At 38.1% G+C, this 72,089-nt stretch overlaps 1 protein-coding gene and 3 pseudogenes across 1 annotated transcript; all 4 read left to right on the forward strand.

Moving 5' to 3' along the window:
• Positions 1 to 19,374: 19,374 nt before the first annotated feature.
• Positions 19,375 to 20,927, forward strand: LOC136208036 (U-box domain-containing protein 11-like; annotated as a pseudogene).
• Positions 20,928 to 22,324: 1,397 nt separating this feature from the next.
• LOC136208037 (U-box domain-containing protein 10-like) lies at positions 22,325 to 23,877 on the forward strand (annotated as a pseudogene).
• Positions 23,878 to 40,438: 16,561 nt separating this feature from the next.
• LOC136208038 (U-box domain-containing protein 11-like) lies at positions 40,439 to 41,569 on the forward strand (annotated as a pseudogene).
• A 26,659-nt stretch (positions 41,570 to 68,228) lies between these two features.
• LOC136209379 (uncharacterized protein At1g66480-like) lies at positions 68,229 to 71,399 on the forward strand. The gene is made up of 2 exons (XM_066000825.1): positions 68,229 to 68,868; positions 71,020 to 71,399. The coding sequence occupies exons 1-2, from the start codon at positions 68,275 to 68,277 to the stop codon at positions 71,080 to 71,082; spliced, it is 657 nt and encodes a 218-aa protein (XP_065856897.1). The 5' UTR covers positions 68,229 to 68,274; the 3' UTR covers positions 71,083 to 71,399.
• Positions 71,400 to 72,089: the final 690 nt, after the last annotated feature.

Consider the following 72,089-nt stretch of genomic DNA (forward strand, 5'->3'; position numbering starts at 1 on the left):
ATCGCCAAGAGGAAAAAAAGACGATGCAATAGCCTTGTTCAATCTTTGCATTTATCAAGGGACCAAGGGTAGGGCTATGAGGGCTGGATTTATCAAAAAGAAGCACAGATAACAGGATACTAATAGCAGAATCAGGAGCTATATATTCCTGTTCTAGTCAACCTTTTAACTTCTGAAGATGTGTCAATACAAGAAAATTCAGTTACTGCTATTCTAAATCTTTCCATATATGAATCTAACAAGGCAATGATAATGCTTGCTGGTGCCATTCCTTTTATTGTTCAAATTCTCCGAGCTGGGAGCGCAGAAGCAAGAGAGAATGCAGCAGCAAGACTTTTTAGCTTATCACTTGGGGAAGAGAACAAAATAATAATGGGTGCATCCGGGGCAATACCAGCTTTAGTAGAGCTGCTTGAAAATGGAGGGCAAAGAGGAAAAAAAGACGCTGCAACAGCCTTGTTCAATCTTTGCATTTATCAAGGGACCAACGGTAGGGCTGTGAGGGCTGGCATTATCAAAAAGAAGCACAGATAACAGGATACTAATAGTAGAAGCATGAGCTATATATTCCTGTTCTAGTCAACCTTTTAACTTCTGAAGATGTGTCAATACAAGAAAATTCAGTTACTGCTATTCTAAATCTTTCCATATATGAATCTAACAAGGCAATGATAATGCTTGCTGGTGCCATTCCTTCTATTGTTCAAATTCTCCGAGCTGGGACCGCAGAAGCAAGAGAGAATGCAGCAGCAACACTTTTTAGCTTGTCACTTGGGGATGAGAACAAAACAATAATTGGTGCATCCAGGGCAATACCAGCTTTAGTAGAGCTGCTTGAAAATGGAGGGCCAAGAGGAAAAAAAGACGCTGCAACAACCTTGTTCAATCTTTGCATTTATCAAGGGAACAAGGGTAGGGCTGTGAGGGCTGGAATTATAAAAAAGAAGCATAAATAACAGCATACTAATAGCAGAAGCAACAGTTATTCCTGTTCTTGTCAACCTTTTAACTTTTGAAGATGTGTCAATATAAGAAAATTCAGTTAATGCTATTCTAAATCTTTCCATATATGAATCGAACAAGGCAATGATAATGCTTGCTGGTGTCATTCCTTCTATTGTTCAAATTCTTCGAGCTGGGAGCGTAGAAGCAAGAGAGAATGCAGCAATAACACTTTTTAGCTTGTCATTTGGGGATGAGAACAAAATAACAATTGGTGCATATGGGGCAATACCAGCTTTAAGTAGAGCTGCTTGAAAATGGATCGCCAAGAGGAAAAAAAGACGCTGCAATAGCCTTGTTCAATCTTTGCATTTATCAAGGGACCAAGGGTAGGGCTATGAGGGCTGGAATTATAAAAAAGAAGCACAGATAACAGGATACTAATAGCAGAAGCAGGAGCTATATATTCCTGTTCTAGTCAACCTTTTAACTTCTGAAGATGTTTCAATATAAGAAAATTCAGTTACTGCTATTCTAAATCTTTCCATATATGAATCTAACAAGGCAATGATAATGCTTGCTGGTGCCATTCCTTCTATTGTTCAAATTCTCCGAGCTGGGAGCACAGAAGCAAGAGAGAATGCAGCAGCAAGACAATTTAGCTTGTCACTTGGGGAAGAGAACAAAGTAATAATTGGTGCATCCAGGGCAATACCAGCTTTAGTAGAGCTGCTTGAAAATGGAGGGCCAAGAGGAAAAAAAGACGTTGCAACAGGCTTGTTCAATCTTTGCATTTATCAAGGGAACAAAGGTAGGGCTGTGAGGGCTGGAATTATAAAAAAGAAGCATAGATAACAGGATACTAATAGCAGAAGCATGAGCTATATATTCATGTTCTAGTCAACGTTTTAACTTCTGAAGATGTGTCAATACAAGAAAATTCAGTTACTGCCAATCTAAATCTTTCCATATATGAATCTAACAAGGCAATGATAATGCTTGCTGGTGCCATTCCTTCTATTGTTCAAATTCTCCGAGCTGGGAGCACAGAAGCAAGAGAGAATGCAGCAGCAACACTTTTCAGCTTGTCACTTGGGGATGAGAACAAAATAATAATTAGTGCATCCGGGGCAATACCAGCTTTAGTAGAGCTGCTTGAAAATGGAGAGCAAAGAGGAAAAAAAGACGCTGCAACAGCCTTGTTCAATCTTTGCATTTATCAAGGGACCAACGGTAGGGCTGTGAGGGCTGGAATTATCAAAAAGAAGCACAGATAACAGGATACTAATAGTAGAAGCATGAGCTATATATTCCTGTTCTAGTCAACCTTTTAACTTCTGAAGATGTGTCAATACAAGAAAATTCAGTTACTGCTATTCTAAATCATGCTATATATGAATCTAACAAGGCCATGATAATGCTTGCTGGTGCCATTCCTTCTATTGTTCAAATTCTCCGAGCTGGGAGCGTAGAAGCAAGAGAGAATGCAGCAACAACACTTTTTAGCTTGTCACTTGGGGATGAGAACAAAATAACAATTGGTGCATCTGGGGCAATACCAGCTTTAGTAGACCTGCTTTAAAATGGATCGCCAAGAGGAAAAAAAGACGATGCAATAGCCTTGTTCAATCTTTGCATTTATCAAGGGACCAAGGGTAGGGCTATGAGGGCTGGAATTATCAAAAAGAAGCATAGATAACAGGATACTAATAGCAGAATCAGGAGCTATATATTCCTGTTCTAGTCAACCTTTTAACTTCTAAAGATGTGTCAATACAAGAAAATTCAGTTACTGCTATTCTAAATCTTTCCGTATATGAATCTAACAAGGCAATGATAATGCTTGCTGGTGCCATTCCTTCTATTGTTCAAATTCTCCGAGCTGGGAGCGCAGAAGCAAGAGAGAATGCAGCAGCAACACTTTTTAGCTTGTCACTTGGGGATGAGAACAAAACAATAATTGGTGCATCCAGGGCAATACCAGCTTTAGTAGAGCTGCTTGAAAATGGAGGGCCAAGAGGAAAAAAAGACGCTGCAACAACCTTGTTTAATCTGTGCATTTATCAAGGGAACAAGGGTAGGGCTGTGAGGGCTGGAATTATAAAAAAGAAGCATAAATAACAGCATACTAATAGCAGAAGCAGCAGTTATTCCTGTTCTTGTCAACCATTTAACTTTTGAAGATGTGTCAATACAAGAAAATTCAGTTAATGCTATTCTAAATCTTTCCATATATGAATCGAACAAGGCAATGATAATGCTTGCTGGTGTCATTCCTTGTATTGTTCAAATTCTCCGAGCTGGGAGCGTAGAAGCAAGAGAGAATGCAGCAATAACACTTTTTAGCTTGTCATTTGGGGATGAGAACAAAATAACAATTGGTGCATCTGGGGCAATACCAGCTTTAAGTAGAGCTGCTTGAAAATGGATCGCCAAGAGGAAAAAAAGACGCTGCAATAGCCTTGTTCAATCTTTGCATTTATCAAAGGACCAAGGGTAGGGCTATGAGGGCTGGAATTATAAAAAAGAAGCACAGGTAACAGGATACTAATAGCAGAAGCAGGAGCTATATATTCCTGTTCTAGTCAACCTTTTAACTTCTGAAGATGTTTCAATATAAGAAAATTCAGTTACTGCTATTCTAAATCTTTCCATATATGAATCTAACAAGGCAATGATAATGCTTGCTGGTGCCATTCCTTCTATTGTTCAAATTCTCCGAGCTGGGAGCACAGAAGCAAGAGAGAATGCAGCAGCAAGACTTTTTAGCTTGTCACTTGGGGAAGAGAACAAAGTAATAATTGGTGCATCCAGGGCAATACCAGCTTTAGTAGAGCTGCTTGAAAATGGAGGGCCAAGAGGAAAAAAAGACGTTGCAACAGGCTTGTTCAATCTTTGCATTTATCAAGGGAACAAAGGTAGGGCTGTGAGGGCTGGAATTATAAAAAAGAAGCATAGATAACAGGATACTAATAGCAGAAGCATGAGCTATATATTCATGTTCTAGTCAACCTTTTAACTTCTGAAGATGTGTCAATACAAGAAAATTCAGTTACTGCCAATCTAAATCTTTCCATATATGAATCTAACAAGGCAATGATAATGCTTGCTGGTGCCATTCCTTCTATTGTTCAATTTCTCCGAGCTGGGAGCACAGAAGCAAGAGAGAATGCAGCAGCAACACTTTTCAGCTTGTTACTTGGGGATGAGAACAAAATAATAATTGGTGCATCCGGGGCAATACCAGCTTTAGTAGAGCTGCTTGAAAATGGAGGGCAAAGAGGAAAAAAAGACGCTGCAATAGCCTTGTTCAATCTTTGCATTTATCAAAGGACCAACGGTAGGGCTGTGAGGGCTGGAATTATCAAAAAGAAGCACAGATAACAGGATACTAATAGTAGAAGCATGAGCTATATATTCCTGTTCTAGTCAACCTTTTAACTTCTGAAGATGTGTCAATACAAGAAAATTCAGTTACTGCTATTCTAAATCTTTCCATATATGAATCTAACAAGGCAATGATAATGCTTGCTGGTGCCATTCCTTCTATTATTCAAATTCTCGGAGCTGGGAGCGCAGAAGCAAGAAAGAATGCAGCAGCAACACTTTTTAGCTTGTCACTTGGGGATGAGCTCAAAATAATAATTGGTGCATCCGGGGCAATACCAGCTTTAGTAGAGCTGCTTGAAAATGGAAGGCCAAGAGGAAAAAAAAGATGCTACAACAGCCTTGTTCAATCTTTGCATTTATCAAAGGAACAAGGGTAGGGCTGTGAGGGCTGGAATTATAAAAAAGAAGCACAGATAACAGGATACTAATAGCAGAAGCAAGAGCTATATATTCCTGTTCTAGTCAACCTTTTAACTTCTAAAGATGTGTCAATACAAGAAAATTCTGTTACTGCCATTCTAAATCTTTCCATTCATGAATCTAACAAGGCAATGATAATGCTTGCTGGTGCCATTCCTTCTATTGTTCAAATTCTCCGAGCTGGGAGCGCAAAAGCAAGAAAGAATGCAGCAGCAACACTTTTTAGCTTGTCACTTGGGGATGAGCTCAAAATAATAATTGGTGCATCCGGGGCAATACCAGCTTTAGTAGAGCTGCTTGAAAATGGAAGGCCAAGAGGAAAAAAAAGATGCTACAACAGCCTTGTTCAATCTTTGCATTTATCAAAGGAACAAGGGTAGGGCTGTGAGGGCTGGAATTATAAAAAAGAAGCACAGATAACAGGATACTAATAGCAGAAGCAAGAGCTATATATTCCTGTTCTAGTCAACCTTTTAACTTCTAAAGATGTGTCAATACAAGAAAATTCTGTTACTGCCATTCTAAATCTTTCCATTCATGAATCTAACAAGGCAATGATAATGCTTGCTGGTGCCATTCCTTCTATTGTTCAAATTCTTCGAGCTGGGAGCGCACAAGCAGGAGAGAATGCAGCAACAACACTTTTCAGCTTGTCACTTGGGGATGAGAACAAAATAATAAATGGTGCATCCGGGGCAATACCAGCTTTAGTAGAGCTTCTTGAAAATGGAGACCCAAGAGGAAAAAAAGACGCTGCAACAGCCTTGTTCAGTCTTTGCATTTATCAAGGGACCAAGGGTAGGGCTATGAGGGCTGGAATTATCAAAAAGAAGCACAGATAACAGGATACTAATAGCAGAAGCAAGAGCTATATATTTCTGTTCTAGTCAACCTTTTAACTTCTGAAGATGTGTCAATACAAGAAAATTCAGTTACTGCTATTCTAAATCTTTCCATATATGAATCTAACAAGTCAATGATAATGCTTGCTGGTGCCATTCCTTCTATTGATCAAATTCTCCGAGATGGGAGCGCAGAACCAAGAGAGAATGCAGCAACAACACTTTTTAGCTTATCACTTGGGGATGAGAACAAAATAATAATTGGTGCATCTGGGGCAATACCAGCTTTAGTAGAGCAGCTTGAAAATGGAGGGCCAGGAGGAAAAAAAGACACTGCAACAGCCTTGTTCAATCTTTTCATTTATCAAAGGATTAAGGGTAGGGCATTGAGGGCTGGAATTATCGAAAAGAAGCACAGATAACAGGATACTAATAGCAGAAGCAGGAGTTATTCCTGTTCTTGTCAACCTTTTAACTTCTGAAGATGTGTCAATACAAGAAAATTCAGTTACTGCTATTCTAAATCTTTCCATATATAAATCTAACAAGGCAATGATAATGCTTGCTGGTGCCATTCCTTCTATTGTTCAAATTCTCCGAGCTGGGAGCGCAGAAGCAAGAGAGAATGCAGGAGCAAGACTTTTTAGCTTGTCACTTGGGGAAGAGAACAAAATAATAATTGGTGCATCCGGGACAATACCAGCTTTAGTAGAGCTGCTTGAAAATGGAGGGCCAAGAGGAAAAAAAGACGTTGCAACAGCCTTGTTCAATCTTTGCATTTATCAAGGGAACAAGGGTAGGGTTGTGAGGGCTGGAATTATAAAAAAGAAGCACATATAATAGGATACTAATAGCAGAAGCAAGAGCTATATATTCCTGTTCTAGTCAACCTTTTAACTTCTAAAGATGTGTCAATACAAGAAAATGCTGTTACTGCCATTCTAAATCTTTCGATTTATGAATCTAACTAGGCAATGATAATGCTTGCTGGTGCCATTCCTTCTATTGTTCAAATTCTCCGAGCTGGGAGCGCAGAAGCAAGGGAGAATGCAGCAACAACACTTTTTAGCTTGTCACTTGGGGATGAGAACAAAATAATAATTGGTGCACCCGGGGCAATACCAGCTTTAGTAGAGCTGCTTGAAAATGGAGGGCCAAGAGGAAAAAAAGATGCTGCAACAGCCTTGTTCAATCTTTGCATTTATCAAGGGAACAAGGGTAAGGCTGTGAGGGCTGGAATTATAAAAAAGAAGCACAGATAACAGGATACTAATAGCAGAAGCAAGAGCTATATATTCCTGTTCTAGTCAACCTTTTAACTTCTAAAGATGTGTCAATACAAGAAAATTCTGTTACTGCCATTCTAAATCTTTCCATTTATGAATCTAACAAGGCAATGATAATGCTTGCTAGTGCCATTCCTTCTATTGTTCAAATTCTCCGAGCTGGGAGCGCAGAAGCAAGAGAGAATGCAGCAGCAACACTTTTCAGCTTGTCACTTGGGGATGAGAACAAAATAATAATTGGTGCATCCGGGGCAATACCAGCTTTAGTAGAGCTGCTTGAAAATGGAGGGCCAAGAGGAAAAAAAGACGCTGCAATAGCCTTGTTCAATCTTTGCATTTATCAAGGGACCAAGGTAGGGCTATGAGGGCTAGAATTATCAAAAAGAAGCACAGATAACAATATACTAATAGCAGAAGCAGGAGCTATATATTCCTGTTCTAGTCAACCTTTTAACTTCTAAAGATGTGTCAATACAAGAAAATCCGGTTACTGCCATTCTAAATCTTTCCATTTATGAATCTAACAAGGCAATGATAATGCTTGCTGGTGCCATTCATTCTATTGTTCAAATTCTCCGAGATGGGAGCGCAAAAGCAAGAGAGAATGCAGCAGCAACACTTTTTAGCTTGTCACTTGGGGATGAGAACAAAATAATAATTGGTGCATCCGGGGCAATACCAGCTTTAGTAGAGCTGCTTGAAAATGGAGGGCAAAGAGGAAAAAAAGATGCTGCAACAGAATTGTTCAATCTTTGCATTTATCAAGGGAACAAGGGTAGGGTTGTGAGGGCTGGAATTATAAAAAATAAGCACAGATAATAGGATACTAATAGCAGAAGCATGAGCTATATATTCCTGTTCTAGTCAACCTTTTAACTTCTGAAGATGTGTCAATATAAGAAAATTCAGTTACTGCTATTCTAAATCTTTCCATATATGAATCTAACAAGGCAATGATAATACTTGCTGGTGCCATTCCTTCTAATGTTCAAATTCTCCGAGTTGGGAGCGCAGAAGCAAGAGAGAATGCAGCAGCAACACTTTTTAGCTTGTCACTTGGGGATGAGAACAAAATAATAATTGGTGCATCCGGGGCAATACCAGCTTTAGTAGAGCTGCTTGAAAATGGAGGGCCAAGAGGAAAAAAAGACGCTGCAACAGCCTTGTTCAATCTTTGCATTTATCAAGGGAACAAGGGTAGGGCTGTGAGGGCTGGAATTATAAAAAAGAAGCACATATAATCGGATACTAATAGCAGAAGCAAGAGCTATATATTCCTTTTCTAGTCAACCTTTTAACTTCTAAAGATGTGTCAATACAAGAAAATTCTGTTACTGCCATTCTAAATCTTTCCATTTATGAATCTAACAAGGCAATGATAATGCTTGCTGGTGCCATTCCTTCTATTGTTCAAATTCTCCGAGCTGGGAGCGCAAAAGCAAGAGAGAATGCAGCAGCAACACTTTTTAGCTTGTCACTTGGGGATGAGAACAAAATAATAATTGGTGCATCCGGGGCAATACCAGCTTTAGTAGAGCTGCTTGAAAATGGAGGGCAAAGAGGAAAAAAAGACGCTGCAACAGAATTGTTCAATCTTTGCATTTATCAAGGGAACAAGGGTAGGGTTGTGAGGGCTGGAATTATAAAAAAGAAGCACAGATATAAGGATACTAATAGCAGAAGCATGAGCTATATATTCCTGTTCTAGTCAACCTTTTAACATCTGAAGATGTGTCAATACAAGAAAATTCAGTTACTGCTATTCTAAATCTTTCCATATATGAATCTAACAAGGCAATGATAATGCTTGGTGGTGCCATTCCTTCTATTGTTCAAATTCTCTGAGTTGGGAGCGCAGAAGCAAGAGAGAATGCAGCAGCAACACTTTTTAGCTTGTCACTTGGGGATGAGAACAAAATAATAATTGGTGCATCCGGGGCAATACCAGCTTTAGTAGAGCTGCTTGAAAATGGAGGGCCAAGAGGAAAAAAAGACGCTGCAACAGCCTTGTTCAATCTTTGCATTTATCAAGGGAACAAGGGTAGGGCTGTGAGGGCTGGAATTATAAAAGAGAAGCACATATAATAGGATACTAATAGCAGAAGCAAGAGCTATATATTCCTGTTCTAGTCAACCTTTTAACTTCTAAAGATGTGTCAATACAAGAAAATTCTGTTACTGCCATTCTAAATCTTTCCATTTATGAATCTAACAAGGCAATGATAATGCTTGCTGGTGCCATTCCTTCTATTGTTCATATTCTCCGAGCTGGGAGCGCAAAAGCAAGAGAGAATGCAGCAGCAACACTTTTTAGCCTGTCACTTGGGGATGAGAACAAAATAATAATTGGTGCATCTAGGGCAATACCAGCTTTAGTAGAGCTGCTTGAAAATGGAGGGCAAAGAGGAAAAAAAGATGCTGCAACAGAATTGTTCAATCTTTGCATTTATCAAGGGAACAAGGGTAGGGTTGTGAGGGCTGGAATTATAAAAAAGAAGCACAGATAACAGGATACTAATAGCAGAAGCATGAGCTATATATTCCTGTTCTATTCAACCTTTTAACTTCTGAAGATGTGTCAATACAAGAAAATTCAGTTACTGCTATTCTAAATCTTTCCATATATGAATCTAACAAGGCAATGATAATGCTTGCTGGTGCCATTCCTTCTATTGTTCAAATTCTCCGAGTTGGGAGCGCAGAAGCAAGAGAGAATGCAGCAGCAACACTTTTTAGCTTGTCACTTGGGGATGAGAACAAAATAATAATTGGTGCATCCGGGGCAATACCAGCTTTAGTAGAGCTGCTTGAAAATGGAGGGCCAAGAGGAAAAAAAGACGCTGCAACAGCCTTGTTCAATCTTTGCATTTATCAAGGGAACAAGGGTAGGGCTGTGAGGGCTGGAATTATAAAAAAGAAGCACATATAATAGGATACTAATAGCAGAAGCAAGAGCTATATATTCCTTTTCTAGTCAACCTTTTAACTTCTAAAGATGTGTCAATACAAGAAAATTCTGTTACTGCCATTCTAAAGCTTTCCATTTATGAATCTAACAAGGCAATGATAATGCTTGCTGGCGCCATTCCTTCTATTGTTCAAATTCTCCGAGCTGGGAGCGCAAAAGCAAGAGAGAATGCAGCAGCAACACTTTTTAGCTTGTCACTTGGGGATGAGAACAAAATAATAATTGGTGCATCCGGGGCAATACCAGCTTTAGTAGAGCTGCTTGAAAATGGAGGGCAAAGAGGAAAAAAAGACGCTGCAACAGAATTGTTCAATCTTTGCATTTATCAAGGGAACAAGGGTAGGGTCGTGAGGGCTGGAATTATAAAAAAGAAGCACAGATAACAGGATACTAATAGCAGAAGCATGAGCTATATATTCCTGTTCTAGTCAACCTTTTAACTTCTGTAGATGTGTCAATACAAGAAAATTCAGTTACTGCTATTCTAAATCTTTCCATATATGAATCTAACAAGGCAATGATAATGCTTGCTGGTGCCATTCCTTCTATTGTTCAAATTCTCTGAGTTGGGAGCGCAGAAGCAAGAGAGAATGCAGCAGCAACACTTTTTAGCTTGTCACTTGGGGATGAGCACAAAATAATAATTGGTGCATCCGGGGCAATACCAGCTTTAGTAGAGCTGCTTGAAAATGGAGGGCCAAGAGGAAAAAAAGACGCTGCAACAGCCTTGTTCAATCTTTGCATTTATCAAGGGAACAAGGGTAGGGCTGTGAGGGCTGGAATTATAAAAAAGAAGCACATATAATAGGATACTAATAGCAGAAGCAAGAGCTATATATTCCTGTTCTAGTCAACCTTTTAACTTCTAAAGATGTGTCAATACAAGAAAATTCTGTTACTGCCATTCTAAATCTTTCCATTTATGAATCTAACAAGGCAATGATAATGCTTGCTGGTGCCATTCCTTCTATTGTTCATATTCTCCGAGCTGGGAGCGCAAAAGCAAGAGAGAATGCAGCAGCAACACTTTTTAGCATGTCACTTGGGGATTAGAACAAAATAATAATTGGTGCATCTGGGGCAATACCAGCTTTAGTAGAGCTGCTTGAAAATGGAGGGTAAAGAGGAAAAAAAGACGCTGCAATAGAATTGTCCAATCTTTGCATTTATCAAGGGAACAAGGGTAGGGTTGTGAGGGCTGGAATTATAAAAAAGAAGCACAGATAACAGGATACTAATAGCAGAAGCATGAGCTATATATTCCTGTTCTAGTCAACCTTTTAACTTCTGAAGATGTGTCAATACAAGAAAATTCAGTTACTGCTATTCTAAATCTTTCCATATATGAATCTAACAAGGCAATGATAATGCTTGCTGGTGCCATTCCTTCTATTGTTCAAATTCTCTGAGTTGGGAGCGCAGAAGCAAGAGAGAATGCAGAAGCAACACTTTTTAGCTTGTCACTTGGGGATGAGAACAAAATAATAATTGGTGCATCCGGGGCAATACCAGCTTTAGTAGAACTGCTTGAAAATGGAGGGCCAAGAGGAAAAAAAGACGCTGCAACAGCCTTGTTCAATCTTTGCATTTATCAAGGGAACAAGGGTAGGGCTGTAAGGGCTGGAATTATAAAAAAGAAGCACATATAATAGGATACTAATAGCAGAAGCAAGAGCTATATATTCCTTTTCTAGTCAACCTTTTAACTTCTAAAGATGTGTCAATACAAGAAAATTCTGTTACTGCCATTCTAAAGCTTTCCATTTATGAATCTAACAAGGCAATGATAATGCTTGCTGGTGCCATTCCTTCTATTGTTCAAATTCTCCGAGCTGGGAGCGCAAAAGCAAGACAGAATGCAGCAGTAACACTTTTTAGCTTGTCACTTGGGGATGAGAACAAAATAATAATTGGTGCATCCGGGGCAATACCAGCTTTAGTAGAGCTGCTTGAAAATGGAGGGCAAAGAGGAAAAAAAGACGCTGCAACAGAATTGTTCAATCTTTGCATTTATCAAGGGAACAAGGGTAGGGTCGTGAGGGCTGGAATTATAAAAAAGAAGCACAGATAACAGGATACTAATAGCAGAAGCATGAGCTATATATTCCTGTTCTAGTCAACCTTTTAACTTCTGAAGATGTGTCAATACAAGAAAATTCAGTTACTGCTATTCTAAAACTTTCCATATATGAATCTAACAAGGCAATGATAATGCTTGCTGGTGCCATTCCTTCTATTGTTCAAATTCTCTGAGTTGGGAGCGCAGAAGCAAGAGAGAATGCAGCAGCAACACTTTTTAGCTTGTCACTTGGGGATGAGAACAAAATAATAATTGGTGCATCCGTGGCAATACCAGCTTTAGTAGAGCTGCTTGAAAATGGAGGGCCAAGAGGAAAAAAAGACGCTGCAACAGCCTTGTTCAATCTTTGCATTTATCAAGGGAACAAGGGTAGGGCTGTGAGGGCTGGAATTATAAAAAAGAAGCACATATAATAGGATACTAATAGCAGAAGCAAGAGCTATATATTCCTGTTCTAGTCAACCTTTTAACTTCTAAAGATGTGTCAATACAAGAAAATTCTGTTACTGCCATTCTAAATCTTTCCATTTATGAATCTAACAAGGCAATGATAATGCTTGCTGGTGCCATTCCTTCTATTGTTCATATTCTCCGAGCTGGGAGCGCAAAAGCAAGAGAGAATGCAGCAGCAACACTTTTTAGCATGTCACTTGGGGATGAGAACAAAATAATAATTGGTGCATCTGGGGCAATACCAGCTTTAGTAGAGCTGCTTGAAAATGGAGGGTAAAGAGGAAAAAAAGACGCTGCAATAGAATTGTCCAATCTTTGCATTTATCAAGGGAACAAGGGTAGGGTTGTGAGGGCTGGAATTATAAAAAAGAAGCACAGATAACAGGATACTAATAGCAGAAGCATGAGCTATATATTCCTGTTCTAGTCAACCTTTTAACTTCTGAAGATGTGTCAATACAAGAAAATTCAGTTACTGTTATTCTAAATCTTTCCATATATGAATCTAACAAGGCAATGATAATGCTTGCTGGTGCCATTCCTTCTATTGTTCGAATTCTCCGAGTTGGGAGCGCAGAAGCAAGAGAGAATGCAGCAGCAACACTTTTTAGCTTGTCATTTGAGGATGAGAACAAAATAATAATTGGTGCATCCGGGGCAATACCAGCTTTAGTAGAGCTGCTTGAAAATGGAGGGCCAAGAGGAAAAAAAGACGCTGCAACAGCCTTGTTCAATCTTTGCATTTATCAAGGGAACAAGGGTAGGGCTGTGAGGGCTGGAATTATAAAAAAGAAGCACATATAATAGGATACTAATAGCAGAAGCAAGAGCTATATATTCCTGTTCTAGTCAACCTTTTAACTTCTAAAGATGTGTCAATACAAGTAAATTCTGTTACTGCCATTCTAAATATTTCCATTTATGAATCTAACAAGGCAATGATAATGTTTGCTGGTGCCATTCCTTCTATTGTTCAAATTCTCCGAGCTGGGAGCGCAAAAGCAAGAGAGAATGCAACAGCAACACTTTTTAGCTTGTCACTTGGGGATGAGAACAAAATAATAATTGGAGCATCCGGGGCAATACCAGCTTTAGAAGAGCTGCTTGAAAATGGAGGATAAAGAGGAAAATAAGACGCTGCAACAGAATTGTTCAATCTTTGCATTTATCAAGGGAACAAGGGTAGGGTTGTGAGGGCTGGAATTATAGAAAAGAAGCACAGATAACAGGATACTAATAGCAGAAGCATGAGCTATATATTCCTGTTCTAGTCAACCTTTTAACTTCTGAAGATGTGTCAATACAAGAAAATTCAGTTACTGCTATTCTAAATCTTTCCATATATGAATCTAACAAGCCAATGATAATGCTTGGTGGTGCCATTCCTTCTATTGTTCAAATTCTCCGAGTTGGGAGCGCAGAAGCAAGAGAGAATGCAGCAGCAACACTTTTTAGCTTGTCACTTGGGGATGAGAACAAAATAATAATTGGTGCATCCGGGGCAATACCAGCTTTAGTAGAGCTGCTTGAAAATGGAGGGCCAAGAGGAAAAAAAGACGCTGCAACAGCCTTGTTCAATCTTTGCATTTATCAAGGGAACAAAGGTAGGGCTGTGAGGGCTGGAATTATAAAAAAGAAGCACATATAATAGGATACTAATAGCAGAAGCAAGAGCTATATATTCCTGTTCTAGTCAACCTTTTAACTTCTAAAGATGTGTCAATACAAGTAAATTCTGTTACTGCCATTCTAAATCTTTCCATTTATGAATCTCACAAGGCAATGATAATGTTTGCTGGTGCCATTCCTTCTATTGTTCAAATTCTCCGAGCTGGGAGCGCAAAAGCAAGAGAGAATGCAGCAGCAACACTTTTTAGCTTGTCACTTGGGGATGAGAACAAAATAATAATTGGAGCATCCGGGGCAATACCAGCTTTAGTAGAGCTGCTTGAAAATGGAGGGCAAAGAGGAAAAAAAGACGCTGCAACAGAATTGTTCAATCTTTGCATTTATCAAGGGAACAAGGGTAGGGTTGTGAGGGCTGGAATTATAAAAAAGAAGCACAGATAACAGGATACTAATAGCAGAAGCATGAGCTATATATTCCTGTTCTAGTCAACCTTTTAACTTCTGAAGATGTGTCAATATAAGAAAATTCAGTTACTGCTATTCTAAATCTTTCCATATATGAATCTAACAAGCCAATGATAATGCTTGCTGGTGCCATTCCTTCTATTGTTCAAATTCTCCGAGTTGGGAGCGCAGAAACAAGAGAGAAGGCAGCAGTAACAATTTTTAGCTTGTCACTTGGGGATGAGAACAAAATAATAATTGGTGCATCCGGGGCAATACCAGCTTTAGTAGAGCTGCTTGAAAATGGAGGGCCAAGAGGAAAAAAAGACGCTGCAACAGCCTTGTTCAATCTTTGCATTTATCAAGGGAACAAGGGTAAGGCTGTGAGGGCTGGAATTATAAAATAATAATTGGTGCATCCGGGGCAATACCAGCTTTAGTAGAGCTCCTTGAAAATGGAGGGCAAAGAGGAAAAAAAGACGCTGCAACAGAATTGTTCAATCTTTGCATTTATCAAGGGAACAAGGGTAGGGTTGTGAGGGCTGGAATTATAAAAAAGAAGCACAGATAACAGGATACTAATAGCAGAAGCATGAGCTATATATTCCTGTTCTAGTCAACCTTTTAACTTCTGAAGATGTGTCAATACAAGAAAATTCAGTTACTGCTATTCTAAATCTTTCCATATATGAATCTAACAAGGCAATGATAATGCTTGCTGGTGCCATTCCTTCTATTGTTCAAATTCTCCGAGTTGGGAGCGCAGAAGCAAGAGAGAATGTAGCAGCAACACTTTTTAGCTTGTCACTTGGGGATGAGAACAAAATAATAATTGGTGCATCCGGGGCAATACCAACTTTAGTAGAGCTACTTGAAAATGGAGGGCAAGTGGAAAAAAAGACGCTGCAACAGCCTTGTTCAATCTTTGCATTTATCAAGGGAACAAGGGTAGGGCTGTGAGGGCTGGAATTATAAAAAAGAAGCACATATAATAGGATACTAATAGCAGAAGCAAGAGCTATATATTCCTGTTCTAGTCAACCTTTTAACTTCTAAAGATGTGTCAATACAAGAAAATTCTGTTACTGCCATTCTAAATCTTTCCATTTATGAATCTAACAAGGCAATGATAATGCTTGCTGGTGCCATTCCTTCTATTGTTCAAATTCTCCGAGCTGGGAGCGCAAAAGTAAGAGAGAATGCAGCAGCAACACTTTTTAGCCTGTCACTTGGGGATGAGAACAAAATAATAATTGGTGCATCCGGGGCAATACCAGCTTTAGTAGAGCTGCTTGAAAATGGAGGGCAAAGAGGAAAAAAAGACGCTGCAATAGAATTGTTCAATCTTTGCATTTATCAAGGGAACAAGGGTAGGGTTGTGAGGGCTGGAATTATAAAAAAGAAGCACAGATAACAGGATACTAATAGCAGAAGCATGAGCTATATATTCCTGTTCTAGTCAACCTTTTAACTTCTGAAGATGTGTCAATACAAGAAAATTCAGTTACTGTTATTCTAAATCTTTCCATATATGAATCTAACAAGGCAATGATAATGCTTGCTGGTGCCATTCCTTCTATTGTTCAAATTCTCCGAGTTGGGAGCGCAGAAGCAAGAGAAAATACAGCAGCAACACTTTTTAGCTTGTCACTTGGGGATGAGAACAAAATAATAATTGGTGCATCCGGGGCAATACCAGCTTTAGTAGAGCTGCTTGAAAATGGAGGGCCAAGAGGAAAAAAAGACGCTGCAACAGCCTTGTTCAATCTTTGCATTTATCAAGGGAACAAGGGTAGGGCTGTGAGGGCTGGAATTATAAAAAGAAGCACATATAATAGGATACTAATAGCAGAAGCAAGAGCTATATATTCCTGTTCTAGTCAACCTTTTAACTTCTAAAGATGTGTCAATACAAGAAAATTCTGTTACTGCCATTCTAAATCTTTCCATTTATGAATCTAACAAGGCAATGATAATGCTTGCGGGTGCCATTCCTTCTATTGTTCAAATTCTCCGAGCTGGGAGCGCAAAAGTAAGAGAGAATGCAGCAGCAACACTTTTTAGCCTGTCACTTGGGGATGAGAACAAAATAATAATTGGTGCATCCGGGGCAATACCAGCTTTAGTAGAGCTGCTTGAAAATGGAGGGCAAAGAGGAAAAAAAGACGCTGCAATAGAATTGTTCAATCTTTGCATTTATCAAGGGAGCAAGGGTAGGGTTGTGAGGGCTGGAATTATAAAAAAGAAGCACAGATAACAGGATACTAATAGCAGAAGCATGAGCTATATATTCCTGTTCTAGTCAACCTTTTAACTTCTGAAGATGTGTCAATACAAGAAAATTCAGTTACTGTTATTCTAAATCTTTCCATATATGAATCTAACAAGGCAATGATAATGCTTGCTGGTGCCATTCCTTCTATTGTTCAAATTCTCCGAGTTGGGAGCGCAGAAGCAAGAGAGAATGCAGCAGCAACACTTTTTAGCTTGTCACTTCGGGATGAGAACAAAATAATAATTGGTGCATCGGGGGCAATACCAGCTTTAGTAGAGCTGCTTGAAAATGGAGGGCCAAGAGGAAAAAAAGACGCTGCAACAGCCTTGTTCAATCTTTGCATTTATCAAGGGAACAAGGGTAGGGCTGTGAGGGCTGGAATTATAAAAAAGAAGCACATATAATAGGATACTAATAGCAGAAGCAAGAGCTATATATTCCTGTTCTAGTCAACCTTTTAACTTCTAAAGATGTGTCAATAGAAGAAAATTCTGTTACTGCCATTCTAAATCTTTCCATTTATGAATCTAACAAGGCAATGATAATGCTTGCTGGTGCCATTCCTTCTATTGTTCAAATTCTCCGAGCTGGGAGCGCAAAAGCAAGAGAGAATGCAGTAGCAACACTTTTTAGCTTGTCACTTGGGGATGAGAACAAAATAATAATTGGTGCATCCGGGGCAATACCAGCTTTAGTAGAGCTGCTTGAAAATGGAGGGCAAAGAGGAAAAAAAGACGCTGCAACAGAATTGTTCAATCTTTGCATTTATCAAGGGACAAAGGGTAGGGTTGTGAGGGCTGGAATTATAAAAAAGAAGCACAGATAACAGGATACTAATAGCAGAAGCATGAGCTATATATTCCTGTTCTAGTCAACCTTTTAACTTCTGAAGATGTGTCAATACAAGAAAATTCAGTTACTGCTATTCTAAATCTTTCCATATATGAATCTAACAAGGCAATGATAATGCTTGCTGGTGCCATTCCTTCTATTGTTCAAATTCTCCGAGTTGGGAGCGCAGAAGCAAGAGAGAATGCAGCAGCAACACTTTTTAGCTTGTCACTTGGGGATGAGAACAAAATAATAATTGGTGCATTCGGGGCAATACCAGCTTTAGTAGAGCTGCTTGAAAATGGAGGGCCAAGAGGAAAAAAAGATGCTGCAACAGCCTTGTTCAATCTTTGCATTTATCAAGGGAACAAGGGTAGGGCTGTGAGGGCTGGAATTATCAAAAAGAAGCACAGCTAACAGGATACTAATAGCAGAAGCAAAAGCTATATATTCCTGTTCTAGTCAACCTTTTAACTTCTAAAGATGTGTCAATTAAGAAAATTCTGTTACTACCATTCTAAATCTTTCCATATATGCATCTAACAAGGCAATGATAATGCTTGCTGGTGCCATTCCTTCTATTGTTCAAATTCTCCGAGCTGGGAGCGCAGAAGCAAGAGAGAATGCAGCAGCAACACTTTTCAGCATGTCACTTGGGGATGAGAACAAAATAATAATTGGTGCATCCGGGGCAATACCAGCTTTAGTAGAGCTGCTTGAAAATGGAGGGCCAAGAGGAAAAAAAGACGCTGCAACAGCCTTGTTCAATCTTTGCATTTATCAAGGGACCAAGGTAGGGCTATGAGGGCTAGAATTATCAAAAAGAAGCACAGATAACAATATACTAATAGCAGAAGCAGGAGCTATATATTCCTGTTCTAGTCAACCTTTTAACTTCTAAAGATGTGTCAATACAAGAAAATTCTGTTACTGCCATTCTAAATCTTTCCATTTATGAATCTAACAAGGCAATGATAATGCTTGCTGGTGCCATTCCTTCTATTGTTCAAATTCTCCGAGCTGGGAGCGCAAAAGCAAGAGAGAATGCAGCAGCAACACTTTTTAGCTTGTCACTTGGGGATGAGAACAAAATAATTATTGGTGCATCCGGGGCAATACCAGCTTTAGTAGAGCTGCTTGAAAATGGAGGGCAAAGAGGAAAAAAAGACGCTGCAACAGAATTGTTCAATCTTTGCATTTATCAAGGGAACAAGGGTAGGGTTGTGAGGGCTGGAATTATAAAAAAGAAGCACAGATAACAGGATACTAATAGCAGAAGCATGAGCTATACATTCCTGTTCTAGTCAACCTTTTAACTTCTGAAGATGTGTCAATACAAGAAAATTCAGTTACTGCTATTCTAAATCTTTCCATATATGAATCTAACAAGGCAATGATAATGCTTGCTGGTGCCATTCCTTCTATTGTTCAAATTCTCCGAGTTGGGAGCGCAGAAGCAAGAGAGAATGTAGCAGCAACACTTTTTAGCTTGTCACTTGGGGATGAGAACAAAATAATAATTGGTGCATTCGGGGCAATACCAGCTTTAGTAGAGCTGCTTGAAAATGGAGGGCCAAGAGGAAAAAAAGATGCTGCAACAGCCTTGTTCAATCTTTGCATTTATCAAGGGAACAAGGGTAGGGCTGTGAGGGCTGGAATTATCAAAAAGAAGCACAGCTAACAGGATACTAATAGCAGAAGCAAAAGCTATATATTCCTGTTCTAGTCAACCTTTTAACTTCTAAAGATGTGTCAATTAAGAAAATTCTGTTACTGCCATTCTAAATCTTTCCATATATGAATCTAACAAGGCAATGATAATGCTTGCTGGTGCCATTCCTTCTATTGTTCAAATTCTCCGAGCTGGGAGCGCAGAAGCAAGAGAGAATGCAGCAGCAACACTTTTCAGCATGTCACTTGGGGATGAGAACAAAATAATAATTGGTGCATCCGGGGCAATACCAGCTTTAGTAGAGCTGCTTGAAAATGGAGGGCCAAGAGGAAAAAAAGACGCTGCAACAGCCTTGTTCAATCTTTGCATTTATCAAGGGACCAAGGTAGGGCTATGAGGGCTAGAATTATCAAAAAGAAGCACAGATAACAATATACTAATAGCAGAAGCAGGAGCTATATATTCCTGTTCTAGTCAACCTTTTAACTTCTAAAGATGTGTCAATACAAGAAAATTCTGTTACTGCCATTCTAAATCTTTCCATTTATGAATCTAACAAGGCAATGATAATGCTTGCTGGTGCCATTCCTTCTATTGTTCAAATTCTCCGAGCTGGGAGCGCAAAAGCAAGAGAGAATGCAGCAGCAACACTTTTTAGCTTGTCACTTGGGGATGAGAACAAAATAATAATTGGTGCATCCGAGGCAATACCAGCTTTAGTAGAGCTGCTTGAAAATGGAGGGCCAAGAGGAAAAAAAGACGCTGCAACAGCCTTGTTCAATCTTTGCATTTATCAAGGGAACAAGGGTAGGGCTGTGAGGGCTGGAATTATAAAAAAGAAGCACATATAATAGGATACTAATAGCAGAAGCAAGAGCTATATAATCCTGTTCTAGTCAACCTTTTAACTTCTAAAGATGTGTCAATAGAAGAAAATTCTGTTACTGCCATTCTAAATCTTTCCATTTATGAATCTAACAAGGCAATGATAATGCTTGCTGGTGCCATTCCTTCTATTGTTCAAATTCTCCGAGCTGGGAGCGCAAAAGCAAGAGAGAATGCAGCAGCAACACTTTTTAGCTTGTCACTTGGGGATGAGAACAAAATAATAATTGGTGCATCCGGGGCAATACCAGCTTTAGTAGAGCTGCTTGAAAATGGAGGGCAAAGAGGAAAAAAAGACGCTGCAACAGAATTGTTCAATCTTTGCATTGATCAAGGGAACAAGGGTAGGGCTGTGAGGGCTGGAATTATAAAAAAGAAGCACAGATAACAGGATACTAATAGCAGAAGCATGAGCTATATATTCCTGTTCTAGTCAACCTTTTAACTTCTGAAGATGTGTCAATACAAGAAAATTCAGTTACTGCTATTCTAAATCTTTCCATATATGAATCTAACAAGGCAATGATAATGCTTGCTGGTGCCATTCCTTCTATTGTTCAAATTCTCCGAGTTGGGAGCGCAGAAGCAAGAGAGAATGCAGCAGCAACACTTTTTAGCTTGTCACTTGGGGATGAGAACAAAATAATAATTGGTGCATCCGGGGCAATACCAGCTTTAGTAGAGCTGCTTGAAAATGGAGGGCCAAGAGGAAAAAAAGATGCTGCAACAGCCTTGTTCAATCTTTGCATTTATCAAGGGAACAAGGGTAGGGCTGTGAGGGCTGGAATTATCAAAAAGAAGCACAGCTAACAGGATACTAATAGCAGAAGCAAAAGCTATATATTCCTGTTCTGGTCAACCTTTTAACTTCTAAAGATGTGTCAATTAAGAAAATTCTGTTACTGCCATTCTAAATCTTTCCATATATGCATCTAACAAGGCAATGATAATGCTTGCTGGTGCCATTCCTTCTATTGTTCAAATTCTCCGAGCTGGGAGCGCAGAAGCAAGAGAGAATGCAGCAGCAACACTTTTCAGCATGTCACTTGGGGATGAGAACAAAATAATAATTGGTGCATCCGGGGCAATACCAGCTTTAGTAGAGCTGCTTGAAAATGGAGGGCCAAGAGGAAAAAAAGACGCTGCAACAGCCTTGTTCAATCTTTGCATTTATCAAGGGACCAAGGTAGGGCTATGAGGGCTAGAATTATCAAAAAGAAGCACAGATAACAATATACTAATAGCAGAAGCAGGAGCTATATATTCCTGTTCTAGTCAACCTTTTAACTTCTAAAGATGTGTCAATACAAGAAAATTCTGTTACTGCCATTCTAAATCTTTCCATTTATGAATCTAACAAGGCAATGATAATGCTTGCTGGTGCCATTCCTTCTATTGTTCAAATTCTCCGAGCTGGGAGCGCAAAAGCAAGAGAGAATGCAGCAGCAACACTTTTTAGCTTGTCACTTGGGGATGAGAACAAAATAATTATTGGTGCATCCGGGGCAATACCAGCTTTAGTAGAGCTGCTTGAAAATGGAGGGCAAAGAGGAAAAAAAGACGCTGCAACAGAATTGTTCAATCTTTGCATTTATCAAGGGAACAAGGGTAGGGTTGTGAGGGCTGGAATTATAAAAAAGAAGCACAGATAACAGGATACTAATAGCAGAAGCATGAGCTATACATTCCTGTTCTAGTCAACCTTTTAACTTCTGAAGATGTGTCAATACAAGAAAATTCAGTTACTGCTATTCTAAATCTTTCCATATATGAATCTAACAAGGCAATGATAATGCTTGCTGGTGCCATTCCTTCTATTGTTCAAATTCTCCGAGTTGGGAGCGCAGAAGCAAGAGAGAATGTAGCAGCAACACTTTTTAGCTTGTCACTTGGGGATGAGAACAAAATAATAATTGGTGCATTCGGGGCAATACCAGCTTTAGTAGAGCTGCTTGAAAATGGAGGGCCAAGAGGAAAAAAAGATGCTGCAACAGCCTTGTTCAATCTTTGCATTTATCAAGGGAACAAGGGTAGGGCTGTGAGGGCTGGAATTATCAAAAAGAAGCACAGCTAACAGGATACTAATAGCAGAAGCAAAAGCTATATATTCCTGTTCTAGTCAACCTTTTAACTTCTAAAGATGTGTCAATTAAGAAAATTCTGTTACTGCCATTCTAAATCTTTCCATATATGAATCTAACAAGGCAATGATAATGCTTGCTGGTGCCATTCCTTCTATTGTTCAAATTCTCCGAGCTGGGAGCGCAGAAGCAAGAGAGAATGCAGCAGCAACACTTTTCAGCATGTCACTTGGGGATGAGAACAAAATAATAATTGGTGCATCCGGGGCAATACCAGCTTTAGTAGAGCTGCTTGAAAATGGAGGGCCAAGAGGAAAAAAAGACGCTGCAACAGCCTTGTTCAATCTTTGCATTTATCAAGGGACCAAGGTAGGGCTATGAGGGCTAGAATTATCAAAAAGAAGCACAGATAACAATATACTAATAGCAGAAGCAGGAGCTATATATTCCTGTTCTAGTCAACCTTTTAACTTCTAAAGATGTGTCAATACAAGAAAATTCTGTTACTGCCATTCTAAATCTTTCCATTTATGAATCTAACAAGGCAATGATAATGCTTGCTGGTGCCATTCCTTCTATTGTTCAAATTCTCCGAGCTGGGAGCGCAAAAGCAAGAGAGAATGCAGCAGCAACACTTTTTAGCTTGTCACTTGGGGATGAGAACAAAATAATAATTGGTGCATCCGAGGCAATACCAGCTTTAGTAGAGCTGCTTGAAAATGGAGGGCCAAGAGGAAAAAAAGACGCTGCAACAGCCTTGTTCAATCTTTGCATTTATCAAGGGAACAAGGGTAGGGCTGTGAGGGCTGGAATTATAAAAAAGAAGCACATATAATAGGATACTAATAGCAGAAGCAAGAGCTATATAATCCTGTTCTAGTCAACCTTTTAACTTCTAAAGATGTGTCAATAGAAGAAAATTCTGTTACTGCCATTCTAAATCTTTCCATTTATGAATCTAACAAGGCAATGATAATGCTTGCTGGTGCCATTCCTTCTATTGTTCAAATTCTCCGAGCTGGGAGCGCAAAAGCAAGAGAGAATGCAGCAGCAACACTTTTTAGCTTGTCACTTGGGGATGAGAACAAAATAATAATTGGTGCATCCGGGGCAATACCAGCTTTAGTAGAGCTGCTTGAAAATGGAGGGCAAAGAGGAAAAAAAGACGCTGCAACAGAATTGTTCAATCTTTGCATTGATCAAGGGAACAAGGGTAGGGCTGTGAGGGCTGGAATTATAAAAAAGAAGCACAGATAACAGGATACTAATAGCAGAAGCATGAGCTATATATTCCTGTTCTAGTCAACCTTTTAACTTCTGAAGATGTGTCAATACAAGAAAATTCAGTTACTGCTATTCTAAATCTTTCCATATATGAATCTAACAAGGCAATGATAATGCTTGCTGGTGCCATTCCTTCTATTGTTCAAATTCTCCGAGTTGGGAGCGCAGAAGCAAGAGAGAATGCAGCAGCAACACTTTTTAGCTTGTCACTTGGGGATGAGAACAAAATAATAATTGGTGCATCCGGGGCAATACCAGCTTTAGTAGAGCTGCTTGAAAATGGAGGGCCAAGAGGAAAAAAAGATGCTGCAACAGCCTTGTTCAATCTTTGCATTTATCAAGGGAACAAGGGTAGGGCTGTGAGGGCTGGAATTATCAAAAAGAAGCACAGCTAACAGGATACTAATAGCAGAAGCAAAAGCTATATATTCCTGTTCTGGTCAACCTTTTAACTTCTAAAGATGTGTCAATTAAGAAAATTCTGTTACTGCCATTCTAAATCTTTCCATATATGCATCTAACAAGGCAATGATAATGCTTGCTGGTGCCATTCCTTCTATTGTTCAAATTCTCCGAGCTGGGAGCGCAGAAGCAAGAGAGAATGCAGCAGCAACACTTTTCAGCATGTCACTTGGGGATGAGAACAAAATAATAATTGGTGCATCCGGGGCAATACCAGCTTTAGTAGAGCTGCTTGAAAATGGAGGGCCAAGAGGAAAAAAAGACGCTGCAACAGCCTTGTTCAATCTTTGCATTTATCAAGGGACCAAGGTAGGGCTATGAGGGCTAGAATTATCAAAAAGAAGCACAGATAACAATATACTAATAGCAGAAGCAGGAGCTATATATTCCTGTTCTAGTCAACCTTTTAACTTCTAAAGATGTGTCAATACAAGAAAATTCTGTTACTGCCATTCTAAATCTTTCCATTTATGAATCTAACAAGGCAATGATAATGCTTGCTGGTGCCATTCCTTCTATTGTTCAAATTCTCCGAGCTGGGAGCGCAAAAGCAAGAGAGAATGCAGCAGCAACACTTTTTAGCTTGTCACTTGGGGATGAGAACAAAATAATTATTGGTGCATCCGGGGCAATACCAGCTTTAGTAGAGCTGCTTGAAAATGGAGGGCAAAGAGGAAAAAAAGACGCTGCAACAGAATTGTTCAATCTTTGCATTTATCAAGGGAACAAGGGTAGGGTTGTGAGGGCTGGAATTATAAAAAAGAAGCACAGATAACAGGATACTAATAGCAGAAGCATGAGCTATATATTCCTGTTCTAGTCAACCTTTTAACTTCTGAAGATGTGTCAATACAAGAAAATTCAGTTACTGCTATTCTAAATCTTTCCATATATGAATCTAACAAGGCAATGATAATGCTTGCTGGTGCCATTCCTTCTATTGTTCAAATTCTCCGAGTTGGGAGCGCAGAAGCAAGAGAGAATGTAGCAGCAACACTTTTTAGCTTGTCACTTGGGGATGAGAACAAAATAATAATTGGTGCATCCGGGGCAATACCAACTTTAGTAGAGCTACTTGAAAATGGAGGGCAAGAGGAAAAAAAGACACTGCAACAGCCTTGTTCAATCTTTGCATTTATCAAGGGAATAAGGGTAGGGCTGTGAGGGCTGGAATTATAAAAAAGAAGCACATATAATAGGATACTAATAGCAGAAGCAAGAGCTATATATTCCTGTTCTAGTCAAACTTTTAACTTCTAAAGATGTGTCAATACAAGAAAATTCTGTTACTGCCATTCTAAATCTTTCCATTTATGAATCTAACAAGGCAATGATAATGCTTGCTAGTGCCATTCCTTCTATTGTTCAAATTCTCCGAGCTGGGAGCGCAAAAGCAAGAGAGAATGCAGCAGCAACACTTGTTAGCTTGTCACTTGGGGTTGAGAACAAAATAATAATTGGTGCATCCGGGGCAATACCGGCTTTAGTAGAGCTGCTTGAAAATGGAGGGCAAAGAGGAAAAAAAGACGCTGCAACAGAATTGTTCAATCTTTGCATTTATCAAGGGAACAAGGGTAGGGTTGTGAGGGCTGGAATTATAAAAAAGAAGCACAGATAACAGGATACTAATAGCAGAAGCATGAGCTATATATTCCTGTTCTAGTCAACCTTTTAACTTCTGAAGATGTGTCAATACAAGAAAATTCAGTTACTGCTATTCTAAATATTTCCATATATGAATCTAACAAGGCAATGATAATGCTTGCTGGTGCCATTCCTTCTATTGTTCAAATTCTCCGAGTTGGGAGCGCAGAAGCAAGAGAGAATGCAGAAGCAACACTTTTTAGCTTGTCACTTGGGGATGAGAACAAAATAATAATTGGTGCATCCGGGGCAATACCAGCTTTAGTAGAGCTACTTGAAAATGGAGGGCAAGAGGAAAAAAAGACGCTGCAACAGCCTTGTTCAATCTTTGCATTTATCAAGGGAACAAGGGTAGGGCTGTGAGGGCTGGAATTATAAAAAAGAAGCACATATAATAGGATACTAATAGCAGAAGCAAGAGCTATATATTCCTGTTCTAGTCAACCTTTTAACTTCTAAAGATGTGTCAATACAAGAAAATTCTGTTACTGCCATTCTAAATCTTTCCATTTATGAATCTAACAAGGCAATGATAATGCTTGCTATTGCCATTCCTTCTATTGTTCAAATTCTCCGAGCTGGGAGCGCAAAAGCAAGAGAGAATGCAGCAACACTTTTTAGCTTGTCACTTGGGGATGAGAACAAAATAATAATTGGTGCATCTGGGGCAATACCAGCTTTAGTAGAGCTGCTTGAAAATGGAGGGCAAAGAGGAAAAAAAGTCGCTGCAACAGAATTGTTCAATCTTTGCATTTATCAAGGGAACAAGGGTAGGGTTGTGAGGGCTGGAATTATAAAATAGAAGCACAGATAACAGGATACTAATAGCAGAAGCATGAGCTATATATTCCTGTTCTAGTCAACCTTTTAACTTCTGAAGATGTGTCAATACAAGAAAATTTAGTTACTGCTATTCTAAATCTTTCCATATATGAATCTAACAAGGCAATGATAATGCTTGCTGGTGCCATTCCTTCTATTGTTCAAATTCTCCGAGTTGGGAGCGCAGAAGCAAGAGAGAATGCAGCAGCAACACTTTTTAGGTTGTCACTTGGGGTGAGAACAAAATAATAATTGGTGCATCCGGGGCAATACCAGCTTTAGTAGAGCTGCTTGAAAATGGAGGGCAAAAAGGAAAAAAAGACGCTGCAACAGAATTATTCAATCTTTTCATTTATCAAGGGAACAAGGGTAGGGTTGTGAGGGCTGGAATTATAAAAAAGAAGCACAGATAACAAGATACTAATAGCAGAAGCATGAGCTATATATTCCTGTTCTAGTCAACCTTTTAACTTCTGAACACACTGAGTTATCAAACTCTTAAAATAACATTGAGTCAGCATAATTAAAAGAGAAAAAGTTACATTAGTTCCTATCCCCCCTCTTGGATCTAATTACTAGGGACCAACAAGTTGTATCAGAGCCAAAGCTCACTACTCAAAGATCTAACAATCTTGAGCTGATCTCGAAAAATGGGTGAGAATAGCACTCAGTTCCTCCCAGGAAACCAAACAACATAGATGCTCCCTGAGGGATTATCAATCACTAGACCTCCCCTATTCTTTGGGTCTAATTATACATTCTGGAAGAATAGGATGAAGAACTTTATTCAAGCCACAAACATGAGTGCATGGCTTGCAATAGTTCAAGGTCCACATATACCTTATAAAACTTTTGATAAAGAGAAAGTTATCAAGAGTGAAACTGAGTGGACAGAGGATGACCTCAGAAAATTACAAAATAATGCTTCGGCTATCAATATGCTTCACTGTGCTCTAGATGCTACAGAATACAATAAGATTTCAGGTTGTGAGTCAGCACAGGAGATCTGGAAAAAGCTGGAAGTGACTTATGAAAGCACCAGTAAAGTCAAGGAATCCAAAGTGAACCAACACATGCGATTGTATGAGATGTTCGAGATGACTGACAATGAGGACATCTCAGCAATGAATGCCAGGTTCACCAACATAATAAATGAGCTTAAAAGACTCGGTAAGAATTTCACTGAAGAAGAACAAGTGAAGAAGATCTTACGAAGTCTTCCCAAAAGCTGGCAAGCTAAGAAGACAGCTGTAGAGGAAGCTCAGGACCTGACCACATACAAATATGATGAGCTGATCGGTTCCTTTTTGACTCATGAAATTTCCATGAAAAACTTTGAAGCTAAAGAAAAATCTGAGGATAAGAAATAGAAATCACTAGTGATGAAAGCTGACTCCACAGAAGCTGAGTCAACTGATGATGAGGAAATGGCCATGTTTACTAGAAAAATGAAAAAGTTGTTCAGAAGAAGTGAAAGAAATAGTAAGCGGCCATACAAGAGAGGAGATAGATATAAAGCTGAGTCCAGTGACACCAGACACAAAAAGGACAGCTCCAAGCCTGTCACATGTTATGAGTGCCATCAAACTGGGCATATTAAGTCAAGCTGTCCTAATCTGAAGAAAGATAAGAATGGTAGCAAAAAGGCAATGGTGGCCACATGGAGTGACAGTGATGAGTCGATATCATCTGAAGCTGAGCAAAATGAAACAGCCAACATATGTTTCAAGGCAGATGATGGAGCTGACCAATCTCAATTTGAGCAAGCTGACCTCTCTAGAGATTCTGAGCAGGAGGAAAACAACAATGAAGTAACATCCTTACTTTTGCTTAGAAATGAAATGGTAAATGCCCTGAGTGACTTATATACACTAACTAAGAAGTGTAACAAAAAGATTAAGGCACTCAGCAGGCGCTGCGACGAGATTGAGGAGGTCAAGCTGAGTGACCTCCGATATCTCCTCCAGGACAACTCAGATTTACATACCAACATGCAAATCTTACATAAGTTTGTCACGAAGGTTCAAACTGAGTCAAAGAAACTTAGAAAGGATGTCACAACATTACAGAACCAAATAAAAGGTTCAACTAAGAATAAACCCCATGCTGAGTACTCAGGTACTGGTCAGCATAAACAGCTTACTCAATGTAGCTATTGTGGGAAGAAAGGACACACAAAAGCTGTGTGCTGGCATAACAAACAGACTGTCCAATGTGATTTCTGTGGTAAGAAAGGTCATACTACCAATGTATGCTGGCATACTCAGCACAACAATGCTGACCACACTCAACATCACCCTCAAAGGGTAACTATGTGTGGCTTTTGTGGTAAAAGTGGCCATACTACAAAAGTATGTCGTCACAAGTTAAAATATGACGTTGCACCTGTTTACACTAACAAGAAAGGACCCAAAAAGAATTGGGTACCTAAAAACGAATAGTTTAAAATGTAGGTCAGCTTGACATGCGTGGAGAAATCAAAACTCTGGTATATAGATAGCGCATGCTCAAGACACATGACAGGTGATGAAACTCAGTTCATCACACTAAAGCTTAAACGAGGAGGTAGTGTAAGCTTTGGAGACAACAAGAAGGGCAAGATAGTTGGCTCAGGAACTATCGGAGGTAACCCTAAAATCGAGTCAGTCTCCTTAGTTAAAGGTCTCAAATATAATCTTCTAAGCGTAGCTCAGCTTTGCAAGAGTGGAAGGAAGGTTATATTTGATGATACTAAGTGTCAGATACTCGAGGGAAAAACAAATGATTTGATTTTAACAGCCCCTCGTGTAGAAAATGTTTACATGTTGAGTTTGGAAAAACAATTTTCAAAAAGTATATGCTTAGTGTCTAAAGAGGACAATTCCTGGCTATGGCATAGGAGACTTGGGCATGTCAGCATGGACCTCCTTGCCAAACTAGCTAGAAAGCAATTAGTTGAGGGATTATCCAAATTAAAGTATGAAAAAGATCAACTTTGTAATGCTTATCAGCAAGGTAAACAAACCAAAAAGTCTTTTCATAGTAAAAAGGTTGTCTCAACCAAAAGACCATTGGAATTACTACATTTGGATCTTTTCGGACCTATCCAGCCACTCAGCATGGGAGGTAAGAAATTTTCCTTAGTTATTGTGGATGATTTCTCTAGGTATACTTGGGTCATCTTGCTGAGTAGCAAAGATGAGACATTTGAGATGTTTACCACATTAGTCAAAAAGCTTAAAAATGACAAAGACCTAAGAGTAGCTCACATTAGAAGTGATAATGGTGGAGAATTCAAAAACCAATTGTTTGATGAATTCTGTGAAACTAATGGTATTGACCACAATTTCTCTGCCCCTAGGACTCCTCAACAGAATGGAGTTGTTGAAAGGAAAAATAGGACAATAGTAGAAATTGCCAGGACAATGCTGAGTGAAAATAGGCTTCCAAAGTATTTTTGGGGAGAAGCTGTCAATACAGCATGTTACATATTGAATAGGGCCTTGGTAAGACCTATATTAAAGAAAACTCCTTATGAACTTTGGAAAGGACGAAAGCCCAATATTGGATACTTTCGTGCCTTTGGGTGTAAATGTTTTATACTCAACACTAAAGATAATTTGGCAAAGTTTGATGCCAAAGCTGACGAAGCAATCTTTTTAGGGTACTCAACAAACAGCAAAGCATATAGAATTTATAATAAAAGAACTCAAGTTGTAGAAGAGTCAGTCCATGTAGATTTCGATGAAACTGACCCTGCAGGTAAGACAACTCAACCCATGGAGGATGAGCCGAACTCAGCTCATACTGACCTAACTGGAGGTGCTGAGCCATCAGCACAAGAGCTGACCAAAGGTAAAATTGAAACTGAAATTACCTTTGCTTACCAATCTGTCCCTGCAGAGATTGTAGAAACACTTGTTCCAAACAACTCAGCATTACCCAAGGAGATAAAAATTCCAAGAGGACATTCAGAAGAGTCCATCCTTGATGATGCCAACAACAAAGTAATGACTAGAGACCAGCTTAGGAAATTCCTTTGCAACGTTGCTTTCGTATCAGTTCATGAACCAAAGAACTTTGCTGATGCTGAGCATGATGAGTATTGGATCAATGCCATGCAAGAGGAGCTTGACCAATTCACGAGAAATGAGGTATGGGATTTAGTACCTAAACCTAGGAATCAAAAATCCATAGGAACTAAGTGGGTTTTTAGAAACAAACTAGATGAGCATGGAAATGTAATTAGGAACAAAGCTCGACTTGTAGCCCAAGGCTATAGTCAGCAAGAGCGCATTGACTATGGTGAAACCTTTGCACCAGTTGCTAGGTTAGAAGCTATACGTATATTGTGTGCATATGCTAGTTTCATGAACTTTAAATTGTATCAAATGGATGTCAAAAGTGCATTTCTTAATGGTTTTATAAACGAAGAGGTATATGTTAATCAACCTCTCGGTTTTGAAGATCCAAAATTTCCAAACCACGTTTATAAACTCAAGAAGGCCTTATATGGCCTGAAGCAAGTTCCAAGAGCTTGGTATGAAAGGTTGACCAACTTCCTGCTGACCAGGAATTATGTCAGAGGAAAAGCTGACACAACCCTGTTCATTAAGAAAAAGGGTAAACATACCCTACTTGCACAAATCTATGTAGATGATATAATATTTGGTGCTACTGACGAATCCTTGTGTCAAGAGTTTAGCAAACAGATGCAGACTGAGTTCAAAATGTCTATGATGGGAGAACTCAGCTTCTTCCTTGGACTTCAGATCAAGCAAGGTAAGAACGGCATCTTCATTAGTCAGTCCAAGTACACCAAGGAGATGTTAAAGAAATTTGATATGAAAGATTGTAAGCCCATATCAACCCCTATGGGTACTGATACTGTCCTATGCAAAGATGAGAAAGTAAGTCAATAGATAGTAAACTTTATCGAGGTATGATAGGCTCCTTACTTTATCTCACTGCTAGTAGACCTGATATACAGTACTCAGTATGTTATTGTGCAAGATATCAAGCTGACCCAAGGGAATCTCACTTAATTGCTGTAAAAAGAATTTTTAGATATTTGCAGAGCTCAGTTGATGCAGGTTTGTGGTATCCAGCCTCAAATGACTTCACACTCATAGGATACACTGATGCTGACTATGGACGGGATAAGCTAGAACGTAAGAGTACTTCAGGAGGATGCCATTTCCTTAGAAGATGTCTAGTATCTTGGTTCAGCAAGAAACAGCCATCAGTTGCTCTGTCTACAACTGAAGCTGAGTACGTTGCTGCTGGAAGCTGTGTAGCTCAAGTCCTATGGATAAAGCAACAACTTGAGGATTATGGAGTAAGAACTGAGACAATAGAGATCAAATGTGACAATAAAAGTGCCATTGATCTATCCAAGAATCCCATTCAACACAGTAGGATGAAGCATGTCAGCATAAGGCATCACTTCATCAGAGATCACGTACTAAAGAGTGAGATCAAGCTGACCTATGTGCCAACAAATGAATAGCTTGCAGATATCTTCACCAAGCCTTTGGCTCGTGAACAATTTAACATACTAAGGGAAGCTATCGATATGTCTAATCCTCTTCAATAATTCTAAGTATTTGAATAAATGGTGAGTGATTGTCATGCTGACTGATATCAATCTAGTAACTACTGCACATTGAGCTTAATAGTCTATGCTGAGTAGATACAAATGCTGAGTAAACATTCTGTGCTGAGTAGATAGACATATTGAGTAATCACCTTATGCCGAGTGAATGTACATGTTGTGTGATGAACATATGTTGAGTTACTAAGAGATAGGAAATCCATCTACGTAGAATTAAATACTCAGTATCATAAACGACTCATATTCCGGCAAACTGAGTAAATGCCCACTTACACCAATAAACAATGACACGTGTAACAAATCATACCTAGAAAAACGCAGTAATAATGAATACCCATGCGCCGAACCTGTCATAAATGGCAGAATCTTTATCGATTAAAGTCCCAAGATGAAAACGACTAGTTCATTAATGACTCAAAACTCTATAAGTAGTGGAAGAATCCCCACTCATTACTCTTTACGCTTACGATCTTCTGTAATCGAATCCTTCTCTCTCCCTAAACCTCAAAACCTTCATCTGCAACAATGGCTTCCGGCAAAAATGAAATCCCTAACGTCACCACTCAGCCTGGCCAAACCTCTGGCAAACCCACTCAAGCTGACCCCGCTGGTTCTTCAAAGCAAATAGAAAGGAATATGATCAAGGTCCATAAAAAGGTCAACAACTTGGAGGTTCTGAAGTGCAGATGGTTTTCTCCATGATTCGTCACCTCTAAGAAGCCATTCTGCGACTGGATCGAGAAGAATAAATGGACCGGTCTCTTCTCACTCTCCGGAAAAACATACCCCAGGCTGGTAAGAGAATTTTATTCTAACATGCTTGTTGATGAAGAAGATGCTGACTATTTGGAGACTACAGTCAAAGGTCAGAAAATCACCATAACCCCTGCCTATCTAACTACTTTGCTTGATTTACCAGACGAAGGAATAGAATTTAGGACAACAAAAGAGAAGGTACCAAAGGAGAAGCTTGACAAGATCAAGGGGTTCTGCAAGCCCAAAGATCATAAAGGTGAAATACCCAGCACCTGTATGGGGCAAGAACAGAAGATGGCTCACTACATGCTGACCAACTTCATCTTCCCCAAACTCAACTCAGTCTCATCTGCCTCCAATTTTGAACAGTGCTTCATATGGCACATGTTGACCTACACTCCACTTAACATGCCCGTCTTTCTAGTTGGGGCTCTTCAACGCAGTAGAAAGAAGCTCAGGCTGGGTTCTCTGATCAATAAGATCATTGAGGACAAACAGATTGAGACAATCAATGAAACTGATACCTTAGGAAATGAGATCACAGCAGCTCTGCTGGTTGGGTTATTATACAATCAACCATTGAAAGGATATGAAGAAGCTGAAGATGTTGAGGAAAATGATGAAGCTGAGCTAGCAGTTGAGCCTGAAAAGGAAACTGAGAAAGAAGTGGAGGCTCCTGCTGAGTCACCTAAGGAAAAGAAGAGGAAGAAGAGAAAGGCCATTGACACATGCTCCAAAGACATCAATGCTGTCCCAAAGAAAGTGAGACTAGTGTCTCAAGAAAAAGTTAAAGCTGACAAGGCTAAGGAGAAAGCTGAGTCGGCAGAGAAGAGAAAGAGGCCAGAAGAGCCTGAGGATGAAGAAGAGGGAACTCTGGAATCCCCTTTGATGAAAAGGAAGAAGGTTAATACCTTAAAGACAGTTGAAGCTGATCCCCTAGATTGGGTTGTATCCTCCAAAGGTCATGGAACTGACCTAGAAAAGGAAACTGAGAAAGAAACTGAGCAAAGAGCTGAGAAAGCAAATGTTGAAAAAGAAAGGGAAGCTGAGAAAGAAACTCATGTTGAGGAAAACGTCCATACTGAGCAGGAAGAACATGCTGATATTGAGCAACCTCAGGGTGATGTTGAGCAAAGAGTTGAGGAAGGAGAAAATGTTACTGTTGAGGATCATGTTGAGCAACATGAGCATCCAACTATGGTAGAAGAGACAGTTGATACTGATGAGGAGAACATTGATGCTGACCCTTCTCCTCCCAAGGAACAAAGGTTTAAGCGACTTAAGAAGAAAGCCCATAAAACTCAAGTTATTGATCTCCTTGCAGACTCTCCTCCTTAAGATATTGATGCTGAAATGTCCAAAATTCAGTTCAAATATTTCTCTCATGATGCTGAGCCTGAGTCTCCTCCAACGGATCTTGTGCAAAACCAAGCCTCTGTTACTCATATTGAGGAACAAGCCAAGACTCCGGAGAATCCAAAGCATGCTCAAGATGATACAAATCCTACTTCAACTTCACCCACTCAGGATGAGCAGATCAACATGATTAATCAAACTCCACCTCCAACTCAGCATGTTGACAACTCAGCTCCTGAAGATAATCTGCATCAAAGTCCAGTCACCAATCAGGGTAATCAATCTGGCAAACAGCCAACTCCTCCACCCTCAAGCTCAATTCCAGCCTCTGAGACAAATGCGGCTCAATTCACCTACTTGAATGCCACTGAGTCAGGCCGACGCATCATTGCCTCTGCTCAGTCCTTGCTTCAAGAATTGAACCCTCCTCAAGCTGATGCTGCTAGATCTTCTCATACTGAGCCCTCTCAACTGCCTGGAATCACTCAGCTTCTCAATGAACTAAGAGGACTCAAGGATCTAGTAAGTGTTATGACCACCATTCAAACTCAGCAACCAAGGCAAGACCAAATAACAAAGTTGACTGAATTAGTTCTCACAATGGTGAACCATCTGAACTCGCTTGAAGGAAAAATCCAACAACCATCAGAAGTTAATCCAGGGTATGCCACTTCTGCTGAACTTCAAGGATATTTTGCTAAGTTAACTGCAGAACTGACCAAATCAAGCGCACCTGGCAATGCTGAGTTTGCCACCTCTGCTGAACTTCAAGAATACTTTACCAAGCTTAATGCTGAGCTGACTAGTACGTGTGACTTAGTATCCTCCTCCTCCCAGTGCACAATTGACCAACTGAGTGAAGTAGTAAGTTTACTCAACATCAACAAAGCACAAATGGATGTTGATCCAGTTTCCAACAGTCAACTCTTGAGCTTTTCCCAAGCCATTATAAAGGCAATGCGCATCAACAATGCCCAGCGCATGTTTTATGACTCTGCCTTGCTCAAGATGTACCACCAATCTTTTGGTCAGCTCACCAGCTCGCTCACCTGGCTTAGCAAATCTCATGAATGCCTGCTCAACATGATTAGCAGTTCTATTCGGGTTCCTCGCCATGTCCAAGATGACAGTGTCCCTATAATTGATGGCTTGCGAGAAAGTACTAAGAGGCTCCAGCGTTACTCAACTCACCTCTCCTCTCATGCTTGCACCGACATATTCATTTATAAACCCGATGATGGCAAAACGGGGGAGACAAGTCAAGAAGGAACTCAGCTTGCAGGAAGTAAAGACAAATGTAAAGGAATAGCTCAAGCTGACCACCAAGCTCAGAAGAAGAAGAAGAACTAGATATAGTCTAGTCAATGTCTAGAACTTAGCATAGAATATTTCATATATGTTTTTGCTTTATCTTTTTGCTTAATCTATGTCAAGAACTATTTCCTCAATCTGGTCGATAAAATTGAACAAACAAATTAAGAAGTTAAACATACTCAGTATACATTAACACTAAAATACTGATGTAATAAACTGAGTAGCAACATACTTCTAATATTTTTGAAAACTGACTTAAATCAAATTAGCTCAGATCTTGAAAAATCTAACATTAAATTAAGTCGGTATACACAAATGTCTTAAGGATAATTCAATTAAATCTTGGAAGGTTTAGAATTAAGTTAAGACAATATGTGCAACCCTTACGGGGGAGTCATTTCAAAAATATATCAATCATGGGGTAACTTATAACTGAGTTCCATAATTATGTATTTTGCCAACATCAAAATGGGGGAGTTTGTTGAAACACCTTTCCACAAGATTTTGATTTGACAAAATCATCCATGATTAAAAGGCAATTAAATTTAAATGCTTTGATTTAATTGTACTAATGTGTTTGTTCAATATTGAGTGCAAATATATATATAAAGTTAGACAGGTCAAAAGTCAGCATAAGACAAAGCTGAGTGGAACGGAATTCAGCATAAACGAAATAAAAGCTGAGTGGAGTAGAACTCAGTCTCAGAAGTCTTCTTCAAAATTGCCAGAACGAAGCTGACTAAATTAGAAGACTCCTTCAGAATTGAATAAACAGAACGGAGCTAACTAAGAAGGAACTCAGCATGGAAGTTGAACATTCGAAGATAACGAATGAAGCTGAGTGACAGTCAGGACATCATGAAGGATCTGTTCACTAAAGGACAAAGTCTGCCAATCTCCTGCACCAATAATTGAAGCCTCGAAAATACACAGAAGACTAATTCCAAAAATCATGGGTCTATGGATTATTGGTAAAAGACAACTGGCACAAAAAGACAAGTCTGATGCAAGAAGACAAAACCTGACGCCTGAAGAAAACAGAGGAAGGGAATGGCGGAACAGTCTGAAGCTGACCAGAAGATGTTCCCTAAAAGAGCCGTTTTGGACTTAACGGCTAAATCATCTCAAATGATCCAATCTTCAGAAATTCATCTATAAAAGGACAATGATAGTTCTTGGATCATTTGCCGAAGTATCAAAAGAAAAATGCAAGAGAGAAAATCTTGAAAGCACTCAAATACAAAAAGATCTTACACCAACTTTTCTATTCTCTGTGTAAATGCTAGATTGATTGTTTTGTAATCATCTAAAGTGTTCTTTAGTTGAAAAAGAACAAGTGTGTGATCAATAGGAATATTGAGAGTGTTGAGCTGAGTACTTGGTTGTAAGTATTCAGTGGTAGAAAAATCTAAGTACTGGGTTGTAGTACTTAGTAGGAGCTGAGTAGACGAATAGAGGACGTACTCTTGCATACTCACTGCCTTGTAAAGGTTTTGTGCTCTACCTTGAAAGAGCTCAGTATTGGATTGAAAATCCCAAGAGGAACTGGGGACTGGACGTAGGCAGAGAGACAGAACCAGGATAAGTCGTGCTGAGTAACTTCTAAACTCTTTCTCTCAATATATATATATATATATATATATATATATATATATATATGTGCATGTGTTGCTTGTTGTATTTACTTAGCTTATAAATTGTTAAAACTGAAACTGAGTAAATCTGAGTGCTAAGTTGGAAGCTGACATTTCAAGTGTCAATTCCCAACTCTCAAGTCAAGCAGTCTTAGTCAGCATAGAACTAAAACTGTCTGACTAATCAATCGGCCGTGCTGACCAACACGCTGAGTTATCAAACTCTTAAAATAACATTAAGTCAGCATAATTAAAAGCGAAAAAGTTACATTAGTTCCTATCCCCCCCCTTGGAACTAATTACTAGGGACCAACAATATATTCCTGTTCTAGTCAACCTTTTAACTTCTGAAGATGTGTCAATACAAGAAAATTCAGTTACTGCTATTCTAAATCTTTCCATATATGAATCTAACAAGGCAATGATAATGCTTGCTGGTGCCATTCCATCTATTGTTCAAATTCTCCGAGCTGAGAGCACAGAAGCAAGAGAGAATGCAGCAACAACACTTTTTAGCTTGTCACTTGGGGATGAGAACAAAGTAATAATTGGTGCATCCGGGGCAATACCAGCTTTAGTAGAGCTGCTTGAAAATGGAGGGCCAAGAGGAAAAAAAGACACTGCAACAGCCTTGTTCAATCTTTGCATTTATCAAGGGAACAAGGGTAGGGCTGTGATGGCTGGAATTATCAAAAAGAAGCATAGATAACAGGATACTAATAGCAGAAGCAAGAGATATATATTCTTGTTCTAGTCAACCTTTTAACTTCTAAAGATGTGTCAATACAAGAAAATTTTGTTACTGCCATTCTAAATCTTTCCATTTATGAATCTAACAAGGCAATGATAATGCTTGCTAGTGCCATTCCTTCTATTGTTCAAATTCTCCGAGCTGGGAGCGCAGAAGCAAGAGAGAATGAAGGTGCAAGACTTTTTAGCTTGTCATTTGGGGAAGAGAACAAAATAATAATTGGTGCATCCGGGGCAATACCAGCTTTAGTAGAGCTGCTTGAAAATGGAGGGCCAAGAGGAAAAAAAGATGCTGCAACAAACTTATTCAATCTTTGCATTTATCAAGGGAACAAGGGTAGGGCTGTGAGGGCTGGAATTATAAAAAAGAAGCACAGATAACAGGATACTAATAGCAGAAGCATGAGCTCTATATTCCTGTTCTATTCAACCTTTTAACTTCTGAAGATGTGTCAATACAAGCAAATTCAGTTACTGCTATTCTAAATCTTTCCATATATGAATCTAACAAGGCAATGATAATGCTAGCTGGTGCCATTCCTTCTATTGTTCAAATTCTCCGAGCTGGGAGCGCAGAAGCAAGAGAGAATGCAGCAGCAAGACTTTTTAGCTTGTCCCTTGGGGAAGAGAACAAAATAATAATTGGTGCATCCGGGGCAATACCAGCTTTAGTAGAGCTGCTTAAAAATGGAGGGCCAAGAGGAAAAAAAGACATTGCAACAGCCTTGTTCAATCTTTGCATTTATCAAGGGAACAAGGGTAGGGCTGTAAGGGCTGGAATTATAAAAAAGAAGAACAGATATCAGCATACTAATAGCAGAAGCATGAGCTATATATTCCTGTTCTAGTCAACCTTTTAACTTCTGAAGATGTGTCAATACAAGAAAATTCAGTTACTGCTATTCTAAATCTTTCCATATATGAATCTAACAAGGCAATGATAATGCTTGCTGGTGCCATTCCTTCTATTGTTCAAATTCTCCGAGCTGGGAGCGCAGAAGCAAGAGAGAATGCAGCAGCAAGACTTTTTATCTTGTCACTTGGGGATGAGAACAAAATAATAATTGGTGCATCCGGGGCAATACCAGCTTTAGTAGAGCTGCATGAAAATGGAGGGCAAAGAGGAAAAAAAGACGCTGCAACAGCCTTGTTCAATCTTTGCATTTATCAAGGGAACAAGGGTAGGGCTATGAGGGCTGGAATTATCAAAAAGAAGCACAGATATCAACATACTAATGGCAGAAGCATGAGCTATATATTCCTGTTCTAGTCAACCTTTTAACTTCTGAAGATGTGTCAATACAAGAAAATTCTGTTACTGCCATTCTAAATCTTTCCATTTATGAATCTAACTAGGCAATGATAATGCTTGCTAGTGCCATTCCTTCTATTGTTCAAATTCTCCGAGCTGGGAGCGCAGAAGCAAGAGAGAATGCAGGTGCAAGACTTTTTAGCTTGTCATTTGGGGAAGAGAACAAAATAATAATTGGTGCATCCGGGGCAATACCAGCTTTAGTAGAGCTGCTTGAAAATGGAGGGCCAAGAGGAAAAAAAGATGCTGCAACAAACTTATTCAATCTTTGCATTTATCAAGGGAACAAGGGTAGGGCTGTGAGGGCTGGAATTATAAAAAAGAAGCACAGATAACAGGATACTAATAGCAGAAGCATGAGCTCTATATTCCTGTTCTATTCAACCTTTTAACTTCTGAAGATGTGTCAATACAAGCAAATTCAGTTACTGCTATTCTAAATCTTTCCATATATGAATCTAACAAGGCAATGATAATGCTAGCTGGTGCCATTCCTTCTATTGTTCAAATTCTCCGAGCTGGGAGCGCAGAAGCAAGAGAGAATGCAGCAGCAAGACTTTTTAGCTTGTCCCTTGGGGAAGAGAACAAAATAATAATTGGTGCATCCGGGGCAATACCAGCTTTAGTAGAGCTGCTTAAAAATGGAGGGCCAAGAGGAAAAAAAGACATTGCAACAGCCTTGTTCAATCTTTGCATTTATCAAGGGAACAAGGGTAGGGCTGTAAGGGCTGGAATTATAAAAAAGAAGAACAGATATCAGCATACTAATAGCAGAAGCATGAGCTATATATTCCTGTTCTAGTCAACCTTTTAACTTCTGAAGATGTGTCAATACAAGAAAATTCAGTTACTGCTATTCTAAATCTTTCCATATATGAATCTAACAAGGCAATGATAATGCTTGCTGGTGCCATTCCTTCTATTGTTCAAATTCTCCGAGCTGGGAGCGCAGAAGCAAGAGAGAATGCAGCAGCAAGACTTTTTATCTTGTCACTTGGGGATGAGAACAAAATAATAATTGGTGCATCCGGGGCAATACCAGCTTTAGTAGAGCTGCATGAAAATGGAGGGCAAAGAGGAAAAAAAGACGCTGCAACAGCCTTGTTCAATCTTTGCATTTATCAAGGGAACAAGGGTAGGGCTATGAGGGCTGGAATTATCAAAAAGAAGCACAGATATCAACATACTAATGGCAGAAGCATGAGCTATATATTCCTGTTCTAGTCAACCTTTTAACTTCTGAAGATGTGTCAATACAAGAAAATTCTGTTACTGCCATTCTAAATCTTTCCATTTATGAATCTAACTAGGCAATGATAATGCTTGCTGGTGCCATTCCTTCTATTGTTCAAATTCTCCGAGCTGGGAGCGCAGAAGCAAGGGAGAATGCAGCAGCAACACTTTTTAGCTTGTCACTTGGGGATGAGAACAAAATAATAATTGGTGCATCCGGGGCAATACCAGCTTTAGTAGAGCTGCTTGAAAATGGAGGGCAAAGAGCAAAAAAAGACGCTGCAACTGCCTTGTTCAATCTTTGCATTTATCAAGTGAACAAGGGTAGGGCTGTGAGGGCTGGAACTATCAAAAAGAAGCACAGATAACAGGATACTAATAGCAGAAGCAAGAGCTATATATTCCTGTTCTAGTCAACCTTTTAACTTCTAAAGATGTGTCAATACAAGAAAATTCTGTTACTGCCATTCTAAATCTTTCCATTTATGAATCTAACAAGGCAATGATAATGCTTGCTGGTGCCATTCCTTCTATTGTTCAAATTCTCCGAGCTGGGAGCGCAGAAGCAAGAGAGAATGCAGCAGCAACACTTTTCAGCTTGTGACTTGGGGATGAGAACAAAATAATAATTGGTGCATCCGGGCAATACCAGCTCTAGTAGAGCTGCTTTAAAATGGAGGGCCAAGAGGAAAAAAAGACGCTGCAATAGCCTTGTTCAATTTTTGCATTTATCAAGGGAACAAGGGTAGGGCTATGAGGGCTGGAACTATAAAAAAGAAGCACAGATAACATGATACTAATAGCAAAAGCAGGAGCAATATATTCCTGTTCTAGTCAACCTTTTAACTTCTGAAGACGTGTCAATACAAGAAAATTCAGTTACTTCTATTCTAAATCTTTCCATATATGAATCTAACAAGGCAATGATAATGCTTGCTAGTGCCATTCCTTCTATTGTTCAAATTCTCCGAGCTGGGAGCGCAGAAGCAAGAGAGAATGCAGCAGCAACACTTTTTAGCTTGTCACTTGGGGATGAGAACAAAATAATAATTGGTGCATCCGGGGCAATACCAGCTTTAGTAGAGCTGCTTGAAAATGGAGGGCCAAGACGAAAAAAAGACGCTTCAACAGCCTTGTTCAATCTTTGCATTTATCAAGGGAACAAGGGTAGGGCTGTGAGGGCTGGAATTATAAAAAAGAAGCACATATAATAGGATACTAATAGCAGAAGCAAGAGCTATATATTTCTGTTCTAGTCAACCTTTTAACTTCTAAAGATGTGTCAATACATGAAAATTATGTTACTGCCATTCTAAACCCGACTGGGAATAGCCTTTTGAGATGATGTGTGATGCAAGCGATACGTGTGTGGGAGATGTTCTGGGGCAGAGGGTTGAGAAGAAATTTCGGCCTATCTATTATGCAAGAAAAACATTAACCGAGACCCAGCAGAATTACACCACGACGGAAAAAGAGCTCCTCGCAGTTGTGTATGCTTTCGACAAATTTCGCCCCTACTTGGTGCTATCAAAAGTCATTGTTCACACAGACCATGCTGCACTATGCTACCTGTTCGCCAAGAAGGATGCAAAACCAAAGCTGATACGGTGGTTGCTTTTACTTCAAGAGTTCAATCTCGAAATTAAGGATAAGAAGGGAACGGAAAATGTAGCAGCTGATCATTTGTCAAGAATTCCTCACCAAAGAAACCAAGAACAACCTGAGATTTTGGAGAGTTTTCCAGACGAACGTCTCTATATTGCACAACCTGCTCCATGGTTTGCTGACATAGCCAATTATCTAGCCAGTTCACTTAAACCTCACAACCTGTCCACTAATCAAAGGAGGAAGTTCTATGCTGAAATTAAATATTATTTTTGGGAGGACCCCTATATTTTCAGGTTGTGTGCCGACCAAATTATTCAAAGATGTATATCTCAAGAGGAGGGATAGGCTGTTCTAAGCCATTGTCATGACCGAGAAGCTGGAGGACACCATAGCGCTAGCAGAACTGCAGCAAAAGTACTTCAATCAGGTTTTTTCTGGCCAACACTCTTTAAAGATGCCAATCTGTTCGTTCGCACTTGCAATGAGTGCCAACGAACATGCAATATCTCAGCTAGAAATGCCATGCCCCTCAACAACATAGTTGTGTGTGAAATTTTTGATATATGGGGCATAGATTTTATGGGTCCATTCCCTACATCTTTTGGGCATAAATATATCTTAGTAGCTGTTGATTATGTGAGCAAGTGGGTTGAAGCAATGGCTAGTCCCACCAATGACGCCCGTGTGGTTGTAAAATTCCTTAAAAGGTTGTTTGCCAGATTCGGTGTCCCATGAGCGATCATTAGTGATCAAGGAACCCACTTTTGCAATGCCAAATTTGAGAAGCTGATGGGCAAGCTTGGAGTCTCTCACAGAATTGCCACACCTTACCATCCACAAGCAAGTGGACTGGTGGAGATTTCCAATCGTGAAATCAAAAGAATTTTAGAAAAAACTGTTGGCAGTTCTAGGAGAGACTGGGCAAACAAGCTTGACGATGCTCTTTGGGCATATAGAACGGCCTATAAAACACCAATCGGAATGTCTCCGTTTAGATTGTTATACGGCAAGTCTTGTCACCTGCCGGTTGAAATGGAACACAGGGCCTTTTGGGCATTAACCTTCTTAAATTTTGAGCAACAGGCTGTGGGAGACCAATAAAGACTTCAACTCTGTGACATGGAGGAGTTCAGGCTGTTTTCGTATGAGAATGCGGTGAATTACAAAGACAAGACCAAGATGTGGCACGATAGAAAAATTCAGATAAAGACGTTTCACGAAGGACAAAGAGTTCTCTTGTACAACTCGAGACTCAGGTTGTTTCCTGGGAAGCTTAAATAAAGATGGATGGGACCTTATCTGGTGAACAAGGTGTTTGGTCATGGTGCAGTTGAAATTGGCAAGGAGGGTCAGAAACCTTTTAAGGTGAATGGGCAAAGATTGAAACCCTATCTAGAGAACGATCACACAAGGAAGATCGATACAGTTCACTTCCAAGACCCCCCAAGCCAGTAGAAGCACAAACAAGGTGTTCGCTACAAACACCAATTGTAGCACAAGTAACTTTGCATTTAAATTAGTTTGCATTTCAAATTTTGTTAAATTTTGTTAAAGGTAGTTTAGATCCATTTTGTGTCGTGCAATGGTCCGTATTATGTATCTCCGGCGCAAGCAAAGATGTAAAACTTACATTTTTTCCACAAGGATCGAGTTTTACATTTTTACTTGTTCAAATAGGGAGTTGATTTACCCTTCCATGGACAGACTATCCTTGGAAACTAGGAGGCGAACTAAAAGTCTGAAAAAGTAAAATGTCTCATCATAGGTCACTAGGTACTTCTTTCACATGCTCTCCTTTCCTCGATAAAATCCAACGGATAGGGGAGTCATAAATTCAAATTTTAAAGCGTGACCGTTTGTCGCCCCAGGGTCTTTACATGTAACGCGCCTTTTGCCAACCACTTGTCCAAGTGGCGTCCTTTGGACCGCTCTCATAAAGGCGGGTTGGCAACATGACGTTTCATTTCCTCTCCTTACTTAAGGAGACCAACCAAAAATACGGCCCCTCGTTCGACCTATATTATTTTCACATTTTTATTTCACGGTTCACCACATGCTCTGTGCTCTTTATCATTGGGAAACCCTATTTAGACTTGAGCGCAGGATGAGAACTCATGGATCTGGCAAGCAGGTAAAAATCGAAGGATCAATGAAGAAAGAAAAAGCTAAGGGCAAAATGACGGGAACAAGCACAGTTGCTTTCATCCCTGACGAAAAATTGGTGAAAAAGCTGTCTCAGTTCAAAGATGCTGCAGTGCAGACATACTACGAGGAACTTGTGCAACTTGAATTCGGGCCTGTGAGAACAGTTTGCTGGGAGACCTTGAAGAAGCTCAAACTTGACGTGCGTGTGTGGAAACTCATGGAGGCATGCCATTTCGGCTGTTTCTTTGAAATAACGGAGCCAGCCTACAAGGAACTCACGTTGGAATTCTTGGCTACGTTTAAGCGTCATCCCGAGATCACAGACCCGGACGAGGAATGAAAGTTTAGTTTCAGACTAATGACCCACACCCAACGGCCTTCATTGAACATGTTTAACAGTTTATTGGGTGCCACGGATGATGATGACCTAGAGTCGGAAAGTTACAAGGAGGCGTTCACTCAAACCACTGATGTGTTTGACCCACAAGCTTTCTGGCAATCTATTTCGAACCAGCCGAGGTATGACGGTAGTGTTTCTAAGGCGTCGAATATTGATGACTATGCCGTCCGTTACCTATATAAACTGGTCTCTGGCACCATCTTTGCCCGCGAAAACCAGGCCACTATTCCCCATGTCGACCTTACGGCTATGTGGAGTATGACAACTGGGCCCAGAATGAATTTAGGCTATTGGTTTGGGGAGTACATTGCCAACTTTGGAAAGAAGAATTCCTCGGTCATTTGCTGTGGGAGTATCGTGACTCGGATTGCAGCTGAGATTGGAGTTTTTAAGCCAGAGGACCGCACTCGGCTCACTGTTATGAACCACCCTGACCAGATTGATTTAAGGAGTTTACAGAGCATGTTGTTTGGGAAAATGGTGAATGGGAAGTGGGTATGGATGGCAGACTTTGTTGAATCAAGGAGAGTCGAAAGCCAAAAGCCGAAAGAGAAAGAGTGAACCTACTGTCTCTGTCTCCTCTGAGTCCGAGCAAGTTGAGCATGAAAAAGACCTTGCCTTTTACATGAAATGTGCAAAGCTCACCAATGATGATATTGTTTATAAGTTCAATGCCCTGTTTGCACAAAATGTAGCTAACCAAGACCAGATCCATGCCCTTGAGCATAAAACTGCTATTCTGTAAAGTGAGGTGGATATGCTGAAGCACCTCTCTGTAGAAGAGCATGGGCGGGAAAGTCCTTCGGGTACCTCGGTCAAAAGTCCGGTAAGAGCGAAATCTGCTGCCCCTGAAACACATGCCGCTACCTCCTCGAAAGGGGATGGTACTGCTCCTGCTAAGGATTGAGAGGTTGAGTCCTCTCGTTCCCCACTTGTCTAAACCTTCACACTTGTTGCTATCCAAGCATCTGGTAACACTTATAACCCTTCTTTGCATTTATTATTACACTCCAATGCGATCATGTTATGATTCTTTTTGTCCCGTTTTTAGTGTAACATTGGGGACAATGTTGATTTTTATTTGGGGGTGGGATTCATGCGTTTAAACTGCAAAAGTTTTGAGCATAACATGATAAGAAGATGAAACATGTTGTTGTTATAGAATGATATGTTTGACAATTTACCCTCTAATAAATCTCGACGTCCGCTTTAAGCAAATTGTCCATTATTGGTCTTCTTGTAATTATCTCATTCTCTTGTCTAATTCCTAGATGTTTGTGCTTTTGTGATTGCGGTTTGAGGTAATAGCTTTGTGTAATTATTTGAACTCCCAAATCGAGAAGTTCTAAAAAAATTTAAGTTTTAAATCAATATTCACTTAAAGAATCTCCTGCTCCAATGCAAAAGCCCTAAAATGTGAGAACTTGAGCCTACATTAGCATGAAAATGCATTGTTTCTTCATGAGAGGGCTAGTGCATATTGTCCTTAGGTAGGTATTGCTTTGGTTGCCTAGTCAAAATGGTAAAATTGTGGAAGAACATAGGAGGAAAAAGGCATTTAGATCCCATATTCACTCCACAAAAAGCCTACCCGTGCTTTGCACCCACATTTTTAGGATATCCAACTTGAGCCTTAGCTTATTCTTTCTTAAACACTACGTAATGGAACCAATTCCCTTCACTGAAATCCCAAAATACCTTGAATTTGTCTCATGCCTCAGAACAAGCTGCGCGAGTTAAGGAAAATTACAATTTTAAGAAATTCTGAGTGGATAAAAATAAATTTGTTGAAATGGTGACATCTGAGGAATGATGATTGAGTGAAGTTTTGTTGTATACTCAGAACATATGTTCATATCTTGAGCCTGAAATGAAATGTTTGAATTGGTTGTCTCTTGTGTGTTTGAAGATTAGTTTGGCCAATGTTGTAAAACAAACTGTGCAGAGTAATAAAGTGAAACAAGTTCACTAAATGTTTAAAATGTAATTAAGTTGAATCGCTTGGCATGTGGACATAATTCTTACACTCAAATAGCCATTCTTTTCCCATACCCTAGCCTTAGCTTAACGTTACAACCTATGTGTAAGACCTTTAGACTATGTTTGGAAAACTTTTGATCCATCGAGATAGGGCCGATAAGCAATGTCATAATCTAACGATGATTGTACTAAGCTGAGGAGTGATGATCCCTTCCCTTATGGCAACAAAGGCCATTTGAGAGTGAGTGAATCCTCCCGAACTTAGTGAAGCTTGGAGCAATGCAGGTGGTTTAAATGATGATTGAGGTTCAACTTGAAGCTTTGAGGAACTTCATAAGAAAGGGATAAAAATTTTAACTCTAGCGAAAAAACCTCATTAGCAATCATGATTTGCTCAAAAAGTCTTCTGTCGTAAATTCTTTCTGTTTGAATCATTTTTCTAAATCTGTTTCGCCTGTTCATCTTTGTTCTATAAATATTCTTCCATTATTCATACCTAATCCCTTGTGATGTTGTTATTGTCTTTTTGTTTACTTGAGGACAAGTAAGGATTTTATTTGGGGGTATTTGTTAGGCATGAATATGACTGCAATTAAACAGCATGTTAATAACAATTTGTGTGTGATTTAGGCGAAATATTCATAAATAAAAGAACTTATAAGTGTTTTATGCAGATTTGTATTGATTAAGTCAAAGGGCTACCACATAGCCTATTTTGCAACGAACCTTGAGGAGTAGAGCAACTTTTGATCCAGCGGATCTCCGATGCGTACCTGATGACGGATAGCGACTGGACAAGTGGCAGGAGCGGCGTGGCAGTGACGGTAGGCGTAGGAAAGGCAGAAAGCAACATGATGACAAGATAGATCACCCCCTTGAGTGTTCAAGGGTCAAACTAGAATTAATCATTTCCTAGTAACTTAGCTGTAGAAAAACAATCTTTCTGTAATATTTTATGGTACGGATCGTTTCTCCCTTTATATAGATGTAGTGGGGAGAAGGAGAAAGTACCTTTTTGACTTTGGGATAATCGTTTAACTAGAATTTTGGCTTCTTTGAGAGAGGAAAAAGCTCTCTAAGGAAGATTTCTCCACCAATGGAGGTTTGTGGAATTAACTCAGGCTGTTCAATCTATACCATGAGTGAGTAGTCATTTTGAATGGGTTTGGCCAGTTAGGGCCGGTTATATAAGTCTTCTATTATCTTATTTATGAATGAATGGTGATATATTATGTTGTGCTTGATGAATCTTTAACTTTATTGCTTAAGGCATGTATGTTAGTGTTAGATGCATAATAGGAAACTGCTTTCATCTTCATGGAACTATTTGTCAAGCATTCAACCCCGAAATAGAGATGTCAGGAGGTTGTATCAAAAGTTTTCTTAATAGAAATGCTGTTTCGATCGTAATGCAAGAAAGAACCAACTTTAGGGACGCTTAAGGTTGTAGTACGTCTTAGAATCTTAAGAACACACGAGAGTTGACTTAAGTGAGCATTAAAGAAGAGACCTTGACTTCACTTTACGTCATTCATGAATAAATAGGGTGTTTAGAGACTGATAGTAACCTGTTCCGTTGTGCTTAACCTGTTTTGCCTTTTACCATCATTAAGTACTTCTTTTAATCAACTAAATCATTGGCTTTGTTACTGTTTAAACAACATCTCTCAATTTAAAGAATACACACACCACGAACACCCTGTTCTACAAAGTATTTCTCATAAACTTTGGTCCTCAATCCATGTGGATACGATACTTGACTTATCACTTTATTACTTGTATCTAGTACACTTGCTAGAGTCCATTCAGGAGACAACAATTAGGTCTCCAGATAACTCTTTGCAGAGGCAGTTGGCCGCTATGATGATCATCACTCCCTCCATATTCACTAGTTTAACCTGAATGTCAATGGAATCTTTTTACATAGTCCTTGAGAGTTTCTTTCTCATGGTGGACTAGGTAGTTGAGATCCTGCATGACTTTGCTTTTGGTGAAGAGTTTTGACATCTGCTTAAAGCTGATGATTATCTCAGTGCCTATGGACTCTTACTAGTATGAGGTAGCACATTACATCATCAGTTTTCGTGGTAGTATCCATGGCTCGCCTAAAGTGTTTAACCTCGATAGTAGGGTCTGTGTCTCGTCGTACGCTTTTAGTCGTGGGTACTTGAACCCTCGGGGCATAGACTTAGTTATGATCCTCTTACAGAAGGGTATATTTACCTATGATGTTGTGGTATTAGACATTGATCCTCACCTCGACAATGGTGCTCATGAGCTTGTCGAGTTCTTTCTACATTGCGTCGAGCTTAGCTTTGGTGACCTCGTCTTTGACTGGGAGGTTCCTTTCCTTTGGTGCCTATCGCTCATGGATCTGGTGCTCAACTTCTCTTTCTTAGCTGACAGATCGAGATTCAATAGACCTATGGCAAGTCATCGGGTGATTGGAGTCTGATGTCCTGTTGTTTGGGGAGGGTCATCTTTCTTTTCTCACGCGGACTGGTCTTATAGGGGATTGATCAACGTCTCTTACGTTATGCGTATGAGGAGTTTGGGACGGGCAATGTCATATTTGTAAAGTCTCCTTTCCCCTTTGACTAGGCGTCTAGATCTCTTACTCGGTTCTTCAGCTTTTTATCTCATTGATGATAGTAGACAGTGTGGTGTTCGATCGAGCAATTGGCCTCATAACACTAACGATGTTGTGGACGGATCCTAGGTTTTTTGCCAGACATAGGGATATTGCGGCTAAAAGTCTTTGCTGTTGGGGCTTTAGGGATTCATCTTCTTCCACCATTTGTTGTGATTAACCTATTGAATTCGACAACGCCTCTTCCTCAGGCGTTTTCTGGATCCCCGATGTGGGAAGTGCACTAATGGAAGGAATTTCAATGGAACTATTCAAACGAGTCATCGTCGTGTCAATCCACACTCACTACACCAATTTGATGTGGTTGAATCCTGAAAGTCCACCTATCAACCTGCAATTGCATAGAAACAAGGTCAAAGAGGGAAGTTGTCTAGCTTACCTACTCCGATGCCTAAGTCAATTATGAAAGGACTGGAGGATAATCACAACCAGTAAACAAAAGTTGTAATGTAAGCTTAATATAATAAATGAAGTTGTGTATCTTGAACTGAGCTTACTCTATTTATAGTGTGACTGGACTGTAGAAGACGGTTATGGTTTGAGAAGCAGAGCATGCTACATGTCATCTTTTGATTGGTGAACACGTGGTCAGATATCGGAGCCTGATATTCCTCAAGTCCATTAGGCTCCCAATTCTCGGGATTGGTTGTGATCATTGTAACAACTGGATCCTTGATTAAGTCTAGTGAGACTTTCCGAATCAAGATTCATGATATACAATCATCCTATTCTATTTTACTGAGGGGATACAACGTGCTCTCTTTTCCTGAAAGTTGATTCAGATTTTTTAAATGTTACGTGGCAAAGTTATATTGGGCCGGATATCGGGTAAACTACACCAATGGTACCTGAACTTTACATAGTTTACACTTTGGTACCTAGATTACATTTTGTCCCAAAAATATACTTGAAGTAACGATGACCGGACAATTTAGTATATTTTTACCGGTTATGACAGGTCAACGCCAGTTTCATGAGTTAATTACATTAATGGTACCCGAACTTTACCATAATTCACACTTCGGTACCTGGATTTTATTTTATCCTAAAAACATAACACAAGTAAAGGTGACTGAAAGGTTTAGTTCATTTGATCGGTTAGTGACCGGGTAACATGAACTAAATGTTGGGACTCACCATACACTCAATTAACATAAAATTATAATATTGTCATTTATGAGCTAAATGAAAATATTATAATTTTATGTTAATTGAGTGTATGATTGGTCTCAATTTTTAATTTCAAATGGTCAAACTCGGGTTGATCAATCACTAATCGGTCAAATATACTAAAATATTGAGTCATCTTTACTTGAAGTGTATTTTTTGGACAAAATGAAATCTAGGTACCAAAATGTGAATTCGGGTAAAGTTCAGGTACCATCAATGTAATTTACTCATCAAAATCGCATTGACCGGCCATTAACCGGTAAAATATACTTAATTGTCCGGTCATCATTACTTCGAATATATTTTTGAGACAAAATATAATTTAGGTACCAAAATGTGAATTAGGATAAAGTTCAGGTACTATTGGTGTAAGATATCATTCACCAAGATGATGCGGAAATGTTGTAATTGAATATGTATAGTGTGAATGCAATAGCCTGTGTTTTTTTTTCAATAAATCAACGTTTGGATATATTTTGTGGTGAAAAAGTAGGAAGCAACCAGGAGAGGGGGTGACTATTAGCAATTTAGAGCACACTATAGATAGAATATAATATTGAATAAATTGATGTTAGTGGGTTAGGTTTAAAGGGTCCAAATGTGCATGGTACATCGCTTTTTAATCTTTTTCAGTTAAAGAGATTGGGAAATCAAATGATTAAAATGCATGGCATGGCATTGGGAGGAGATTATAAATTTAAAGATGAACTTCTTATTGACTTGTTTTTGCCTTTGTCTAAATAGGCTGCTCTGCTTTCTAATTCAACATCACTGTTACTATAGATCCTACGTGCATTATTCAAAAATATTACCCAATCAAATCTATAACACCGCGAGTGTATTTCTCATAAATCTAGCTTCAGCTCTAGATCTATAAAAACGTTATAAATGTGTAAAAATTAAAAAGTTAATTTCTTTTAAGGATTTAGAATTTCATTTTTATTTTTTAAGTTTTGAATTTTTTTACTGAATTAAATAAATTGAAATATATATCACTTTAAACAAGTTCCTGGAGCTAATGGATCACTGTAAGCAAGTTCGTAAGGCTAATAGGTAGGGGTACACATGGTCGGTTAACCAGTCCATTAAAGTTAATTTGATCGGCTAACCATTTAATCGGTTTTTTAAAAACACTATCCATACACTAGTCCACTAAATTCGGTTAACCACTAATCAGTTAACCAATTATTTTGGCTAGTTAACCTTTTATTTTGGTTTCTAACTATTAGTAAATAAAAATAATAATGATAAAAGAATTCTAATTTTTATTGTGGACATGAGACGGCGGGTCAATGGCGAATTGATTTAACTGCGGAGAGGGAAATATGCGTGCATTATGTCTGTATCATTTTACAGAATACACTTATTTAACCCTTATGGTTTTACACTAATTAGTCCCAATTTTTTTTAAAATAATTATATGATCCCTCAATTTTGATTCCATTAAATTATTTAGTCCCTATATAAAATCTCCGTCTACAAATATGTTAAAGAACAATTAAATGGATAAAAATAAATTTTTAAAATGCAAAATTGCCCCAAATAAAACTTATGGCTATAAAGTTTTGGAAAACAAGTAATAAAATCTTGTCTTTGTTTCTATATCCAAAAACATAAAAGAAAAAGAAAGCCGCATAAACTGAAATTAGAGAGACAGTAACAAATAAACTGAGAGTTATTTACATATTTTCATCTCATTTAGTGTTAATATTTGATTGAAAGTTGAAAAAATTTAGAGACCTTATAATTAAATAGTTGACTGGTTAATGGGTTATGTAAAAATATAGGACTAAATAATTGTTTAACCATATAAATAAATGTATTTTTTATGTTTTTTTTAATATTTAATTGACATTCGTTCTACCAAAAAAAAAAAAAAATTGACATTCGTTCAGTTTCGGTTAAACGCAGTTTTTGGAATAAAAAAATTAAAAACCGTATATTAGTCCATCGGTTTCGGTTAATCTTATTTTCGGCTTAGTTTTTTTATTTTTCACTTTTCCGGATTTTTACGTGCACCCCTACTAATAGGTATTAAACAAATTCAAATGACCAATATGTTATTTTAAACACTTCAAAGGCAATGGAACCCTTTATTAAGCCGAAGGAATGTTAACTATATATATATATATATATATATATATAGCCATGGGGCTGTGGTAGAGTGGTAAAGGCTCCTCCTCCCTTAACCAAAGGTCCAGGGTTCAATCCTCGACTTTGGGAATGGAAAGAATTTTCGTGGCCAGTAGGTGTATATATATATATAGATAAAATGTTAACTATACTTTTGACATTTAAAAAAAGAAATAGGGATCGAGGAATGCAATCCTTATATTTTTTTGCCCTGCTTAGTACCAAACGTCTTTGTTTTGTAGTGACTGGGTAAAAGGAATTATGCCCAAACTCGTATGTTTTTGTTGATCCTCAACTTTTAATTGTGGTCATCAGTTAGCAGTTTATGTTTGGAATTTACGATAAAATTCCTGATAAGCTTGTGAAATTCAAAATGTAGAAACAATGTGGTTCGGATTCGGAGTTGATTTTTTGTTTAAGAAAAATTAAATAAAATTTGTCACATATTTTTTTATTTTAGTTTATCTTTTTTTATAAGGACTGTACATATTATTAAAAAATAGTTATTGAAATAAGAATATTATGGTCTATTATTGAGGAGAAACCAATCGGCTATAATTTCCAGGTTTTGTCCTTCGAGAACGATTTCTTTGTCTTTTTCTCAACGGGTTTCTGATTGTTCACATGTACTAGTTTATTTTCTTTATATCGCACTTATTGCCTATTTATTGCAATAATATATTAATTTGGTATATTGTCCAATTGAGAAAAGTAACCAATTTTTTCTTCTAAAGTTTGTACTTCTAATATTCATATTCATAGGGTAACTATATAATATGGCTTTATTTGCATTTTTTTTTGCCTAAAATCTAAAAATGTCTATTAATTAGGTGGCCTGACCAATTCATTTTGACTAATTTCAACTTGCATGTCATGTTTTAAAGCTATAGTATACTTATAATTAAAAATTAAAAATATACTATGAAACACATGATCCAAATGGTTAAAGTACTTGATTACTTTAATTATTTAACCATGATTCGAATTCTAGAGATAAAAATGCGGATATGACTAAAATATTTGGTGGGACACATTTGTCTCCCGAGATAGACATATTTAGCTCGAATCTGGATTAATCTAGACTATCGGCTTATGATACCTACTGGTCAAATAAAAAATAATAAAAAATTTTTATTTTAATTCAATCAAGACCCTATCAAATCACATTTTTAACTCATTAATTTTTAATTTTCAAATTGTTGACGTCTAAAAAGATATGCATATAACTTATTTTAATTTGTTAATTGATTAATATATCCTTAATTATAATAGCTTAAATTTAAAAATTAATTTGAATTTAAGCGATATAAGGAGAATATTTTGAACGAGGGACTGTATCATTTTGAACGACAGTTGGTCCTCTTTCATGAAGTCAATGAAGATGTGCACTTAGAGGATTTAGATATGAATAGTTATCAATTCTTAATCAGGATGGATAATTTGTCCCTGAATAGAAGAAACGAAGAATCAATTAGGACAATAGCATCTACAATCAGTGAGATTTGCTTGATTGATCAGTGTAGTATTGAGTATTAGGGCAAGTTTGTTCGTGTAAGGGTTGTGGTAAATGTCTCTAAGCCGCTAATGAGGGGGGTTAAAGTGAGGAATTCAAAAGGGGATGTGGTTTGGGTCCCTTTCAAGTATGAAAGTCGTCCCACCTTTTGCTATTGGTGTGGAAAATTGGCATATTAATGATTAGTATACGAAACTCCCAGAAATTTTTAATAGGGATGAGTGGCAGTACAACCTCAATTTGCGTGCACAACCAATCAAATTAAAAATAATAAAGGTTGATACAACTGGAGACAAAGTGGTGACAGAAGATTTTGCTGGGTATACAGGAAACTGATAATTGAAGATGAAGGAGGACTGGGAAACACATATGTTGGACACATAACCCCAAATGAAAAGGTACAACTTCTAGCCAATGCTAGTCACACTAATCCAAAAAGTGATTTCAATATGATATTACACAATGACCGGTTTTGTGGTACTTGTCCCCCTAGTGGAAATTTGGATCCACAATAAAGAGCTGAATGCAGCAAGATGGCAGGGCAGAGTCCTATTGATGTTTTGGAATCCTCGATGGCCAATCAAAAACTATTTCCCATGCATGCCATGTTAACCTTAAAAGAAGTGATGAAGAGACTATTCTGGATAGGGAAGGCCATAAGGTTACTCTCAACACCAAAATGCGCCTAAAAAACCAAGCTCGGAAGATTAATATAGGCAGAAAAAAGAAGAAGACCCGGAGGATGATATTATGATGGAAGATGTGTCTATCGGGGAGGTTTCTTTGAACAAAAGACTCTGAAGTGAGACAGAGGGGAGTTCTGAGTATTCAACGGTGGAGGCTGGTTCCCAACCCCATCGGCAGCCATGAAAATAATTAGTTGGAATGTTCAAGGGATGGGCAACCTCGGATGGTCCAATCTCTTGCTCGTTTAAAGAGAAAAAAGTGTAAAATTTTGTTTTTTTTATGGAGACGAGGCTAAATACCCATGAAGCAAACAATTTGAAAGGAGGTTCCTAAATTACAATTTATTTATCGTCCCTACAGTAGAAAGATCTTATGGACTTATACTATTATGGGATAAGGATATAGATGTTAGTATCCTTAACTACTCGGATCACTACATTCACTTTAGTGTCCAAATGGGTTCAGATGGTCAGCAATGGAGGGGCACTGGAATTTATGGATGGCCTGAAGGTAAAAATAAATGGAGAACTTGAGAACTTTCGAAAGAACTAAGGCAAAAAGAAAACATACCATGTATGTGTTTTAGTGACTTTAATGAAATATTGTACTCATTTGAAAAGCAGGGAGGACGCGATTCCAGCTACAAGGTAAAGCAAGCCTTTCAGGACTGTCCGAATGAATCCGGACTGTTTGACATGAAGGCTAAGGGATCCATATACACTTGGTACAGTGGAAGAAAAATGAGCATAAGTGATTTGGGGGAGATTAGATCGGTATGTTCAAATAGTCAAATGAGATGTTTTATTTCCAAATTCAATCACCCAACATCTAGCTAGAGTATGTTCAGACCATGCTCCTATAATGGTTGAGACTACAAGACTAGTTAGTAAAGGTACCATTTCTGTAAACCCCGTCCCGGAGCGTATAGAAAACCCAGCAATTAACATAATTTAAGCAAAAATACCAACATAGCTACATAAAGGCTCCTCATTTATTTCCGTCTATCAAAATCTCATAACCAAAGAATTAAATAACCAACCAAACAATTCAACCTGTCAATAATATTCTTTTAAATTTAAACAAATAATCAAATCCAATAGTATAATAGATATAATGAATGTCTATGAAATTTGCTAATGGGAATAAGACCGTTGTGCTGGCCAGCCTGAATGCAGGAAAAACCTGAAAATCTAGCAAATAGGAGAACTTCTGAACCTAGCCTGAAAATTTCAACATGGCAAGGGGTGAGCTGCCTACTCAATAAGAATAATGGTAAATATATATATATATATATATATATATATATATATATACACAAACACACATACAGTTCACATATATTATATTTGATCAATCAAGTAATCATTTATTTTAAGGGTCCTAGCTAAACCTGAGTAATATATATATATATATATATATATATATATATATATAATGGTCCTATGGTGTTTTATCATCAAAATAGGTATGAGTTATCGTCTACTCTTGCAAGACACACAACCTTGAGACTTCACAATATAAGTACTTTTATAACGGTACTGCTATCGTCTAATCTTGCAAGACGCAGTATCAAACCCAATCCAAAATTTAATAACACCCTATCGTCTCCTTTTTCAAGACAGGTGTATACATTCACAATATCAACAACCTTCAGACCATCGCACCTATCCACTTAGGCTAGCTAATTAAGTGAAATTCTGAAATGAGACGCATTTCCATTCAACTACAGACATTTTCCTTATAAGGTAATGATTCAATATGTGATAAAATAATATGCACATTCTATGATTTAATTAAGCATAATCATACCACTAAATAATAATGGTTCACCACAACAATTAATTGTCCAGAACAAAAACTAGCTCATACTTAATATTATCATGAACAACATATAATCAATTCTTCCTAAAACAGTATAGATATAGACATAACCCTTTTTGGAATAAATTATAATGTATATAGGCATATAAGTATTAATTATGTAGATATATACATATATATAGATATAAATATTTAAAATTATGGTTACCTCTTGTCTCAAAAGCTAATCAAACTGTTCGGGGTCCTGCTCACCCGTTTCTTCCTCTCCTATAATTATAGAAATGCATTCCTATAATTAATTATTATTGAAACAATAATATATATGCAAATGTATACTCAATATGCTCCTAACCCCACCAAATACTTTAAGATTTCATATTAGTCTAATTAGTTCAATTCTCCTAATAGACCAAGAATTAAGAAACACTATTATAAAGTCTGGAACCTAAACGAAACGATTAAAATTCTGTCCGGAATGCTCACCGGAGTTTCGCCGGAAACCGGTGGTCGGAAATTCACTGGAGTTATCGAAAGCACGAACCGAGACTACCACAAGATAGCCAACATTTAGGAGAGTCCAAAAGTACGCTCCTTTCACTATTAAAATCACCTAAAAGGTCGAAATCTAACACTTTGTCGGTGAATTTATTTATCGTCCCTACAGTAGAAAGATCTTATGGACTTATACTATTATGGGATAAGGATATAGATGTTAGTATCCTTAACTACTCGGATCACTACATTCACTTTAGTGTCCAAATGGGTTCAGATGGTCAACAATGGAAGGGCACTGGAATTTATGGATGGCCTGAAGGTAAAAATAAATGGAGAACTTGAGAACTTTCGAAAGAACTAAGGCAAAAAGAAAACATACCATGTATGTGTTTTAGTGACTTTAATGAAATATTGTACTCATTTGAAAAGCAGGGAGGATGTGATTCCAGCTACAAGGTAAAGCAAGCCTTTCGGGACTGTCCGAATGAATGCGGACTGTTTGACATGAAGGCTAAGGGATCCATATACACTTGGTACAGTGGAAGAAAATGAGCATAAGTGATTTGGGAGAGATTAGATCGGTATGTTCAAATGGTCGAATGAGATGTTTTATTTCCAAATTCAATCACCCAACATCTAGCTAGAGTATGTTCAGACCATGCTCCTATAATGCTTGAGACTACAAGACTAGTTAGTAAAGGTACCATTTCGATTCGAAGCTATATGGACCCGAAATATAGGTTGTCGAGTGGTTATTGATGCAGAATGGAATTTAGTTGGGAACGAAGGCATTCAGGAGGTCCTAAGGAAAATTGAGAAACGTTCTACATTAAAGCAATGGAATAAAAGCTCATTTGGACATATAAGGATCGTCATCATCTAGTGTTTGGATGAAATACACATGCTTCAAAATATTATGGGGTCAGATCATGTTCATATGGAATTGGCAAAGGCCACAACGAGACTTTCAGAGTTGTACGATAAATAGGAGGTAATGTGGAAACAACGGTCCATGGTGATTTGGCAAGCTTAAGGTGATAGAAATACAAAGTTCTTCACGCTAAGGCCACCGGGAGGAGGAAAACGAATCGCATCTTGAAGCTGAAAATAAATATGGTGACTGGTGTGATACATAAGAGGGAATTGAGGAGATTATTACATCATACTATCAAGATTTATTCTCTTCTTCTAAACCCAATAACTTTGAGGTAGTCAAAAGTGTGCTGGATTCTAGTCTATGACAACAACAAGTTGATGACCTCAATGTGCCTTTTACGGTGGAAGAGGTTAAATACACCCTTAAGGAGATGAACCCCTTAAAGGCACATGTCCTTGTTTTACACGAAGTACTGGGACATTGTAGAGGAGGAGGTTACTGAACGAGTTCTTCATCTCTTCAATGGTAATGCTTTTCCTGAAAAATATAATCATACCTATATAACCCTGATTCCTAAATTTCCATCCCCTAGCTCAACGAAAGAACTGAGACCAATAAGCCTATACAATGTGATATATAAGTTGGTGGCAAAAACTTCATGTAACCGTATCAAAGCAACTCTAGAGATGATAAATAACCGGACTCAAAGTGATTTTATGCTCGGGTAGGCTCATTATTAATAACGCTCTGATCGGTTTCGAATTCTTTTACTTAATGAAATACCGAACTAAAGGTATAAAGGGATTCTATGAGTTAAAGCTCGACATGAGCAAGGCATATGATACGGTGGAGTGGCCTTTTTTGAAAGCAATGATGAAGCGTATGGACTTCCCTAAACCGTTCCGGAAAATTATAATGAAATGTTTGCATTATACTTCCTTCTCATTTTTATTTGTTTAAGTTTCTTCTCAATATAGGTGGATAGCAATAGGAAGCATCGAGAAAGACCTAGTGAGAGAAGGTCTGCATTCTCTCTAGGTCGTCCTCAAGTCTGCTGCCCTCTCCTTTCTTTCCCTTTCCATTTTTCTTTTTTCCCCTATTTCATCCCTTTCTTTGTAAAATTATTTTCTCTTCCTTCATTTGTTCCTAAACCTTTGAGGTCTTCCTTCTTCTTCCTCCCCCTTTTTATGTTTTTCTATTTTTCGTTTTGATAGTTTTCATCTAGTTGGATTATATATATTTTTTTGGATCTCTAACTCCGTTTGAACTGCATCTGTTGTTCTTAATCTTTTTCATTTGTAACCTTTTCTGATTTAGCAAAAGTGAAAAATGTAGATCTTATCCGTAGATCAATAGATCTACGGGATTGCGAAAGAAGGGACTCAGATCCGAAGGTTCAGAATGGTTCTAATGTTGGAGATTGGACTACAACTGTTTTTCTACGAACTTGATGTTTCGAGAAATATATGATTTATCTGTTGTTGTTTATGTTAGTTGTACCTTTTATGATTTTTTTTTTTTTTTTGCTTTTTGTAGTCATTTTATCATGTATTAGGCATAGCCTATACTTATGTGAGGTTTTGTACCTTACTGTTTTTTTGTTGTACTATCAATCTTATTATTTAATGAAATATTAGCATTATTATATAAAAAAAAAGTTTCTTCTCAAATTCTTTTTGTTTTTTTGAAACATGACTTTGAATAATATAATATAATATATATATATTAATGAAAATGCATATATATTCCGTGAATCCAATAATAATAATAATAATATCTCCATATTATTGAATTGGTTGGTATAATATTTCAAACATAAATAATTTATAAGTGAGTGATAATTCATTCTTAATTAGTTGAAGATAAAACCTGGAAAAGAAACAAAACAAGATCAACCACTTCCAAGTTGATGGCTGACTATCAATTTAGACTTTCACATAAATTTCCATATAGTCCCTAAATTTTGTAATTCAACATTAAAAGCCCTTTACGTACAACTACTGAATTACTATCATATATACCTAATAAATAATTAAAAAAAACAAGAGTATTGTATTGTTTAATTAAACAGATATTAATCGTGATGGAATTGAGTATTGTAAGATTAAAACCGAGTCAAAATTCACATGTACAAGCGTTGAAACATCATCCAAGAATTTGAATTCCAGCCTCCGTGATTATCGTTAATCCATCCTATAATAATTATGTTAACATCATCCTCATCTATAAAGTGTGTCATCACCTAAGGGTTGTAACTCAATTCACCATGCATACTCTTGAACTTGTAAAATAAATATTCAATTTCGGTTAGTGCTAAATACTTTGTAAAGGAGGAGTGATGAGTTTCCAACAAAATTATGTCAATGAAAATACTTATAAAAAATATTTCATATTCGATTCTCACTAAATACATCAACATAAGATGATAAGCTTTTAACTATAAGCTCCAATTAAAATTATATTTGAAGGGATTAACGGCAATTAATCCATTTGAAATATACGGGTTCGGGTGTACCTTATTGAATAGCGGAAACAGATCTTAGCACCACGATTTTGTACCACCAGTAACAAGCAACCACACAAAGACTGAATAATCCATAAACTAAAGCGAAGACAAAGAATAAGAGGGAGAGAATTCGGCCAACAGGGAGTTTGGAGCGTTGTGTTGTGATTAGGGTTAACCCTATTTATAGGAAGCTAAAACCATAATCCTCCATCTTTTAAGATGAGTTTGACCTGTTTTATTTCGGACGGATCGAATTAACTAGATCCATACCCAATTAATCTTAACAATATTAATGAAAATGCATGTGGCACAGACTAAAAAATATAAAATGTCCCATCAATCTCAAATTAATTAATGATTTGAAAAAAAATATATCCCCTTTCATATTTATTAAACTTATAAACTTTCAATTTATACATTGCATACTTGATCAATTGTAATTATACACATTAAACTCTAAGTTAGTAGGTTGATAGGATTCGAATCCTTGATCACTTGGTATAAGAGGTTCTAGTCATGAAACCAATCAAACTAAAAGTTTAAACTCATAGTAAAGGTCCAACAATAGTTTTTATATTAATCTCTGACAATACGGATAAACATATTTTAATGAAGTATGAGAGTTATTTACTTACATCTCATATTTTTTTTTAAGAGTAAGCAATTTATTAGTTCCCGTGAGATGTGGTTGAATCCTGAAATGAAACCAATCAAACTAAAAGTTTAAACTCATAGTAAAGGTCTAATAATAGTTTTTATATTAATCTCTAACAATACGGATGAACATTATATTTTAATGAAGTATGAGACTTATTTACTTACATCTCATATTATATTTTTTTAAAGAGTAAGCAATTTATTAGTTCCCATGTGATGTGGTTGAATCCTGAGAGTACACGTGTCAACCTGCAACTGCACAAAAGCAAAGTCAAAGCAGAGGCCTTGTCCGGTGAACCCGTTCTGATACCTAAGTCAGTTTATGAAAGGACTAGATGATAATCACAATCAGTAAATAAAAGTAGTAACTAAAGCTTAATGGAATGAATGAACTTGTCTACCTTGAACTAAACTTAATCTATTTATACTGAGTCGAGTTATGGAAGACGGTTATGAGCTGAGGAGCGGGGTGGGTCACATGTCTCTTGTTGATAGAAGGAAGTGTGCCTAGATATAGGGGTCTGATATCTCGTAAGCCTACTATGCCTATGGTTCTCGGGATCAAATGTGATTATGGTAGTGACTGGATTCTTGACTGGGTCTAGTGAGACTTCCTGAATCAAGCTTATTGATACGTAGTCCTATTTCTCTATTTCATTGAGAATATGCCATATGCTCTCTATCTCCGAGACTTGGTTCAGGCCTCTAAGGCACCATGTGGTAGAGTTATATTCATTTGATATCAGATGTCCTCCCCCATCGGGATCTAATATTACCGTTCTTTAGGATGAGAAAGTATTGGCTTCGAGAAGCGTTGTACTTGTTGATTCCTGATAAGTTGAAGGAGGGGGATTTGATATTGATGTCTTTTGGAATTTTTGAGAAATGAGGAACTCATAATGAGGTTATACGGGCTCCTAATAGTTGATTTTTCCTGTCCAGTGTTAAGAAATGCAACTATTAGGAGATGTTTCCTTCTGTTTTTTAGGCACCATTTGAGTTACAGTGGTTCCTCCTTGTGCTCCACATGGCGTGGTATCGTGATTTTTTTTGAGAGTGGGCTAGGAGCATTTAAGGGTTCTTTAATCATTAATAATAAGTAATGATAACACCCATCATTTCTTTTGCCCCCCAAATAGTATAAAATGGGAAAGTTTCTTGGCAAGTTTCTTTTACATCTAGTTTTTCTATTGCCTCATCTTCTTGCCGAAACTCTTCCTAATGATTCCTAATTTTAAGTGTAAGTATTTCTTCTGACCTCGTCTTCTTCTTTTTCCTATTTTCTTTTTTCTAGCTATGGATCTTAAAAGACTAAACCCTAAGAAAACATCTAAAACTGGTAAGTTCGTTGGAAAGAAATCAACAAAAGTTTATCTACGGGCTAAAAAGCATTCTTCTACGATGATTGCCGTGAAGATTCATCCATTCTTTGAATATTATCCTACCATGTGAGGGATGGATGTGCGTGTTCCCACCCCAACTTGCTAGGTAGGCGTCCACTGTCGAGGTTTCTTGGGTAAATACCCAACATATGGAGATGTGGCTGCAATTTCCTCTCATGAGCAGTGTTGAGGATATTTTAAGGGAATTCACACTTTTCCCTTCCCGTATTTTCCCTAAATCTTGTATGGAGTTGCTTGCTTTCTGCAATGTTTCTCATAACCTAGGTATTAAATTCAACATTGCCATATTTGGCCTCCTTTGGGGGCCCAAATTGAAGGACATGAACGACCTCATTATTTGGGATGCACATAGGAAGTGGACCACCTTTTTTACCAAGAAAAAAATATAGTTTTAAGGGTTTTAAGATGAAGTGGTTTTAGTTTTCCCCAACAAAAATGATCTAGATAGCCCTTATTTTGGTCGCTTTCCTATTTGCACGAATTAAAATCCAACTCCTAGAGATCACCGCGTTGATTGAGGAGAGGGCGCTAACTGAAGCTGAGAATAAGGTTGTGGATCAACTCATAGAGTTTAATCTTACATACAATTATATATATATGATCTAGATGATGAGAACATGTAGGTCGTGCGGCCTGTGGGGCCTGAAGGAAGTGTTTTATGTTATAGGCACACATGAGTATGTTGAGCTTCTCCAAAGTGAATTTATTGTTCTTTGTTTTTATCTCTTTATTATGTCTAGCTTAGATATCTGTGCTTGCGTGTTAGTATGTTTTGATTTTGCTGATAGGGTTGTTGTTGCATCTAGAGGTGTGCCTGTTCCGAGGGAAATTGGGCATCGGGGGATACATCGACCCTTGTCATGATGCTACCAGGGTCTCTAGCGAATCACTCATCCCACCATGATTCTACTCATATAAAGCATGTTGGTATGGGCAGGGGAGCCATGTCAAGACTCAAACTTAATATGACATCATTTAATTGTAAGGCGGCCTTTCTAGCTGGCAAACCCTTGGCCCCAAACCTTCTTTCCATATGATGGAGGGGGATCCAATCTAGCCTAAGATTGTTGGCTATACGCCTCAAGAAGAGGTGAGAGTTTATGTGTTGATGGTGGATGGTGGATGCTACTACAAGTGAACCTGCCGCGAGGCTAAGTGTTGAAGCTTAAACTGAAGATGGTGGGTGTTGTCCTCTGATGTGACTCTAGCAAGTATACTAGATACAAGTAATAAAGTGATAAGTCAAATATCGTATCCACAGGGATTGAGACCAAAATGATATGAGAAAATCGTTGCTGAACAGAGTGTGTGCGTAACGGTATCTTCTTAGTAGGATTGATTGTTTGAGTGTGATAGTTAAAACAACAGTGTGCTAAAGTTATGAAAGATATGACAAATAGAAGATAGTTCAAAGGATAGAACAGGCTAGGCACTGCCGAACAGGTTGTGTTAAGTCTTACAACATTCCAACGAATTAGTGATGATGCCAATGAAGCCAAAGTATCAGCTTTAATGCCCGCTTAAGTCAACTTTCGTGTGTTCTTAAGTTCCTGAGATTTACTAGAACCTTTAGCGTCCTAAAGATACGTTCTTTCTCGCATTAAGATCGAAGCTGCATTTCTATTTAAGAAAACCTTCGACACAACCATCTAACAGGTCTGCTTCGAGGTTGCGAGATTAATAGAGATATCAGTGAAGATGCAAGCAGTGTCCTAACATTCATCTATCACATGCATAAATGCCGAAGCACAGAAGTTAAACCCTCATCAATCACAACATTGGCAAAATACTACACATTCATTGAAAACGATATAAGACTTACATTACTGGCCCGGACTGGCCTTGCCCATTCAAAATGGATTACTCACTCATATCGAGCAGTGAGTAATCAGTTGTTCTTGATACATTCAGAGACTCCATTGGAGCTCTATTCCAAAGCTTTTTTAAAAATAACTTATCTATTCTATGAAAACTAAAACTATCCGCCCTCCCTATCTTTCCTTCGCTATGCCTATTTAAGGAGAAAGACAGGGACAAAATTGGTACATGAAAAATACCCTTACAGAAATTAAGTCAACTAATACTAAACAAAAATAAATTGAAATGATTAGGAATCCTTTTTGACCCTTGAACACTCAAGGGTCGATACTTCATGTCATCTTGCTTCTTTGAGTAATGCCACCTTAACACTTTTCCACCTGCTGATCTGCCTCTACCTCTGCCACCTCTGATCTGTCGCTGTCCGTCATTGAGTATCCGACGTTTAACCGCTGGATCAAATAAAGGCTCCACTCCTTCTTGGCGGTAGCAAAACAAGCTGTTTCCAGCGAGTTTGGCTTTTATCAATGCTTACCTATAAAAAGACATTAATCAGTCCTTTATCTTGCAATATAATGTAAAAACACCCAAATTCTCATATAAATATTTGTTAAACTAAGTCAATTTTATGCCTAACAGTGGGGTAGCCGCTAATGAATTCCATGCGGTTATGTTATCAGATTCAGATGCAAATCCTAATGATACTACAAAGAAGTTTTGTTGGAGATAGAGTCTAATCCTCGAGCTTCTTTGATGGAAGATGAGCTACCTGTGTCTAAAGGGATCCGTGTGAAGAGTGAGCCCGAAGCTCGAGTTCTTCTAGAGGGGGAGGAGGTGGAGGTTTTTGAGGGGCCTACACCTAAGGAAATTCAGGCTTATGTTTTTACTAGAGCATGTGATCCTAAGGTTCATAGGCGTAAGAACAAGTCTTCTACATTGGATGATGTTTCTTTCATCCCCCCTAGGGAAGAAGGCTTGCTCAGGGAATGTGCCTTCAAAGGATGAAGCGGGGGTAAGCCCAGATGATGTGCCTTTGATAATGGATGAGGAGGCTCAATTTGCGCAACTTGATATGGCTCAAGCAAGTTTTGTTTTTCTCTTTGCTCCCATTTATGTGCTTCTGATGTTTCTTTTAGTTTTTTTGACCTTTTTCATTTAGCTTTGGGTCCGACGTGACAGAAGGGATCATGTTTCATTCAGTGATCCTAATGTCTCATATAATCTTGGTCATTTTGCCCTTGCTGAGTGCAAGGTGTCCGTAAGATGGAGGTTCATCCTCTAACCATTATACATGCCACCTAAATGGCCAATGTGAGATTTTAACCTACATATCCTTGTTTTTCATGGGACCATATCTGATGGATGTTCGTGCAGGCTTAGCTTCGGTTGAGGAGGTTAACCAACAATATAAATTCATAGCTGAGGATTATGTGCGGATTGAGGTAGGGTTGGAAAACGACACATCATGACTAAGGAGCTACTGCTCTTCGGGGTGTGGAGTTGGAGGAGAATCTAGACAGAGCCCAGGCAAGTAACAATCTTACCGAAGAGTTATGAAAAGCTGAAGCTCGTGCAACTAAAGCCAAGTCAAAAGCAAATGAGTTTAAGGCTCAGGCGAGGGACACATCTGCATCAGGAGCTCGAGCCTAGTGAGTCGAGGAAGAAGGTCAAAAATGGGAAAAAAAAGGCTCTAGGTCATGTTAAACAAGTTGCAGAGCTGGAAGAAAATCTACAAGGAGTAGAGGAGTCCATAGCCTCATTTCTTTTGTCTTGAGGAAAAATGTTACTAGTATTAGGCATATGAAGGAGGAAGGCATTGGTGGCCGTGGTAAGATTAAACGAGCAAGGGGGAGGCTATTAGTGGCCATGCTGAAATTAGTCGACTAATGGGAGAAGTGGACGAGGAGAGTAAGAATTATGTATGGTGGAAGGATGCTCATTCTTCGTTAGAGGAGAAGGTCCAAAGGATGGGTGAAGATTTGCACAAGGAAAGTTGTTCGCATGCGGCTATGTAACGGGCTCTAGATCAAGAGTTTCTGAATTCTCAGTCTCTTCGGTGTTGTGTGTCTGAACTCCAACAAAGGCTGCTAAACATTGAAGAGTCTAGGAGGAACTTGATACATGATTTGGCTCTTATGATTGATATCGCAGTGTGAGATGCTGAAGAATTGGGTTATTTTCATGCAGGCTCTTCACCAGAGGTACCCTGAACCAAGTCCTCCACCCAGTGATTGATAAGTTTTTTGTTGTATATTTTGATGATATTCTTGTACATATTCAAGCTTTAGAAGAACATATGGTGCATTTGTGTATTGTGTTTGATTTGTTGAGAAAGCACCAACTCTATGCCAACACTAGAAGTGTGATTTTATGATGGAGAGCTTGATATTTTTGGGCTATATAATGAGTGGAGATGGATCCAGGGTGATGAAGAGAAGGTGAGAGCTATCGATGAGTGGCTGACACCTTATAATGTGGGACATATCCGAAGTTTTCATGGTCTAGCTACATTCTACCAGAGATTCATTCATCATTTTAGCACCATTGTGGCTCCTCATACCAAGTGTTTGAAGAAAAGAAAGGGGTTCAAGTGAGAAAATGAGCAAAAGATTAGTTTCACCCTTATCAAGAAAAAATTGAGCACGACAGTGGTCCTTGCCTTCCCAGATTCCGACAAGTTATTTGAGGTAGAATATGATGCTAGTGGAGTCGGACTTGGGGTGTTGATGCAAGAGAAGAGGTCAATTGCAAAGTTATGTGATTCCAGGCAAAAATGGGCTACTTATGATAAGAAGTTCTATACTATAATGAGAGCCTTGAAGACTTGGGTGCATTATCGCATTAGGAAGGAGTTCATTTTGTACACATATCACCAAGCTTTGAAGTATTTAGGAAGCCAAAAGCAACTTAGAAGTCTTATACATGCTAGATGGTCTGTATTTATAGATAAATTTTCCCACAAACTTAATCATAAGACCAGACAACAAAATCGAGTTGCAGATGCTTTGAGTCGGAGGGTGGAATTACTAAATATCATAACGTTTGAGGTGGACACATTTGAGGAAGTGAGAGGCGACTACAAGGAAGATCCAGATTTAAGGGTCATTTGGGCAAATCGTTCCAATTAAGTAGGAGAGAGTGGCTACTAGTTGAATGATTATCCCAATGATAAAATCTCATTCAATGTAGGTTGTCTCGGTATAGTTCAGAATTTACCTACCTTTTCCATCCCACTTCATTGTTAGTTGGGAAACTCCTCCATATCCGCAGAGAATGATCAATTGATTATCTAATGAAAGGGAGCCAACTATGTTTGCTTGTATTTTCATTCGGGAAAAGGTCATTTGAGATTTTCATTGAGGTAGCCTAACAGGATATTTTGATAGAGACAAGGTTTATGAAGCAGTGAGTTTACGTTATTATTGGCCCAAGATGAGTAGAGATATAGCTTACTTAGTGGAATGTTATATTTATCAAACCATTAAAAGACATGCCAATAATTCGAGTCTATGTATAGGAGTTCTTATATTAAGCATCTGATCTTCTATGTCATTTGGATGATCACAATTCACCTTTAGACATATGTATTGTGACTCCACTTATAACATATGTGACATGGAAACCCGAATATTTCTAATAATAATTTCCCCAAAAGATCTAGCAGTGGTAGCTGAAGTCGAACTGGACCATAAGAGCCGCTTCACTTACCGTTAAGTCACTCTAGGATATTTGTATTCGAATATTATACATTGAATTTATTAATTTCTCCTCACATCACGGATTTATAGCTGCATTATTTGTTTTGTCTCGATCGTGGCTACGTTGAAAAGTTATATTTGCATTTTCACACTATACTTACCATTTCTTATCAAAAATTCCACAATTTAAAAATAAACAAAGACAAGGCCTTCTTTGTTGACTAAGCTGTCCTTATCTAATTAAGTTAATTAAGACCCAATATGTCCCCTCCCCGTACCTTCATGACCTTTATATATTAAAGCATACCATACCATACCCCCAACTCAAAACATCAAATTTTACTTGTAAAAGAAAATGGGAAACAGTTTAGGATGGAAAAGGAATGTCAAAGTAATGAAGATAACCGGAGAAACATTGAAATTAAAGACTCCGGTGAAAGCCGGAGAAGTGCTTAAAGATTACCCAGGTCTTGTCCTGTTAGAATCGGAGTCCGTTAAGCATTACGGAGTTAGAGCGAAGCCTTTAGAATCGGATCAAAATTTGGTGGCAAAAAGGCTATATTTTCTAGTAGAGTTACCAAAAGTTTCAACGGAGAAACCAAGAAGGGTTCGGTCGGGGATTAACATGAGTGCGAAAGATAGGCTGGAAAATCTAATGCTGGCTCGGAGATCGACGTCGGATCTATCGATAATGAAGCCTGGAGATTCTATAAGAAGAAGCGTTAGCATAGTGAGTGATGATGGAGATAGTGGGGGGATGAGAGTGAAAATGAGAATACCAAAGGCACAAGTGGAGAAATTGATGTTAGAAAGCAAGGATGAAGGTGAGGCTGCTGCCAAGATTATGACTCTTTGTATGGAAAATAATAACAATGAAGGGGAAAGAGGTCGGAGATTCATGCATTGGAATAATAGTTCTTCTGAAATCACCGGTGTTAAGGCACCTCAGGTAACTCAACATTAATCCTGTTTTAATGCCATGTTTACTGCCTTTTTCTTTATTGTTGGACAAATGATTAGAAGCATCCGGTTTTCTATGTTAAATGGAAGATCTCTCATACACATTCATATAACACGGATCTAAATGTGAATTGGAAGCCCTCCTTCATGAACCAATGGTTGGTGGGGATTTTTCAATGGAAACAATCCCCAAGGAAGGTGTTCTGTTCTTGGCATTATGCTCCTACATATTTTGGCTGAATACTTCAAACATCACTCAATTTATTCCATGTCTAATTCTTTTTTCAACTTTCTTCAAATGATAATGTAACTTACAAATTGATAGGTGTTCTAAACTTATTTAAAATAACTTATTAATTATTCAAATTTGTTTAAAATTACATAGATTTTTAGCTTTTTAGTAGCGTCTTGTTATGTTTTTAGAATAACAATGTTTTTTTTTTTATAGAAGAACAATAGTTTGTTTTAAAGTTTTTCACAAAATAAGTATTTTTTTCAAGGCATAATATCAATTTGGTTCCCCAAACTAAGCAAAAATAAACAGTTGAAGCTCTATTATAAGCAAAAAATCATTAATGGAGGCTTCGTCGAAAATCATTCGGCCAAACAGTTTTAGACATCCTTTTCTCCAAACGCATTTTGAACCAACACATAGATTATTACAATCCATATGAAATAGTCACAGTTTCTAATTTTAGGATATTATAGAGACTCAAATAATGATTTATGCTTAGTTTAGTCATCTAATTGATGATTTTGATGGTTTAAAGTCCTAAGTGATTTTGAAGCGTCAAATGAATGTTATGCCTTTTTTTAATATCATTCCAACATTTTTAATACCATTTATGAAAAAATAAAGTTTTACTTTGTTTAATACGTTATTATTTTTATTTTTTATTTCGTTTATTTTTATTTTTTTATAATTTATTTATTGATTAATTTAAAATATGTTCATATTAATAACCATCTGCAACATGTCACAGTTTATCATGCTTTTACTAAATACTAATGATTAACTAATAGCTAATAACAAACACCTAACCGTGATAATAACCATCTAGCAGAATCATAGTACTTGTTTAAGCCATTTCAATTGTAAATTTATAATCAAACACAATAAGTATCTAACGTAATGAAGTAATTAACTCAACATTAAACTCGCATAAAATAGGATACATTTAATTTAAGTTTGAAATTGCATCATTTATAATTTTAAGATAATCACAACTTATTTTGAATTTTAAGTAGTGGCTTAATATACGATGGACTGTTTAATACTATATGCAAAAAAGGATTTGGACACAAAATGTTAGGTTTGAATGCTTATTATTAGGGCTCAGTTGACATTATTCACTTTTGAGCTAAAAAATTGGAACAAATTAAGGAGACAATTAAATAATTAAATAATTAATTAAGGAGATATAGAGGTGAGTCGGTGAAGTAGAAACTAACATTGAATTAATTAAATGTTTGATTTTGTCTACCTATAGCAATCAATAAAACTATGTGAGTTGGTGTTATTTGACTTAATTAGAATTAGGTTACATAGAGGTTGTTATAAATTAGTCAAATCCTAATTAATGAAATTAAAGTAACATGCAGTTGGAGACCAAACCATACATTTCATGTGAATTTTTTCAACTATATATCACTCTTACATTTGTGGCCATCTTAAACATTAATTCTCTCGCGTTTCGTTGTTCATCGCTAGAAGTTTTAAAATATTCTCGATGTATGTGTTCTTCAATAAAATGAAAGTTAAAATGGTTAATGCCGATATAAAAAATAAAGAGTACAATAGAAGTACTTTACTCATTCACTCAGCAATGTTTATATGTGGATTCTGAATTAGTAACGGTGACCGGCCAAATTTAAAGCAAAAGTCAAACAAAGGGTGAGGTTAGGTTTCAAAATGATAAATGAGAGTAGAGTCAAACTTGGGACTAGTTTGTGCAATTTAAGCAACTACTAAAACTAGCTTATTGCTTCTCCTCTAATTACTTGCTTAACATACATGCATAGCCTAGGCCTAGCTATAATACAATGAACTTAGATATTAGTATTTAATTAGTTCCTTAAAACAAAATTTATATATATTACTGACTAAATTGTTAATTAATTGTGATTTTTATTTTTGTAGAAGCGAGTAAGTTTCCTAGCCGCCAGTGAAGCAGAGATGCAAATGGCTGTGGCTTCTTATTGACCAAAATTACATATGAATAATCTCTCAGCTTCAGGCTACAGTTTATGAGGTCTACCACACAGAATTAATTCCGTTTTGTATATAAGAAGAGAAAGGAGTGTTTTAAGATGTTTGTAGGGATTATTTATTTATGAAAGTAGAGCATATAGTGAGAGATAGATGTAACCTTTTTATATGACTCTCTATATTATATCCATAGTCCTTCATTTCTTTACTTCTATCTTTCTATGTTTCCTTAAATTCAAGTGTCAGAAATGAAATTATGTATCAAACTCTAAAATACTAAAGGTTAAGTATCAAAAATATAATTTACTCAATCTGCTGGCAAATGGTTTTTTTTTTTTTTTTTTTTTTTTTTTTTTTTTTGCCATTTCTTAAAAGATATTGTTCATGTATTCCAAGAAAAACACATAATCTTAAACCAAAAGAGTACAATCTTTTATAGTTAAACTAGAAAGATGAGTAATCCCAAATGGATTGAAATCCAAGCTCTCAAGAAGGCTATTAGTTTAATTCATCAAAAGTTCATCTTCCTTACAAATTAAGGAGTATATATACTCTCTTCCTAATTTAAATGAAAAGACTTAAATGCCTCATTAGGGCTACATCATATGCATAGTTTAAAAGGATAAGATGGGAAGAAACAAATATGAGGGTAGTGGTGTAAATATGGTGAGTGGTATAATGGTAATAAGTAGGGTGGTAAAACAGTAAATAGGGATAGCAGTTCTTGTCTCCCCTGGGATGAACTTGGCGGAAAAGGCAACATAAAGACTCACATGCCGTGCCATATGACTCGCACGACGTGCGGGTCAAGTCCTGGCTCTTCCTCGTTTCCTCTTCATTCAACCGCACGCCGACCTCCATGGCACATCGAGCGAGATGTGGCACAATGTGTCAAGTTATTCCTGGATTTTACTCGTTTTGGCTCCTGGTGTGGCACGTCGTGTGGTATGTAGCTCGGCGTGCCACATGATTTCTGCCATATTCTCCTCTTCAATCCTCTT

Source organism: Euphorbia lathyris, chromosome 10 (assembly GCF_963576675.1).
Source record: "Euphorbia lathyris chromosome 10, ddEupLath1.1, whole genome shotgun sequence".
Lineage (NCBI taxonomy): Eukaryota > Viridiplantae > Streptophyta > Magnoliopsida > Malpighiales > Euphorbiaceae > Euphorbia > Euphorbia lathyris.

Bases quoted from the DNA above. Each gene is read 5' to 3' on its own strand.
- LOC136209379 (XM_066000825.1), top strand. From the start codon at position 68,275: ATGGGAAACAGTTTAGGATGGAAAAGGAATGTCAAAGTAATGAAGATA. The intron at 68,869-71,019 runs GTAACTCAACAT...TTATTTTTGTAG, and splicing joins CCGGTGTTAAGGCACCTCAG to AAGCGAGTAAGTTTCCTAGC.